Here is a 72089-nt window from a genome sequence, read left to right as displayed (position 1 = left end):
TGATACCCCAAAGCGCACTACATCAATGCATGCACCCAGGATCTGGGGACAACACCCTTAATTCTGCTCGAGTTTAGCATAGTGTTGAACACGTCACCTTCAAAAATGACTAGATCACAACACAGTAACAATAGACATCTGCTCCCTGAAGCCAGACACCCCTCCTTTGCCCGTGTATAGTGCTTGGCTGCCTTTTGGGTAGGTTTGCGATTTAAAGATACCACATATGTACATAAATATTGTACCAAAGCCATGAGGGAGGTTGAGTGCTAGGTATGTTATACACACGTGCACTGAGTGCATTTCACTTGTGCAAGCATTGTGCGCAGCCTCTCGTCGGGAGGATGCGGCGACTACGTCACTGTTGCAGAGTTTATTTCATTTACTAAACGGACTACCTGTTCCTACCGAATACCATCCCTGGTGTGGGACTCCTTCTGCGGCACAGAAGGACTGAATCGATTAATTTGACTCGATTTACAGTGAATTCAAACCAAATGCATCTAATTAGTAAATGTGTGAACTTGAGAGAGAGGGGGGCTTAGTTCAAATAAAGGACAAGAGATGGGAAGAGATAATAGAAGATTTTAAGGAACACAGAATAGCAGGTTTAAGGAACAGGGTGGAAGAAAGGTTGAAAGCAGGATAAGAAAGGTCACCCGAGCATCAGTTTCAGGAGAAAACTCAGAACTTTTGGAAGCTGCAGCGTCCCGCGAGTGGTGCGCACGCTCTCGTGTGAAATCTGACACAAATAGATGGCACTATGCGCACCGCTGCTCGTAACAGCAAGCCCTAGGCCTCTTCATAAGCATGTGAAAAGTCCAGAGTGATGTCAAGAGGTTGTTTTGCTCTAGGCTCGACCTAATGGCGCTAATTGGTCGAACTTCGAACTCATGTCGGAAATTGAAGTCTTCAAAATAGTTGCAAGCTTAAAGCCTACTTCCCACACTATGGACCCCCCTCCCATCCACACTAGCAAAAAAAACTCAACCACATGATTACCCCTTTCTGTACAAAAATCATCAACTCCTCTCCCACTTCAGGTTGTGTCCCAGACTCCCATCAGCTAGGACAAATCAACCTATACTCCAGAAACCAGCGGCTGACGCCAACGAGCTCAACAACCTCAGACATTTTTCCAACTTTCCGTTCCTAGCTAAAACATTGGAGAAGTGCGTTCTTCAACAACTTAAATATATGGATTACTTCAATCTGCTCAACACCTTTCATTCGGGTTTCAGGAAAGGTTGTAGCACCGGAACAGCGATGCACAATATTGCAGATGATATCCACAGAGCCTCAAATGAAGGTGAAGCCTGCCTCCTCATCCTTATTGACTTATCAGCAGCATTTGACACAATCAACCACTGAGCTCTACTTGAGACTCTAAAGAGGCGCTAGCATTAATGGCAGGGTATTAGAATGGTTCACTTCCTTCTTGCAGCACCGTCCGCACCAGATTAAAATCAACTCCTGCCACACCGTACCAACATGAGTCAAACTTGTAGTCCCGCAAGGATCGATCCTCTCACCATCCCTCTTCAATATCTTCATTGCACCTCTTGCAATTATTCTGAAACAATCAGGGGTTCAATACCACGCATATGCAGATGACACACAAATCTACTACAAAATCCATCACCCAGTGACGTCTGACACCTAAATGTCACCCTAACCCAGATGCAAACCCGGCTTAATGTAAACTACTTGAAACTGAACCCAGACAAAACAGAACTAATACTTTTCTCTTTCTGAAAAGTAGCCACCGACCATTTCAAGACTGGCTCAAGGAGCTGTATGCTCTAAACTGCTCCCTCGTCCTATCCGACTCGGTAAAGTCACTTGGCATTACCCTGGATAAGAACTTGTCAACGAAGGACCACAACGGGAACTCTGCAAAAAGTGCGCTTTACCTTTCATATCTCAAGACAATCTTCTAATCATTAGTCTTTTCTAAACTGGACTATGGGAACGCTGTTAGAGGGAGATTTATTACAGGGCAAAAGGGCAAGGGGCTGAACTGCAGAACTCTGAGAGCCTGCAGAGAGTGACTGAGGGAGTGAGCTAGGGACAAAAGGGGTACCCTAATTTGTACCGGGCTGTGCAGGAACGCTTGCTCTAAAAATAGAGAAAACAGATATGTGAACCATGGAAACTGAAGCTGAAAGTTTAACAGATTTATTTAGAAGATGCAACTTCAAGAAACTTCAATATAAAGGCATAAATATCACATTGGTTCTGAATCCAGGGCTCCGCATTCTCAGGTAGCCACGTGGATCAAATTGCATTTACTGAATAATTGCTTTTGAACAGTTATAGAGTCTAAACCTTAAAGACTTAGACACATTTATAAGTTGAGGTAAAATACATTCAATAAGAAAAGCACATTTCATCTGGAAATACTCACATCTGCCTATAAGTGAGAAATCCTGAAAATACAATATAAACACTTCTAAATGTAATAAAGGGAAACAGCAAGGTTACAGAGTACATAGCAAGTATAACCTTTCATATTGCAGAGTATAAAATAGAGCAGCACATTTAAAATACATGAACAAAGGCTGTCAAAATAGCCCTTGGGAAAAACTCACTGTCTGACATTTATGTACAGACGAGGAGTAGTTCAAAGATGTGTTTGTGGATCTCCTTTTTATATTCTTTAAGGCGGTGAGAAGTCTATGGTAATGTCATCTCACGCCACCCCATGCCACTTCTCCTACCTGCGTCCCTTATGGGATTGTGCTTCTTACTTTTTTTCCCATATATCTGTGCAGCCCTTCCTGTAACTGTGGCACGTAAGCTGGGCTAAAGGTTAAGCCTCTTAGAATGGAAGTCTGTCGTAAATTTGCATCAGACAGCAGAAAAATGTGTTATTAGGTAAAGTGATTTTATTTATGTGTATATGCCAAACTGTACGTCCTGTTGCCACATCCATCCCTCCAGCTTGACGTAGCTGCAGGGGGAAGTTCCCCCTTTCTCATGCACAGTCTTAGGATGTGGTCCATTGTATGTCGAAAGAACAGGGGGGATGTTGAACTTTAACGTTCGTGAACTTAGCACACGAGTAGGGTGGGGGCTCAAACAGGAGCGAGCAGCCTCACAGACAGTGGAGCTGAATAAAATCTTGATCAGACATGCCTTTAGTTTGCTAAACAGAAAGATGGCAGTACTCTGGCCAATCTAACCAAGGCCTACATTTTAAACAGAAGGGCCTACACAGGGGTTCATGCTGGCTAAGTGATAACAATGTCTCAGGATATAATGTGGCAAAATCAGTCCCTCACATTTCCCCCTTTATGTTCACTTTTTGAACCGCATTTTTAGCTGGCGCCGGGGGCAGTGGCCAAGGGGAGTCATGAAGAAACGGCTCTTCGGGGCTTTTGTTCAGAGCAGCTCCTAAGTCTTCAAGCAGTCCCCCCGATTGGTCACACATTGTCTCATAAGGATGTACCAAGTCTCTAAACAAGGGGAGTGGGGGCCACTATGCACCTGGGCTTGGTAGTGACTATCAAGAGGAACCTGCAATGTGCGAGAGTCAGGGATGGTGAGTTCTACTATATTTAACATTGCTAATTCTTCCCCATCCCGTGCATATTCCTGTGTATACTCCTGAGCCTGCATAATTCATCCCAACTACCTTAGCGCTGAATCTCTTAATACAGTACAGTATTATCTGTGTCCCGAAACATAACAGCAACACACAAAATATAGGCATAATACATTTTTGTACAGCAGACAGCCATGAAGGCATCCAGTCCAAGTTGAACCAATTAGGTAAAGCGTCTGCATCTGCTTCTGCACCTCCCTCCTCATGCATCTGTCTTTCCAGATTGTCCAAGTCTTCAATGGCCTTTGTAAGTGTTCCATTGTCCGCATCAATAGCCAAAACGAAAGTACAGCAGAACCTCCCCACTTTGGCGCATACACCACCATTCGTCGCAGTTAACTGGTCTAGAACATATCTGTGCTCCAGAACCATAAGTCGCGAAGGTCGTAGTTCTTTCATGAAGTTGAACCCATAACAGGTGTTGTTGACGAGCTGCATCAGCTCATACCTAGTGACTTTAAGCCAGTGAGCATTGGCTTTGGTCTAGAACAGGGGGATAACGCCCTGGAAGAAAAGTTCAGCATCGTTGAAAAGGCGGAATTCTTGTGGAATCTCTTGAAATGGGCCATCTGAGAAATAATTCTTGACTTCCCTTTTTCGGTGGAGTAGCAGGGTGACATCACCTGTCATTGGGTGGGTATGAATGTGGGAAAGGTTCGCTGCTGGAACAACCAGATGCAGTTCATGCATGTGACGATGGAACAGAGTCCTTGCCAGTGGGGAGGCAGCTGCAGGTAGATGTGCTCCCTGCAAGCCCAATAGATGTCCATGAGGCTGGAGGTGCCGTACTGAAGGTCCAAATTAAAAAGTGGTGCTGCAATTCGTGTTTCGACCCACAGGAACTGTTCTGTTACCTAGGAAGCAAAGGAGAGGAGACTTTAGCTTGTAAGCTCTTTTTGGTTTGTATGTTGTACCCTCATTGAAAGTGTACTTTCTAGTTTCCTGTGCCCATATCTCAGCACACTCCCTCCCAATATCCTCATTGACATAATGTTTGTGCTCTTGTCCTACAATTGGGCTCCTAAGGAGGCTGCCTTACATATCAAGTCATGTGGGCCATTCCACTTGCTGTTGAAATAAATATTAGCCTTCAGGTGCAGAGTTGGTCTCCACTGACAAGGGCATGTGTCATGGGTATGGTTGGCTCATTGATTGGCAGGTGAGTGGTATTTTGATGGGGCGTTGGGAAGGTGAAGTAACCTAGTATCGTAAAGATATTCCCAAACTTGCATTATGTTGGCAGGCACTTTCATATCAAGGTAAACCTCCATTCCCCTACCATAAATGTAATATACTTGTCATCCCACTTTGTGGCGTTTACAAATGCCTCATTTATCTCGGCTGACTGGAGCTGTATCTGACCATGTATGCGGCAAAGAAACAGGTGTAGGAGACATTGGGCGGTGGGTGGCGGAACTTCTTTGGGAAAGATCAATTTATCTGCGCCTACAGCATGAGGAATGTGTGAACACACAAAGCAGGACTCATTTGTGACCTTTCTTCCAACCTCCCTCATGTCTCTGTAAGACATGAAGAGTGAAGTAGTGTGGCTCACTGGTTAGAGGCGGCAGACCCGAGAGCAGAGGACGGCCCGGGACCAGGGTTCGATTCCCGGCGCTGCAGGTTTCTGGACCAGGGTCAGCGGACTCGATAATTCTCTCGCCTCGGTGCCCACTCTGATCAGCGATCACACTCGGCAACTCTGGGCATTAGCTTGCCTCATCTTCACTAACGGCCCCACCAGACCGCCGGGGATGCCTGGTCTCACCCTGGAGATACCCATTAAGGGACCATCTCTCAGGGAAGCCAGGAAGGGTTTCGCAGCGGTCGAAGCGCCTTGGGACCCTACGGGTAAGTAGTGCGCTATATAAATGCCTATACATTTACATTTACATCTGTACCACATGTTGTCTAATAATGCGTTGTAAACCCCATTATCGTCTGCCGGCTTACTAGGGCGCTGGGAGTGGAAATCAGGCATTAGGTGCTGGTCAAAAGTGTAAACTACTGTTTTAGAGATTACTGACCCAGTCTGAAATTTGCATTGCCTGTTCCTCCTTACGTTGGGTACGCAATGTATCTGACTGGCACTCACTTGCGACCCATTTTATTTCTGATACTTAGTTTATTTTGTCGGGAATGTTTAGGGGTACCTGGCACAGGGGGATTCAAGGTGAGATAGAGTACCAGGTTCCATTCTGTGGAGTCGGCATGGGGTATGGAAGGTGTCAAGGTGGGCAGCATATGGGTGTCATAGCTACTGCTAGTGCTTATGCCAGTTTGCTTGTTACCAGGAAGTGTCTTGGACATGGGGTGCCCTGTGGTGGTGGTAGTTCTAATATTGCTAGCAACACCTCTCTCTCTCTCTGAACTCACTGCAAACCATTGGAATACAGCTATTGAAGCAACAAACATAACAAAGAAAATAATGGTGACTGTACATATCTTTCAGTGACATCTTGGTACGAGGGGTGGGTCTGTTGCTGCGTCTCAGTCCATAGACCACCATACGATCTCCATGCTCATGTTCTTGGATAGTCCGTGGAAATAAGATGCCCTCCTCTTGGTCAATATTCAGATCTCTGATGGTGCCGGGTGGATCCTCACGTGGCTTTGATGTATCCATTCCTATTTGGCTACTCAGACAGCAGAGGGTGAAGACTCCATGATTTGAAAGTGTCTGTTGAATTTGGGGTCTTTCCACTTCCGGACTTCTTCCTTTACAAATGTGTGTCCCAAGGCAGATAGCCGGAAGTTAATCAGAAATGGGACCCTTGTTCTTTGTCTTTGATATCTGAATGGAAAGGAACTTTGAAGCATGCATTAGGGCACATAAATAATAAACAATTCAACTTTTAAAATCTCAGAAAACTTTTCAGTGTACTTTAGGTCTGGTGGAGAGAACAACCACACTCATTGATCTGTCAGTGACAAGCTGGTGAGGTGTGAGGTGAAGATCAGAGCTGGGAGTGTTTTAAGTGTAAACAGAGTGATGGTAAGGCAATAGTGTCATTTCTTTTCAATTGGGCACTTATCTTACTGATCTTGGTTTTGAGCAGACCGTTGAGGCGCTCACAAATACCATTGCTTTGGGGGTGATAGGAGTAAAACATAAGTTGCCGTCAGCCTAACATTGTGGCAATTGTGTAAAAAATGGCATTTGAAAAATGGCTGCCATGGTCACTGCGAATGGCATGCGGTAATCCCCAGCGACATATGACCTCACGAAGCAGGAAGGTAGCTGCGGCCTTTGGGTCACAATGGACACATGGTCCAGCTTCAATCCACCGTGAGAAAGGACACCACTATGAGGTATCGGTAGTTCTGGCACCTGTCAATCAGGTCTACATAGTCAATGTGGAGCTCTCTAAAAGGACCCTTGGGCCTTGGTATTGTTGATGCAACTGTTTCCATAGCTGGATTAGGGGAATACTGTTGACAAATGAGGCATTGATGAACAAAGAGTTGTATCTGCTCATATTCATTGGGGATGAACCACTCGGTCTGCAAAGTGGTGGACATGATATCACGAGGGACATGTGTAGGAAGGTGTAACTGAGTGCGTGCTATTTGCAATAGTGCCTGTGGCATGATAGGCTTTCCTGCCGTGGTCTGTAAATGAAATCTGCAGCTTCCTGCTCTACTCCCCTCTTCTTCCACAGCTCTTTCTTCAGGTGGGGCACTCATGTATCTCGGAGGTGCAGTTGTGCTATGAGATCATATTGCTGTGTATTATCGATGGTGTATGGAAGTGTTGGGTCAGGGGTATCTGAGAGTGGCGACTCACTTGTGTCAACTGTATTTTGTGTACCTTCCTGCACTGCTGAGGGTGCACCTTGGATGAGCAGAAGGGGGGCACAGTCATTTTGTGCTGAGGATAGAGATGGTACAGGTTGTGGCCCTCTTGCTGCTGCTTTTGCAGCTCAATCTGCCGTGGCATTTCTTCTGGACACGAAATTTTGGCCATTTGTGTGTGCAGCACATTTTACTATAGCTATAGTCGGCTGGCAATGTCACTGTCACTGAATCTATTAGTTCTTCAAGTAACTGTGTGCATTACAGGTGTGCCGTCTGTTTTGAGAAATCCAGTCCTTTTTCATCTCAAGATGCTGGAATGTGTTGTGTGGTGACATATTCAGAATCAGAGTACACAGTAATTCTTTCATCAGCTCCATGCTTAAGGGCTGCAATCAGGGCCACCAACTCTGCTGCCTGTGCCGAGTAATGTGATGGCAATGCTATCTGCTGTACAATGTCTAGAGAGTCTGAGGAGTTATTCTGCTGTGCTCGGACTACTGCAGCTCCTGTGCATCTTATCCCCGTCTCATGATCAATGGTAGAAGAACCATCAGCAAAGTAGACTGTACTGTCTGTAAGGGGAACGTTTGGGTGAGGACTGCTGTCATGACCTGTCCATTACAGCGAGTGAAGAAATAGAATTATTTTGTGTAGTCAGGAGAGCATAACACTGGTGCAGTTTAATCTCATCTTTCAATTTTACAAAGGGTGATGTCATTTCAGGTGTCCAGTCAATCTGGTTATGCTTGTCTTTAGCCATTTGACAGCTTTCAGGAGTGACAGTAGAATAGTCAAAGACCCACTGTCTGACGTAGTTCACTAGTTCTAGGAACTTTTGCATGTCTTTCACTGGCTGAGGTTCTGGAATGTTTCTCATTACCTCTACTCTTCCTGGGGTAACTCTTCTTCCTGATGCTGAAATCTGATCTAGGCACTGCACTTCTTCCTGACAGTATTGCAGTTTGCTTATCTACTTTGTATCCTCTTTGTGCTAGTGTTGTAAGCAGAGCAAATGTATCATGTCGGCACTCTTGCTCTGTTGTGCTACAGAGGAGTATGTCATCGACCTATTGTAGCAGAGTGCGGTCACATTGGAAATTGACAAATCATCTTGGACAACTGTTGATCACACTGTGGGACTCACAGTAGTCTTGAGGTAACCTTTGATATGTCAACTGCCTATTTCTGAATGAAAATGCGAATAAATACTGGCTGTCAGCGTGCAATGGGACACTGAAGAGGGCATTCTTCAGGCCTATGATAAAAAAATACTGTATATCTTGAGGAATTTGTTTATCAGCCATCATTCTGGTCGGTGGTGTATCAGGAATGGAGAAAGTCATTGTGCCGTTCTCACTGAAACTTATTCTCATATTTAGTTCGGCCATGAGATCACGTTCCAAGAGATTTACTGGGGACTGTGTTGTGTAAAGTAGACGCTGCCGAAAACATTTACCTGATATTTCTATTGGTACTGGCTCGGTGAAAAGGACCCTTGTTATTGCCCCAGAGAAATCCAGTGCGTTTGTGCTCTGGTTTGAGATGGGCAGTGCCCCCTCCCTGATACAGGAGAATGTAGCACCTGTGTCAATCAAGAAACTATACGTGTTGTTGTTAATCGTGACATGTACAACTGGGTCCTCCGTAATATATGTGAAACACGACAACGCGGGACACACTAGAGTCATCTGTGGGCTGTCCTAACTTGAATATCCTCCAGCCTGGTACTGCTGGATGGTGCCCTGTGAAAACGGATTGATGGAGGGCAGTACTGTAGCTCCCTGTGGTACAAGGGCTGGAGTCTGGGGCACCATTTGGTACACAGGTATTTGTTGCTGAGGTAGATGTGGCTGTATGTGTTGTACTGTTACCTGTGTGTTACCTCCTAGTTCATTTAAGGCACTTTGTGAAAAATTTGTGACAGCAGTCACTTGACTCACTGGTGTAGCTACCAGAACTGCTTCAAGAGCCTCTTTTCTTTAGTTTTTGCTGTACTAATTTAGCAGATGCGTTTTCAATTGCCAATTGCCTTGTTTGTGACATCGGAAAACTTCCGTCGCAGTTCATTCCATAGCGCTGATCTTATTTTATTGAAAGGATCACCATCTAATTCTGTATTAGTGGTGGAAAGTCTTGTGTCGATGCGTGTAAACATATCCTCTGCATCCTCTCCAATCAGGGAGGTGAGCAGACTTTTCACATCCCAAATAGCCAATGACACCTGTAGTGTGCTCTTCAAAGGCTCGTATCCACTTTCCCTCACCCTCTCCGTGGTGGGAGTTCCTCCTTCAAATGTTTTGTCCACAAGGGACCAAGAGTCATAGATGGGGGGGGGGGGGGGGGGGGGGGTTCACTTACATTTTTGAACAGCAAGGGCAGGTGGTGCGTTACCCCTGTAGGTCTTGTGTGACCGTACCTGCGTGCATATTTCTGCCACACCCTTAGGCCTTGGCGCATGTACTCATAGTTCCAATTGTTATCTCCTGCCCCCTGCAAAATACATTCTTCAGCAGTGGCCATTTCTCCTGCCTCAAAAGATCATTATCGGGGCCAGACAGTCATTTGAGGTGCATTAGCTTCTGTCCAGCCTGCCAAGTTATCTGAGAATGGATCGACATAGTAATACTTGGAGAAGGGTCTGACTACTATCTCATTTGGCTTCAAACCATTGGTCAATGGCGGTCTTGGCCTGTTAAGGGCCATGCGGTGCAGTCCTCTAGATCTGGCGGTGCGCAGGCGTGCTGTACCTGATGCATCATATTCCGGTGGGATGTCATCAGGCCGCTCATCGTTACCCAACACTAATATTTTCTATCTCTGTTCTTTCCCGCCTTCTCCACCTATTTTCTGCCCGTTCAAGCACGTTTGGCGGGTACAAATTATCTAGGTCTAGCTGTGGTGTTTCTGGCCTGCGTGGTGTAACTACTGGAAGCGATACCGAAGGTACAGGCGTAGGTGGTGGTGTCACCTGAGGGTTATAATTAATGACTGTAGGCAGAGCTTGGGGTACACTTAAGTTGGTTGTAAGAGAAGCTGCTGTGTTGCTCTGTGGTGTGGCTACACTTTGGGCCTCCTGATGTAAGTCTATCCATGGCTCTTGCTGTGGCATGATGGTTGGGACCCCACCACTGTGTGACCCTGCTAGGCTTGCAGCACCTGCTAATTCATTGTGTTGGGCGTTTCTTTTTACTAAACTGGCCCAAGCCACCCATCAGTTCAGTCATTCTATCCTCTACCCTGCCTACTTGTAATGGCAGTCGCTGGATTGTTGCTGTATTGCCATTGAGATCTCTTGTGTACTGTTCTTGTGACATGTCCCCTGCTTCTCTACCCGTTCTTTGGTATGAGTCGTGCTCTGTCCTCCTCCTCCTGCTAATATTTCCCTCAGGGGGATACTGCTCGCTGTCGACATTTTCTTCATTTAACTGTAGCAGGTGTACTTCCTCTCGCTTGGGACCAGTGTTAAGGGGTTGCCATCCTTTATAGTGTGTGTGTGTTTTGTAATGCTGCTGGCTAGGGGACCGGAATGAACCATAATGTCTAGTTCTTGTCCCTGAGGGATAATGATCCTCAGTGAGGATGTGGGGGCTGGGTGGTTAGGTCTGGGGAGTGGCATGTGGGAGCTGTGCTGTGAGCCGACACAGGCCCCATTGCTCTCTTGGTCCTGTTCCTGCAGAGTTGGATGCAGATGTCATCTCTATTGTAAATAGCGCCTCAATCTGACCTGGCATTCCTGATGTTGCACCCTGCATCACTGGGCTTTGGGAGCTTGGGGATAGCTGACCCAGTGTACTCTGGTCTACTGTCTCATGAATCATCTGAGATGTCTGGGGCAGAGATCTCGCCATGGCCTATGGCTGCCCGGGCATTTGATAAGAGACCAGCTCTGGGTACATGCCACCTGCGTCATAGGCTGGTGGAGGTGCGGTGGGTGTTGGGGCTGGTGTGTCACTGTCCTTAAAGATGCTCCACATAGCAAGGGTGTGGTTTCGTTTTTTGAGTTTGCTACCGGAGTACTTTCCTTCCAGGAATGTTGCAGTGCAATCTAGCACCTTTATCGAATGTACCTTCTTTTGGCCAGGGGTGTAGTATATTTTGTGTGAGCTCGTGCAGCTCGCCACAATGTTTCATGATACTCTTTTCCTGAGCTGTGAAGTTTTAGCACGTGTTGCAGTGGTGTTGCCATTATTCCGCAGTGTTGTGTGTAGAAAGGGGCAAGGGTGTAACTCTACTGGGTGTTACGGTCAGCCTGACCTGCTGCGGGTCTGTTGTGTCAATTCCCAGGGCTGAGATTAGTGTCAAGATGACTGTACACATTAGGGGTGAGACCTGAACAGAGGATGGCGTTGTATCCTCAGAAAGGGCAACACAGCCGTTCTCCACGTGTACCATGATCTCTAGTCTTGGGTATTGTGTGGGCTGTCTACTCATCCCCTAGAGTTATCTTTGAGGTGGCAATGGGTGGCAGTGAATTTGACAACACTATTCTCCTTTTAACTGGCGGTTTTGTAAATATGCCCATAATAATGGATAGTACATTGTGGAAGGGTGTCTTTGTAACCGCTCTAGGATACTTGGTGAGGGCTGCTGCTGCAGCTGCTCATGCAGTAGCTGGGCATGATGTTCACAGACCAGAGGCCAGTTGAGGTCGTGCAGTGCCTGCAGAAATAATGAGCGATGTCCACAGCCTAGTGGGGCGAGAGTATCTTGTGAATCTCCCTGCTTCTCCTGGCAGTTAATGCTTGAAGGAGATGATGTGAGTGCTGATGGGTGAGATCAGGGCTCTCGCTACTTACTACACTTCCCACTGAGTATTGATTCTGTAGAGGACTCTTCAGTAGTATGTGATGTGGATGGGGACACCAGTGGCAGTTGCAATGGAGTATCATGAGTGTCCCCCACAGAGGGGGGAGCTCAGAGAATACTGTGGCCCCTCAAGTGTAGGGTGTGGTTTCGGGGTAGCGGGTTTACAGGCTGACACTGGGAGGCACAGTTGCACCAGATGCAGTGTAGATGATCTTACCCCCGTGCCCCGTGTGAGTGGGACTCCCTACAAGTTCTACGCTTTAGATATCAAGGCACTTTGGCGTTTGTCAATTTGTCAGAGTTTGTGCGCTAGTATTGTGTACTGCTATTATTCTGTTGTCTAATATGTGCAGAACTACTCCAGTGGTTGCTGCCCACTGTGGCTCATCTGTGTCTCCTAGCGAAGAGGGAGTGTGTATATATATTTATATATATATTTATATATATATTCACTGAAAAAACCATAGGTTATAGACCATATATAGTTAGGAATTAGCATTTACAAAACCTTAATTTACTCGCACAAAACCATTGAAATTCGCATATATAGTTAGTTGCACTAACTATATATCGCGCACCCGCAATCCACTGCTGATGATGTCAAATATTACATCATTCATGACATGGTCAGTGACATCACTGATGACATCACTGATCACAACACCCAGTGACTGTATGTTTCTGTAAAGTTAAAATATTTCTTACATATTGAAGAATGAGTGGATGTATAAGTGTCAGGATGAAGGATTTAGTAGGTGCATGACTGACTGTATGAGTGAGTGATTAAATGTGTCTCACTGAGTGCATGGGTTAGTGACTAAACTGTCTTAATTTGTGCATCATTATGTCTGTTCTTCTGTAAACTGCTGCATGTGTTGATCAGTAGCTATATGAGTAACTATATGGGTTATTGATTGGTTGCCCAAGTATTTGTATGGGAGACTGAGTGTGTGTGTGGGTGGCTGGGAGGTGTGTGACTCTGTGCATAGATGTGTGAGTAGTTGATTCACTATATGTATGGGTTCAAAAGTGCATGTGGAAACAGCTGTATGGGCGGTTGACTGTCTGCATGAGTGTATTGGTGAGTGAATGGATTTGTAAAACACAGTACATGTGAGAGTTGACATATATAAATTACTGTGCATAAGAGCCAGTGAATGTGTGAGTGGCTGTAAGGATCATTGTGAACATGTATCAGGGATTGTATAAGAGAGTAAATATGTGTTAGTATATGTTTGAATAAGTAAGGTGTGTATAACTGTATAGTTGAGAAAATGGAGGTGTGATTGATTCTTTGCATGACTGACTAGGTGTGTGAGTAACTCCATGGACAAGTGACGGTCTGTGAGTGTCTGTTTATACTAAATGTATCTAAGGTTATATTAGAGTCTGAAGATGTTCATTGTATTATCACATAAATGATATCATCAGTGATGTGATCAGTAATGTCAAATGAGATGTCATCAGTGATGTCATCAGTGATGTCACTGACCATGTCATGAATGATTTAATATGTGACATCATCAGCAGTGGATTGCTGGTGCGCGATATATCGTTAGTGCAACTAACTATATATGCGAATTTCAATGGTTTTGTGCGAGTAAATTAAGGTTTTGTAAATGCTAATCCCTAACTATGTATGGTCTATAACCTATGGTTTTTTCAGTGAATTTTCAAGGTTTTGTAAATGCTAATTCCTAACTATATATGGTCTATAACCTATGGTTTTTCAGTGAATTTCAATGGTTTTTTAATAGCAAATATCAAAAGCTGTAAAATGTCAAGTACGTGGTAGGTAAAAACATTTTGGTATTTATGCACGCTGATGTGCTTTGAACGCTGCCCCCCCCCCCTCCTCTTTTCTTTTAGGAGTATTCTCTCTTTGCAGATAGTGAAGGGTAGGTAACACAGGCCTTTGCCCCCGTTGTAATCCGTCGTGCCTGCTTCCCTCTCCATTTGATTGATTGTTATCCTAGCATTTGTTTTGGAATTGGTTCTCTTTGGTTCATTCTCTATTTACAAACAAGCACAGAGTCGCAATACTCTGTTTAGTCTTTGCAGATAGTGAAAAATCGTTAAAAAACAAAAGGAATCAAGCAAAATCAGTAGGCCACTAATGGGATCTCTTTTTGACCTCGCTAAAATAGAAACATTATGAACAACCCCTCATGAGAAATACGAAACTAGTGAGAGGAACTGAGCTCGACACCATGATGGCTGCAAGAAAGCTCGGCTCCGCCGCCCACCCCACCCAAAATAACGACAAACACTATGCAAATATTATAAATATATACAACACACCAGCAAAGTAACAGGGTAAAACATTTTATTAAATAACTATTTACATGGCAGCCTGCTGCAACATCGATCCAAACAAGCCTTTGTATTTTGGGCTCAAAATAAACCATCAATAGTAAGATTTTCATAGGTGAGTGTAGGTTCATGGTTTTCCATCCACAGACTAAAAGCCTGGAGTGGGAGTGAAAGAACAATAACTAGGTAAGAAGGAAGGCAGAGGTTGTGGGAAGGACTCTGGATATGGTATGTTGCTTGGTCCCCGAGATGCTTCGATGTCACTGCCTTGCACAAATGGCATAAGTCCTGGATGTTGGGTGCCATAGTTGAGGGTTCGGAGCAGCGCTTGTAACACTGTCTGAAGCTTATTTGCACCTGCTGCAGCTTCACTATTCTCAAAGTAAGTGGGGGCTGTTTGTGGACCTGACTGCATTGGAAAAAAATGTGATGCGGTGCCTCCCTGAACCGCTTGACGGAGGCCCCCAAGATAATTGCGCCTGCTCCACACCTTGTCCCACAATCCGTTTGACCTGAAGACACGTCCTGCGGTGCCCTGGTCCGACCATCACATATACCTGCCCCAGGAGACGGCGTGGGGTGCAGTAGAAGGGAGAGGCGGCGCGAACGAGCCTCCCCCACCTCCCCAGGTGGAGGTTTCTCAGCTACACCCCAGCGCTTCACTCGACCAGCTGAATTGCGCCTGCTCTTGCTATTACAACGTCTCACCCGCCATCCAACGGAATTGCACCCAATCTTGCAGTACAGCGACAGGCGGCTGCTACGGAGCTCACAAAATGGTGGTCGGCTCCACAGATTTGGGCCTGGCCTGCAAAGATGGCTCTGGGCAACCGTGGAACTCGGACGCTTGACTGCTAGGGCATGGGCCCCATTCCCAAAAGAGTCCCCTCAGCCTTGAAGATACTACAACAGTCACCGGGACCCCCGACTCCCGTAGACTACCGATGGGGAGCCACTGCCATGATTGCTCGCGGAATGGCCACAACGTAGCCACAAGATGGTGGTGCTCTCATGCTAACGCCAGCTTCAGTCTGAAACATCCAGAAACACTGTAGACTACCAATTCGATCAGTTCCGGTGGAGCCCCAACGTGACCCGGTAGAGAAGAACTTGCCCTCCCCTCTTTGATTGATAGTTCTTGTTGCCTGTCCCTTCTCTTGTCATTTAACAGAACTTTTTGGACTGCTGAAAGGGGTTGTGTTCCGACCGCTGGTTGGTGGAGACATTTTGACTATATTCTGGACCTGCGTTGTCGCGTAATGCGTCATATGACGAGCCGCGTTAGCGCACCCGGAAGTGCTCTGGTGCGCGAGGCGCAGCTTCCCGGAAACGATCCAGAGCGCGGCGCGCAGCGCGTAACGTAAGCATAACAGGTCATGTGGCTTGTTAATAAAACTTTTCATTGGTTCATTTTACTTTTGTTATTCTAATGATGAAAGGCTTGGTCATATGACCTAAAAATAACACTTTTCATTGCTTTTGAAAAAAAAAAATTCCCAAATGATGAAAGCCCCACCTTTTTTTTCTCACTCTGACTTGTAAAGCAAAGGACCAGATGCATTTACAGTTTATCACTAACAATGTTCCAGGCTAATGTATTTTCCCGGGGAAATTTACAACTGTCCTGCAAGTAAAATATTCCTATTTCGAGAAAAAGGGCGTTTCTTCGTCCCATGAGGGAGCCGTTGAGCAAAAGAGGCTCGGCCTGCTGTCTTAGTCGCTGATAGGCATGAATATCGGATTCTTATCGATCACTTTATGTTGCAGGAGTGGAAAACACAACAGCCATTGACCATTTATCTTTACTGCGTTCCTGCGTATTAAACCTTTAACCGTCATGTAATCGGGCTGCTTTATTTCACTTGCCTTTTATTGATTCGAAAACAGTGGCTATTATTCAAAACTTTACCAAAAAAGGTACTACTACCATGTTTTGTTTTAAAAACCTTTATTGTGAAAATGTCAGTATACAAATACGGGCCTATAACCACGTGGGCCGGCCCCGGAGCAAACTGGAATCGTATATGATGAGGGGACATTTACACTGTAGAAGAACGTAACGGGTGGGCCATTAGGTTGCAAAAACTAAGGTGTCTAACAGTTGCAGAATCGGTGGATGTACATTTTATAATTAAAGTACGACAGGGCCAGTTACAATAAAATTAACGAGATATACATTTGCGGGCAAGTACCATGAGGGACGTTAATTCGATCTTTCAATAGTACAGTAATCAATAACACATCAGAACTTAATATCAAAAGGGATGTCCAAATGTTCAATCAGTACTCGTCCCCGCCCGCCATGTGCTTCAAAACTGCATACGTATCTCGTGATATCAAGATTGGGCAACCAGTACACAACAAGGAGTTACGAGTACCATTTATACCGGCGCCATTTTGGGCAAGGCCGGGCAGGTCCAGGATATAGTCAAAATGTCTCCACCAACAAGCGGTCGGACCAGAACCCCTTTCGGCAGTCCAAAAAGGTTCCGTTAAATGACAACAGAAGAGATAGGCAACAAGAAGAATCAGTCAAAAGAGGGGACGCTTTTGTGAATGGGGCCCATGCTCTAGCAGGCAAGCGTCCGAGTTCCAAGGTGTCCCAGGGCCATTTTAGTGGACCAGGCCCAAATCCAAGGAGCCGGCAGCCATTTTGAAAGTCTTGTTGCAGCCGCCTTTCGCTGCACCGCAAAAGTAAACGCAACTCAGCTGGATGGGGGGTGAGGCACTGTGCCGCAAGAGCGGGTGCAATGCAGCTGGAAGGCGAGTGAAACGCTAAGGGGCGCCCCACTGCAGATGAGGTGCCTCCACCTGGAGAGGCGGGAGAGGCCCGTTTGCGCAGCCTCCCCCCCCCCCGGGCACCCCACGCCGTCTTTCGGTGCAGCATTGTAGAATGGCCACACCAGTGAAACTTGCTGGACACCACCTCGGTGCCATCCGGATCTCGGCGCGTTCGAGTCACTGTACCGCAAGAGTGGGCGAAATTCAGCTGGATGGCAGGTGAGTCACTGTACCGCAAGAGTGGGCGAAATTCAGCTGGATGGCGGGTGAGTCGCTGTACCGCAAGAGCGGGCACAACTCTGCTGAACGGCGAGTGAAAAGGCAAAGGGCGCCGCACTCCACATGAGGTGCCTCCACCTGGGGAGGGGGGAGAGGCCAGTTCGCGCCGCCTCCCCCTCACCCCCCCGGGCACCCCACGCCGTCTTTCGGCGCAGCATTGTAGGATAGCCACACCAGTGCGGCAACTTGCTGGACACCACCTCGGTGCCATCCGGATCTCGACGCGTGGTGCTGCCTTCGGCCTATTCGCACATCGGTCCGCTACTGACGCCGCCTCACAGGCCAATGGATTTTGTAGGCTTTTTATAGCCCAAAGCCGCATAACAAGTCATGTGACTTGTTTATAAAACTTTTCATTGGCTCATTTTACTTTTGGTTTCCTAATGATGAAATGCTTGATCATATGACCTAAAAATCACACTTTTCATTGGATTGAAACATTTTTTTTCCCAAACGATGAAAGCCCCACCTTTTTTTTTCTCACTCGGCAATCCAAAAAGTTTCCGTTAGATGACAACAGAGGGGACAGGCAACAAGAACCATCACTCAAAAAAGGGGAGGGCAAGTTCTTCCCTAACGGGTCACGTTGGGGCTCCACCGGAACTCATCGAATTGATAATCTACAGTGTTTCTGGATGTTTCAGACTGAAGCTGGCGTCAGCATGAGAGCACCACCATCTCGTAGCTCCGTCGTGGCCATTCCGCAAGCAATCATGGCAGCCGCTCCCCACCGGAAGCCTGCGGGAGTCGGGGGCCCCGATGACTTTTGTAGAATCTTCAAGGCTGAGGGGACGCTTTCGAGAATGGGGCCCAAGCCCTAGCAGGCAAATGTCCGAGTTCAAATGTGTCCCAGGGCCATTTTAGTGGACCAGGCCCAAATCCGAAGAGCGGGCCGCCATTTTAAGAGTCCTGTGGCAGCCACCTATCGCTGCACCGCAAGAGTGGGCACAATTCTACTGGATGGTGGACGAGACGCTGTAGCCGCAAGAGCGGGCAGTAAACAGCTGATTGGTGACTGAAACGGTAAAAGGGCGCCCCACTACAGCAGACGAGCCTCCACCTGGGGAGGCCCGTTCACGCCGCCTCCCCCCCTCCCCCCGGGGTGCCCCGCGCCATTTTTCGGTGCAGCATTGTAGGATGCCAAGACCAGTGCGGCAAGTAAAGGACATCACCTGGGTGCCGTCCAGATCTCGGCGCGTTGTGCTGCCTTCGGACTATTCGCACAACAGACCGCTACTGACGAGACACAGTGCAGCAAAAGCGGGTGGAAAACCGCTGAATGGCAAGTGAAACGCTAAAGGGGCGCCCCACTACAGCAGATGAGCCTCCACCTGGGGAGGCCCGTTCACGCCGCCTGCCCCCCCTCCCCCCCCGGGGCGCCCCACGCTGTTTTTCGGTGCAGCATTGTAGGATGCCAAGACTAGTGCGCCAAGTAAAGGACATCACCTGGGTGCCGTCCAGATCTCGGCGCGTTGTGCTGCCTTCGGACTATTCGCACAACAGACCGCTACTGACCATTGTTGCTTTTGTTTAAATTTTTTTTTTTAAACGTGTTTACTGTTTTTGGTGCTTTGTATATATTTATAAGTTATTAAAGTGTTATAATCCTACTACTTTGTTGGAGTGCTATATATTTTTAATGTGACACATAATTGTGACGACTTTGATGTACAAAAAGGCATCCCTGGAATCTTTCGCTTCAGGCTCGGTCCCACGCACCATCACAGTGAGAATCCCCTCCCCAATCACAATACAGGATCGTTATCAGATAGTAGGAACGCGTGTGGTGTGACTGATCTCATGGGGTGGGGGCCTTGATCTATTGTAACTCCTTTGAAGAGGGGTGATTCTTTACAGTTGAGGCCATAAACTACATCCGCAGGGCTAGGTGATAGCCTGGGACCGGCCTGGACAATCGGACACAGAGAAAGAGGAGTGTCAGAGGGTGCGGTAGTGAATAGGGTGAAAGGAAGGTGTCGGGCGGGCACCGGGTGTGATTCTCAGGGAAGAGCAGCGCAGATGGGGGGAGGTTTATGGCCCATGCATAAGACAGAGAGCGGGGGTGACCAGTGCGTGGGGGAGATGCTTGCGAGGGTGGGAAGCCATGCTGAGGATCGGCGGCGTGCAGAGAGTGGGTCTGGTCAAGGCATCTAAAATGGCTGCTGTGCTCGACAAAAGTGTGGCATTGGAAAAAAAGCAAAATGGCGCAGACAATGTTTATCAATACGGATTAATTTATAACAATTATTTTTAACAATATATTTACTCGCAGTGTCAAAATGACGGTCAACCCTTCCTGATTTCCTTCGAATTGAACGTTAACAGACGTCACGAAGCAACAAAAAAAAAAAAAAAAAAACGTTCACGCGCAGCCGCTGGAAGACACGTATCAACATATATGAGCATCCTCAGCCACCCTCAGAAAACATAGGGGGTCAGGATACGTCTCCCGTACCCCCTTATACCCATTTCTCACATTGTTTTTCCTCCATCTTGTAATTTAATTAAAACGAAACACAAAATGGCGAATTCCCGTTTCGCGTCCCGATTCGCTACCCGGTTCGCGAACCGGAAAGCGCTTCTACCGCAAAAAAACAAATTTTATTTATTTGCCCCACAGGACCCTTTAATAACCCCAACACCATTCCTAGGGGGTCAAGAAGGGTCTACCTTGCCCCCTTTCATTAAATTCCCCCTTCGTTTTTCTCCTCTTGTCTCTCGATCCTACCGAGAGACAAGATGGCGGCCGCTCCGGACTGTTTAGAATGTTGACAGACACCGGAGAGCCAATCAGCTTTGCTTCGCAAAGCTCCGTTACGCGAAAAGTTCGCGAACCGGAGCGCTACCCGGGACGCTGTCAAAGATATATCTGTTTTTTGAAACGTTAATTTCTCAAAATCCACTGGAGCACATATATTGAGACCCAGCAAAGGCACATTGGGCTAACAGTCCCTACAATTTTGCCAAGTTTCATGCAAATCCATTCAGCCGTTCGAGCTAAAAGTGAGGCCAAACTCCCTATGGAAAAATGAATGGGATAAACGCGTTTTGGGACCACCCTTTTATCTCGGCCCCCCTTGACGAAACCCCCCCAAATTTTTAGGGCCTGCTCAGAAACAAAATGTGCCATTTTCCTGAAAATTTCAGCCGATTCCGTCCACAAACGCCAAAGTTATTAGACATAGAATTTTCAAAAGTCCCATAGAGAAAAAATCCTAACTATATATACCTACTGGCGACCGCCAGTAGGTAATATATATATATATATATATATATATATATATATATATATATATATATATATATATATATATATTCACTGAAAAAAACAAAGGTTATAGACCATATATACTTAGGGATTAGCATTTACAAAACCTTAATTTACTCGCACAAAAAAATAGAAATTCGCATATATAGTTGCAAGAACTATATATCGCGCACCCGCAATCCACTGATGATGTCACATATTACATCATTCATGACATGGTCAGTGACATCACTGATGACAACTCAAATGACATCACTGACAACATCACTGATGACGTCCTTCATGTGATAATACGATGAATCTGTTCAGACTCTAATATAACCTTAGATACACTCAGTGTAAACAGACACTCACAGATTGTCACTCATCCATAGAGTTACTCATACACCTAGTCAGTCATGCAAAAAATCAATCACACCTCCATTTCCTCAATTATACAGTTATACGCATCTTACTTATTGAAACTTATTCTAACACATATTTACTCTCTTATACAATCCCTGATACAAGTTCACAATGATCCATACAGCCACTCACACATTCACTGGCTCTTATGCACAGTTATTTATATATGTCAACTCTCACATGTACTGTGTTTTACATATGTACTTACTTTGACATGTAGCACTGAGATATCCATTTACTCACGAATACACTCATGCACACAGTCAACCGCCCATACAGCTGTTTCCACATGCAGTTTTGAACCCATACATTTAGTGAATCAACTGTTCATACATCTATGCACAGAGTCACACACCTCCCAGCCACCCACACACACACACTCACTCTCCCATACAAATACTTTGGCAACCAGTCAATTACCCATATAGTTACTCATATAGCTACTGATCAACACATGCAGCAGTTTACAGAACAACAGACATAATGATGCACAAATTAAGACAGTTTAGTCACTAACCCATGCACTCAGTGAGACACATTTAAACACTCTCTCATACAGTCAGTCATGCATCTACTAAATCCTTCATCCAGACACTTATACATCCACTCATTCTTCAATATGTAAGACATATTTTAACTTTACAGAAACATACAGTCACTGGGTGTTGTCAACAGTGATGTCATCAGTGATGTCACTGACCATGTCATGAATGATGTAATATGTGACATCATCAGCAGTGGATTGCAGGTGCGCGATATATAGTTATTGCAACTAACTATATATGCGAATTTCTATGGTTTTGTGCGAGTAAATTAAGGCTTTGTAAATGCTAATCCCTAACTATATATGGTCTATAACCTATGGTTTTTTCAGTGAATTTCAATGGTTTTTTAATAGCAAATATCAAAAGCTGTAAAATGTCAAGTACGTGGTAGGTAAAAACATTTTGGTATTTATGCACGCTGATGTGCTTTCAATGCTGCCCCCCCCTCCCCCTCCTCTTTTCTTTTAGGAGTATTCTATCTTTGCAGATAGTGAATGGTAGGTAACACAGGACTTTGCCCCCGTTGTAATCCGTCGTGCCTGCTTCTCTCTCCATTTCATTGATTATTATCCTAGCATTTATTGTTTTGGAATTGGTTCTCTTTGGTTCATTCTCTATTTACAAACGAGCACAGAGTCGCAATACTCTGTTTAGTGTTTGCAGATAGTGAAAAATCGTTAAAAAAACAAAAGGAATCAAGCAAAATCAGTAGGCCACTAATGGGATCTCTTTTTGACCTCGCTAAAATAGAAACATTATGAACAACCCCTCATGACAAATACGAAACTAGTGAGAGGAACTGAGCTCGACACAATGATGGCTGCAAGACAGCTCGGCTCCGCCGCCCACCCCACCCAAAATAACGACAAACACTATGCAAATATTATAAATATATACAACACACCATCAAAGTAACAGGCTAAAACGTTTTATTAAATAACTATTTACATGGCAGCCTGGTTTGTGTTCCGACCGCTGGTTGGTGGAGACATTTTGACTATATTCTGGACCTGCATTGTCGCGTAATGCGTCATATGACGCGCCGCGTTAGCGCACCCGGAAGTGCTCCGGTGCGCGAGGTGCAGCTTCCCGGAAACGATCCAGAGCGCGGCGCGCAGCGCGTAACGTAAGCATAACAGGTCATGTGACTTGTTAATAAAACTTTTCATTGGTTCATTTTACTTTTGTTATTCTAATGATGAAAGGCTTGGTCGTATGACCTAAAAATAACGCTTTTCATTGCTTTCGAACATTTTGTTTTCCCAAATGATGAAAGCCCCACCTTTTTTTGTCTCGCTCTGACTTGTAAAGCAAAGGACCCAGATGCATTTACAGTTTATCACTAACAATGTTCCAGGCTAATGTATTTTCCCGGAAAATTTACAACTGTCCTGCAAGTAAAATATTCCTATTTCGAGAAAAAGGGCGTTTCTTCGTCCCATGAGGGAGCCGTTGAGCAAAAGAGGCTCGGCCTGCTGTCTTAGTCGCTGATAGGCATGAATATCGGATTCTTATCGATCACTTTATGTTGCAGGAGTGGAAAACATAACAGCCCTTGTCCATTTATCTTTACTGCGTTCCTGCGTATTATACCTTTTAACCGTCATGTAATCGGGCTGCTTTATTTCACTTGCCTTTTACTGATTCGAAAACAGTGGCTATTATTCAAAACTTTACCAAAAAAGGTACTACTACCATGTTTTGTTTTAAAAACCTTTATTGTGAAAATGTCAGTATACAAATACGGGCCTATAACCACGTGGGCCGGCCACGGAGCAAACTGGAATCGTATATGATGAGGGGACATTTACACTGTAGAAGAACGTAACGGGCGGGCCATTAGGTTGCAAGAAGTAAGGTGTCTAACAGTTGCGGAATCGATGGACGTACATTTTATAATTAAAGTACGACAGGGCCAGTTACAATAAAACTATCTAGATATACATTTGCGGGCAAGTACCATGGGTGACGTTAATTCGAACTTTCAATAGTACAGTAATCAATAACACATCAGAACTTAATATCAATAGGAATGTCCAAATGTTCAATCAGCACTCGTCCCCGCCCGCCATGTGCTTCAAAACTGCATATGTATCTCGTGATATCAAGATTAGGCAACCAGTACACAACAAGGAGTTACGAGTCCCATTTATACCGGCGCCATTTTGGGCGAGGCCGGGCAGGTCCAGGATATAGTCAAAATGTCTCCACCAAACAGCGGTCGGACCATAACCCCTTTCGGCAGTCCAAAAAGGTTCCGTTAAATGACAACAGAAGAGATAGGCAACAAGAACAATCAGTCAAAAGAGGGGACGCTTTCGTGAATGGGGCCCATGCCCTAGCAGGCAAGCGTCCGAGTTCCAAGGTGTCCCAGGGCCATTTTAGTGGACAAGGCCCAAATCCAAAGAGCTGGCCGCCATTTTGAAAGTCTTGTTACAGCCACCTTTCGCTGCACCGCAAAAGTAAACGCAACTCAGCTGGATGGGGGGTGAGGCACTGTGCCGCAAGAGCGGGCGCAATGCAGCTGGAAGGCGAGTGAAACGTAAGGGCGCCCCACTGCAGATGAAGTTCCTCCATCTGGGGAGGCGGGAGAGGGCCGTTTGCGCAGCCCCCCCCCCCCCGGGTACCCCACGCCGTCTTTCGGCGCAGCATTGTAGGATAGCCACACCAGTGCACCAACTTGCTGGACACCACCTCGGTGCCATCCGGATCTCGGCGCGTTCGAGTCGCTGTACTGCAAGAGTGGGCGAAATCCAGCTGGATGGCGGGTGAGTCGCTGTACAGCAAGAGCGGGCGGAACTCAGCTGGATGGCGGGTGAGTCACTGTACTGCAAGATTGGGCGAAACTCAGCTGGATGGCGAGTGAGTCGCTGTACTGCAAGAGTGGGAGGAAAACAGCTGGATGGCGGGTGAGTCACTGTACCGGAAGTGCGGCCGCAACTCTGCTGAACGGCGAGTGAAACGGCAAAGGGCGCCGCACTGCACATGAGGTGCCGCCACCTGGGGAGGCAGAAGAGGGCCGTTTGCGCTGCCTCTCCCCCCCCGGGGACCCCACGCCGTATTTCGGCGCAGCATTGTAGGATAGCCACACCAGTGCGGCAACTTGCTGGACACCACCTCGGTGCCATCCGGATCTCGACGCGTTGTGCTGCCTTCGGCCTATTCGCACATCGGTCCGCTACTGACGCCGCCTCATAGGCCAACGGATTTTGTAGGCTTTTTATAGCCCAAAGCCACATAACAGGTCATGTGACTTGTTTATAAAACTTTTCATTCGTTCATTTTACTTTTGTTTTCCTAATGATGAAATGCTTGATCATATGACCTAAAAATAACACTTTTCATTGGATTGAAACATTTTTTTCCCAAACGATGAAAGCCCCACCTTTTTTTTTTCTCACTCGGCAATCCAAAAAGGTTCCGTTAGATGACAACAGAGGGGACAGGCAACAAGAACCATCACTCAAAAAAGAGGAGGGCAATATATTCCCTACCGGGTCACGTTGAGGCTCCACCGGAAGTCATCGAATTGATAGTCTACAGTGTTTCTGGATGTTTCAGACTGAAGCTGGCGTCAGCATGAGAGCACCACCATCCCGTAGCTCCATCGTGGCCATTCCGCAAGCAATCATGGCAGCCGCTCCCCACCGGAAGCCTGCGGGAGTCGGGGGCCGCCAAGACTTTTGTTGAATCTTCAAGGCTGAGGGGACGCTTTCGAGAATGGGGCCCAAGCCCTACCAGACAAGCGTCCGAGTTCCAAGGTGTCCCCGGGCCATTTTAGTGGACCAGGCCCAAATCCGCCATTTTAAGAGTCCTGTGGCAGCCGCCTATGCTGCATCGCAAGAGTGGGCGCAATTCAACTACATGGTGAGCGAGACGCTGTAGCCGCAAGAGCGGGCGGTAAACAGCTAAATGGCGGATGAGGCACAGTGCAGCAAAAGCGGGCGAAAAACTGCTGATTGGTGACTGAAACGGTAAAAGGGCGCCCCACTACAGCAGACAAGCCTCCACCTGGGGAGGCCCGTTCACGCCGCCCCCCCCCCTTCCCGGTGTGGTAAATATTTAATTTACCGTCTTAATTTCTATACAGGTAAGTACTTAATCAATAATAACTCAATCGGAAAGAAAGAAACAGAGTCCGTGGTGTTAGAGTTCTTAGGGGTTTTATTCCTTAAAAAGGAATCGTTCTAGAACTGGATATCATGTTCCTGCAACCACAGGGGTTCAGGAAGGGATAGAGCAATATTTTATTGACAATACATAGCTTATATACTTGACTTACATTATAGACACCAATGCAAGAGGCGTAACAGCTGAGAGAAACGAGATAACAGCATGATAACAGTGTCCACGTGTTGCAATACGTAAGTGGGGGCGTGAACTGGGCGTGGATACAGAGGTGTGTGCTAGAAAACGTCACAAGTAGGTGGCAACAAAGCAGAATCTTGTAATGTCAGCAGAAATCAGAGGCATGGATGCGCGCGCAGCTGCATGACGTATGATTGACGTGAAACAGACGGGTGAAGGGGACTTGACATTTACACTGGCAGAAAGAGACAGAAGTCTGGCATGTCAGATCAACTCGTACTTCTATCATATCTGATATCTGATGTTTGGGAACCATACTATCTAGAGGGAAAGGTCTCTGGGGCAGAAGTTACTCTACACTGACTGTGTGTGCGTGTATAAGCGCCTGAGTGTCTGCATGAGATGCGGGGGCATGGGCCTTCCATGGAAACAGAGGCTATGAATTACTTGCATAGAGACAGCGAGGCCGGGCCCTTCGCCCTGCAGCTGGGAGAATGTTTACTTAAACTAGTAGGCAGGAATGCATTTTCGAGGAGCGGAACAGATAACTTCGAAGGTTGAATACAGTCTTGGCAGGCAGCAGGCTGAGCTAAGCGCCATGGGCCGCACAGGAAGTAAGGCAGAGTTCACAGATACACAGACTGCCTGGGCTGAGGCTTTCGGAGTCAGAAAACAAGAAAAGGCTCGAAGCAGAATTCGGGGCCAACTTTGCCAGAGCTGAAAAATGTGTAAAGTACACCACAAAAAGACGTTGGCAAGGCATACTTAGGAACTGAATTATCGATCCATTCATGGTGGATCTGAAAGAGGACATGTTAACGGTGGACGCAAATGTATTTGCGTCTTCATAGCTGGCACAGGAGGGAAGTTACATGCATTTTAACTGACACATGGAGACGGTGGGGTACATGCTAGGGAACATTACTTGACCATAAAATGTATATTTCCTCATTCCCTCCTTGTTCCCTACGGACCCTTCATGATATATCGATTCTCATAAACCGATCGGTCTGTTCTTGTAACATCATTTGCTCTTCTTTCTTCTTTTCGCGTTTTAAGTGAAAACTGGAATGTTCGATACATGAAGTGACGCACAGGCCACAAATCGCTGGCCCACACTGTAGGCACAGGCAGCAACTGAATACTATGGCAAGGGCAATGCCCAGGAAGGATAGGAGCTTCCATCCCCAAGCGGTTAACGTTGTCCAGAACCAACCGGACCAAGTCCAGGTGCCTGGATTCTGATGTATCAGATTCGCAATTTTATGAAGACGTGTAATAGCTTGATATACTGTTGGCGCGTTTTCTGGAATGAAAATGCAGCAACTTGACCCGATGACCTTACAAGCTCCGCCTCTGTCTGCCAAGATGACGTCAATAACAAGACGATTCTGAAGAACAACAATCCGCATAGCGGACTGCTCCTCTGTTAAGTTACCTAGGGCGGAGGCAGTTTCATTCACTACTGCTTCAAGTGTTCTAGTTAATCTGCGAATTAGTTCACTATTTTGGACGGGGCCTATGAAGAAAAAGAAACCTTTATTGAAATCTGTGTATTGCTCCCATGCCGTTTCAGTATAGTCGACAATCGGGAGATCTCTTCGGAGTCTGCTCTTTACTAGATTTGTATTTCTGTGATAGTCAGGAGGAGCTAGGAAAACAGGTGGCAGAAGGAATGCAATATAACAGGTACCATCCCAATCTGGAGGTAAACGTATGTATGCGGTATGACCACAAACAAAGTAGGAATGACGGGTAGCTTTGAAAGAAGATTTGCCTTGATCACTGAATTCGACTACAGTAGTACATTTACTATGACCTAAGTGTACGGAACCTTTCTTACTGACACATAATTCACCAGTGACTGGTAGTACTGACATAGCAGGGGGAACTGGTGCCGTTTCGGATTCAACAGTGAGAATCATAAGGTTAATTGTATAATTACCTAATCCATATACTTCATTTTCTAGATCAGTTCCTATTCTAATGGGAAGTCCCTTCTTGTCAGGATAACAGGTATTAAGCAGAACTAAGTTCAAGTTTCCCCAAACCAAGCTCCCTTTAAAAACAGCAATATCAGAATCTACGGTATTAATTATTCTAAACCATGCTCCACAGGAACCATTGTGAGTGAACGGGTACGGAAAGAGGGGCAGAACTCCCTTGTATTTCTGATAGGGAGGGAGTCGGCCACATATCCAACAGTTTGTAGCATTGTTAGTCTGATGGGAGTGATGTAACATACTAATGAATGTGTTGTTGCGCAGCGCAAGTCTGTAAGATAATTCATGAGGAGGTAATTTACTAAAAGAATGTTCAGCAGTGACATTATAAGCAGATTGTTCACGCTTGAAAATAGGATGATATATAGAAAGCAGTATACTTGCAACAATAATCAGAAGACTTAGAAAAAACATAATCAATAAAGTCACTATACAGTGACTACATAGTGATTTACAATATGCGTGTTTCTTTAGTTGTTTCTCTCTCTCTCTCTCTCGATCTAGGGGATACATGTCAGGAACTATTTAACCGATTCACCTAGGGGAGGACTTAAACAATTAAACTGTCTGACTTGCTAGATCGGAGTTTGAATTTATACTCCTCTTGGGGAGTTGTCTCTTGTTTCGGAACTTTAAAGTCACTAGGTTCGATACAGTCTTTGGAAGGGGTGGACAAGTCTTTTCCTGGCGTTAGTTCATTGCATTTCTTCACATGACTTGTGTGGACCCACCCCTTTCTGCCTTCGATCTTTACAGCGGTCCTCGTGGTGAGAAGGACGGTCTTCGGCTCTTTCCAGCGGGGCTCCAGCGGACTCTTCCTGTCAAAGTTCCTAATCAGAACCGTATCGCCGGGACGGACATCATGCGGCTTTACATCAGTGTTGTCAGGGAAGGCTGCGGCAACCTGTGAACGACATGATTGGAGTGCAGACATCAAGGAGGCAAGGTAATCTGTCAGCATATTACAGTCAACATCGGTAATTTTCTTTGGTATGGGCGTCCCCCACATATTAGGTGGCCTGCCAAAGACCACTTCATACGGGGATAGTCCTGATCGCGAGTGGGCGACCATCCTCATGTAAAACAATGCAACTGGCAGGGCGACTATCCAGTCGACCCCTTTTTCTTTACAAACTTTAGCAAGACGTGTCTTTAATGTCTGGTTATGCCTCTCTACAAGGCCGGCGGCTTCGGGGTGTCGGACACAGTGGAATCTCCACTGATATCCTAGCAGCAAGGAAACCTGCTTCATTAATTCGGATGAGAATGGCTGTCCGTTATCTGAGTACACGACACGAGGCAAGCCGTATCGTGGGAAAAATTCTCGAACCAGCTGCCTGGCAGTGGTCGGGGCAGTATAATCTGAGACTGGATATGCTTCTGTCCAACGGGAAAGTGCACAAACAACTACGAGGACATATTTAAAACCTCGACAACGGTCCATCTGGATATAATCCATCTGGAAGACTTCAAAAGGGTGATCGGGAGGATGAAATCCACCTTGCTCTACAGGGACGCTTTTACCTGGATTGAACTGACAACAGATCATGCAAGTACGCACTTTCTGTTTTGCTGCTGCTCGTAAGTGTTTGTTATACCAGAGATTCTGTATACTGTCTAACATAGCTTTTTCTCCTAGATGTGCTGGACTATGTGCTGTATTTATTATGACTTGAACCATAGAGTCGGGGAGAAACCATGTAGATTTTCCCTTCGTCATCCATCCTTGATCTGTCTGGATCCCTCCTAGTTCGGTCCATTTCTTTATTTCATCTGCAGTAGCATGTGTCTGAATATCGATTACATCTAGTGTGGGATCCCAAACTGTCATACAATGTGTCGGTACTATTGTCTTTGTCACGTCAGTTGTCTGAGTGTGAGTCAATGCTGTATGTTTTGCTGTCTGGTCTGCCAGGTCGTTACCCTGGGAAACGGAATCTATAACTTTAGTATGTGCTTTACACTTCATGACGGATATACCTGAAGGCAGATGTATTGCTTCTAACAGTGCTTGAATGAGGGGACCATGCTGGATCTTGGCCCCATGAGAGGTCAGGAAACCTCGTTCTTGCCATAACACTCCGAAGTCGTGTACAACTCCGAAAGCATAACGTGAATCAGTATATATGTTAACATTTCTGTTCTTGGCTAGTATACAGGCTCGGGTCAGAGCAATAAGCTTTGCCGCTTGAGCGGACAGTGTATCAATACGGTATGTCTCTTTTACTTCGGTTTCAGTGGTCACGGCATAGGCGGCCACTAACTCTCCTGTACTTGTTCTCATACATGAACCATCCACATAAAGTGTCAGGTCTGGATTTGTCAATGGAACATCGGTTAAGTCTCGTCTGGGCTTTGTTACTGCATTAATGATCTCTATACAATCATGCGGGGCTGGATCTGTCATAATTGAAGGCAACAATGTTGCGGGGTTCAGAATACTGCAACGTCTGATTTCTATGTGTGGCTGGAATAGTGTTAATTCATAACCTGTCAGTCGTGCTATAGTCAAGTGTTGAGTTTGGGTTCTGTTTAAAAGAACCTCTACAGAATGTGGAACTTGTACTGTTAATTGATGTCCTAAAACAATTGAGTCGCTCTGTCTGATTGCTAATGCTGTTGCTGCTACGGACTTCAAGCACGCAGGGAGTGCCTGGGCTACTGAATCCAATGTACTTGAAAAATAAGCGCAAGGCTTATGTGAACCTGCTTGATCTTGAGTGAGGACAGACAACGCCATACCATCACGTTCTGTAACAAAAAGTGTAAAAGGTTTGCTGTAACATGGTGTCGCTAAAACTGGTGCTTGACATAAAACTTTCTTTAATTCTTCAAAGGCTTGTGTATGTTCCTGAGTCCAAGGAAGGACAGTCGAAGTCGCTGCCTCCTGTGTTGTCAACTGAATGAGTGGCTTAGCTAGAAATGCATACTGAGGAATCCATTGTCTGCAGTACGAGGTGAGGCCTATAAAGGCCCGCACTTCCTTTTGTGTCTGGGGTTGTGGCATATTTACAATTAACTGAATGCGATCAGGAGTGAGCTGTCTCCCCACTTTGGACAGCAAGTGACCCAAGTACACAACTTGCTGAACACAGAATTGTAGCTTCGAAGGAGACACCTTGTGTCCCTTGTCGGCCAGAAAATGTAAAACCGTCAGTGATGCTTGCTCACATTCGGGCTCACTTCGTGCGGTGATCAGTAGATCATCGACGTATTGCAGTAAGGCGGTGTTAACTGGCATTTGAATACAATCTAGTTCTCTTTTCAGTGCTTGACTATAGATGCTGGGGCTTTCTGTGAATCCTTGAGGTGCGCGTGAAAATTTGAAACTTCGTCCATTTAAACTGAATCCGAAGAGGTATTGGCTCTCTGGGTCAATAGGTACACTGAAGAAGGCGTTCTTGAGGTCAATTACAGTAAAGAACGTTGCTTCTGGATCAATAGCAGTCAATAGGGAAGAGATGTCGGGAACCACAGGGTACTGTGGAATGATACATTTATTCAGTTCTCGTAAATCAATCACCAGCCGATATACTGGCGGTGCATTGGGATCAGTACGTTAAAGAATCGGAATGATAGGGGAATTGCAGATATTGGAGTCGGTCTCTACGACCACTCCTTGGACTATGAGCTCTTCAATGATTTTCAGTAAAGCCACTACAGCATCGGGTGGTAACTTGTATTGTCTGATTCTCGGTAAAACAACACCTTGTTTCAGTGTAACACGGTATGGTGTAATGTGCATGCAGCCTACATCGGTTGGGCCTTGTGCCCACAGGTGATCTGGTACATTTCTCAATCTGACATCAAATTCTCGTAATACATAGTGACCCTTAAAGTCACGCAAGAAAAGTCTAACTCCTTCCGGAGAACAGCATATCACTGCTCCTAGAGCCTTCAATGTCTTTATTCCTAACAGATTTTCTGGACATGATTTCGTAAGCAATAGATCTGTAACACGTGATAATGGACCCACAGCCAGGGGAACTGGTTCTGATACTTCATTTACAATAGGCTGTCCTGAAAAACCAAGGGAAACATTCTGTGAGCCTGAGAGGGGTGCCCCTGGGACTTCGTCATGGCTGATTGTGGTGCGGCTTGCCCCTGTGTCAATTAAAAATTTTCTGTCTTTTCCCAATACTTGACTGTGTACATAAGGACCCTCTTGATCTACAGGAATCTCAATAAGAGGCAAGCCAACTTCCCTCTCTAGGCTGTTTCATGTATATCGGGGATAATCGGGGTAAGCAGATTGGGCATACTGGTACATCTGTTGTGAAACTTGCTGAGTCGCGGCAACGGGCTGTGGCTGTGGTACCGCTACGGTCTGTGCTGTATGTGGTGAAGCATGTGTAGGTTGTGCATTCTGTGAAGTCTGTTGCTGAACCTGATCTTGTCTAGGTGGATGCGGTCTTTCCTTAGTTTTACCTGTTGCTATATTATGTTGCAGGACGGGACATTCATGTACATAGTGACCTGGCTTCTTGCAATAGTTGCATGTTCCTTTAACGGAAGCTGTTGAATTTCCTGTCTGTGTCGTACCTTTTCTGTGGCTGTCGGCTGGAACCGACTGGGCCACTAACATTTTCATTTTTGTGTCTTTCATACGTTTCTGTTCATGGTCCTGTTCTTCTCTAATTCTGTTCTGGTGATACTGTAACATTTGTAACATCTGTGATGGCGTATTTGCTTGCCATGTACTCTCGACCTTGTATACACGGTTTTTAAATGCTATCAGGGAATTTTCTACTAACTTTGATACAAAAAGGTGCGGGTACGACTCGCTACTTGGTTTAAGACCACTATTAATAATGAAACATTTCTCGAATCTTGAATAGAAGTCACTAGTATCTTCATCTGGTTTCTGTTTACAGGCTGAGATTGCATCCCAGTCTTCCTTTCTAGTTGTCAGCAATCTTGGCAGAACTTGTACTATTAAACCTGGTAATGCTTTAGTTTTCTCCCCAAGGCCTAGTCCTGGGGTACGCTTTTCTTCCTCGTCTTCTATTTCTGCCCATACAATCTTTTTGTCTCCCACCTCCCATTCTTTTTCCTTGAGTTTCTCGTAGATGCCCGTGGGCAGCAGTACCTTTAACATTTTCATGATATCTTCATATGTGTAATCCCCCATCAGTAACATGTCTTTAAGTTCTCTGTGAAAACCTGCAGGGTCTTTATCGTGGCAGGGTACTAGCTTTTTCATTTCCAGTAATTCTAACTTGGTCAGAGGTGTGTGTACATACACACGTTTCAGATGATTATCGGTACCCATAACTGGATGTACTTCTCGTAAAGGGTTCTGACTTTCAACGCCATGTAGACGTTCCATATGATACATTTTTCTTTCTGGGGGCGGAGCGGAAACATATTGTGAACCTAAAAAGGTATTATATCTGTGTCGTTGTTCTAGAATTATCTGTATTAACTTGGTACTCAGACCTCTCCATCTATCCATGAGTAGTGCTTCTAATGTATCGTGTAAAGGACCTGGATCAGAATGTTGGTTTCTGTATAACGTGAGGAGGTGCTGAATCATGTATACACCTGCTAATTTCTGTTCGTCTGGAGATAGGTTCAGAAATGTCTGTGCTACTGTGTCATCATTATATATATTCGGATTGTCAGCCCATAATACTGCTGACCGGGCTAGTTCTTGTTCATCCATAGAATTGAGTACGTGGTACCCCATTCGTTCTCGAAGCATTTTATCAGTCTCTTGGAACTGGTGTTCCGGAGAATTCGGTTTTGATATGCCAGAGAGAAAAACTCTCTTGCTTTCTGGACGGATACCTTTCCTAAGATAAGTTCCCTTACCTACATACGCTATCATATCTGTAGTCTTTTCTGGTTCTTCGGGTTCTTCCTCCTCCTCCTCGGTGGCTTTCTCTTTTTCTCTTTCATGTATTTCTATTACTTTTTTCCTTATTATTTTGTACATACTGGCTATGCAACCCCCCTTGTCATGTTTTCCTTCGGATATATTTTTGCCCCACTTATTTAGGGCTTCCATTTCATCCTGGTCTGTCTCAGGCCTGTCTCGTTCTCTTATTAGACAATTTATGAAAAAACGTAATATATGTGCTTGAGTGTCAACTTTCTGATGTGCCATGGCCTCCTTAATACTGTCAGGATTTTCCCCAGTCTGGACAAAATGATATATTCTATCTAGATGCTCTTTCATTCCTGGGAATAATATTAGGTAATCTGTAGCTTGTCGCAATCGTAGTGATGCTATCAACATTCTATCGTCTTTACCCGGTACTGGATCGTATCTACAAACTGGGAGCGGTTCTTTGAGTATGTCGAGACGGGGTGATTGGAACGTAATAGAGTTCTGCATATCCCTAAGCTGTAATCTGTGTGCTGGTGGCGGGGTCTGGAAACCCCCTGTCGCACCTCCTGAAGCGGAAACTTGGACATTATCTCTCTGTGGAGTCTGTATGTGTACTTGAACTTGTCTTTTAGTAGAATCAGGTTGAAGCGGTTTCGGTATATCAATCTTAGGTGCAGGAAGTGGTGGAGGTGCCGGAATGACAGGCTGTCGGGCGGGATAACCGGACTGCAGTAACGGTGGGTTCTGGTCTGGAAGCGGGTTGCCATCTCCGTCACCGTCAGTAGACGGGACGCGGGCACGTGGATTGGTGTAGGCGGGTGCTACATCCTCTAGATAAGAATTCAGAAATATGTCTTTAGTAGTTCTATGATTTACTTTAATTGGAACGAGTGGTGGCGGCAAATTTTTCGGTATTCCTGAAGTGGCCTCAGGCGGACCCTCGGTCACTAGATACATACCATTTACGAGATTATTTCGTGCACGGTCTACTTGTTCTGTTTTTACTCAGATTCCTTCATTAACTAATTCGTTTTCTTGGGCCTTAGCTGATTCTTTAAGTCTGTCTTCTTTACGGAGTGCTTTTTCAGCACGCTTATGTGATTCCTTACGCCAAAATTCTATGGCGTCTTTCTGAGATTGTCTGGCTTTCTTTTTCCATAATACTTCTTCTACCTTCATGATGCACTCGGCATCCCATGTTCCTGTAACGGGCCATCTGTGTCTCTCGTCTAGATGCTTAGTATAATCGGCCCATAAATCTAGATACAATATGGCGTCTATGCCATGTTTATGATACATAAAATTTCCAGGAGTGTCCCTAGGGGGGATCGGAATTTCTTCTTCTAGTATCCCTTTCCTAGTTCCTATCTGCTTTAACTTGTTGAAAAACGGCATCTTGTTTACTTAATACTGAATGCTCAATCCTTGCTATTTAATTCGGAATACAGCTAGTAACACAAGAACACAATAATGCACAAGAAAAACAGTCACACTCATACCACGACATTAATCACATGAAAAACATTTAAGACATATATCTCTACCCTAGATAACTGATGTACTGCTGAACAGCACAGATACACTGCCTAAAACAGTGCAGAAACTTGAAAATAACTGATATACTGCTAAACAGTACAGATACACTGCCTAAAACAGTGCAGACCGCATTTGTGTACCCAAACACGTCTTGATACGACCCAGCAATGGTACTCACCGGGAAGCACGGAAATCGGAAGGCCTCGGAAAACTCGACTGGACTGGACCGGACTGGACTCGGACTCGACTCGGACTGGACTCGGCTCGACACGTGGATACTTCGGAAAACTGGTCGGCCTCTTGACACCTCGGACCTTGCTTCTTTCGGCTAGGCTCTGGTCGGGATCCTCCGCACTCCTCACCGCCTCGTCTGGGTGCTAATCGCAGTCTTCGTCACCTCCGTGGGCCAGAGGGAGATACAGGAAATCCTGCCAGTACGCGTAGTTTCCATCTAACTGATGGCAGGGGACAGAGCTTGCAACGCACCAACCGGCGCGTGGGGTGGGGGAGGGGTCCCTGTTCGGGCGCCAAAATAATGTGGTAAATATTTAATTTACCGTCTTAATTTCTATACAGGTAAGTACTTAATCAATAATAACTCAATCGGAAAGAAAGAAACAGAGTCCGTGGTGTTAGAGTTCTTAGGGGTTTTATTCCTTAAAAAGGAATCGTTCTAGAACTGGATATCATGTTCCTGCAACCACAGGGGTTCAGGAAGGGATAGAGCAATATTTTATTGACAATACATAGCTTATATACTTGACTTACATTATAGACACCAATGCAAGAGGCGTAACAGCTGAGAGAAACGAGATAACAGCATGATAACAGTGTCCACGTGTTGCAATACGTAAGTGGGGGCGTGAACTGGGCGTGGATACAGAGGTGTGTGCTAGAAAACATCACAAGTAGGTGGCAACAAAGCAGAATCTTGTAATGTCAGCAGAAATCAGAGGCATGGATGCGTGCGCAGCTGCATGACGTATGATTGACGTGAAACAGACGGGTGCAGGGGACTTGACATTTACACTGGCGGAAAGAGACAGAAGTCTGGCATGTCAGATCAACTCGTACTTCTATCATATCTGATATCTGATGTTTGGGAACCATACTATCTAGAGGGAAAGGTCTCTGGGGCAGAAGTTACTCTATACTGACTGTGTGTGCGTGTATAAGCGCCTGAGTGTCTGCATGAGATGCGGGGGCATGGGCCTTCCATGGAAACAGAGGCTATGAATTACTTGCATAGAGACAGCGAGGCCGGGCCCTTCGCCCTGCAGCTGGGAGAATGTTTACTTAAACTAGTAGGCAGGAATGCATTTTCGAGGAGCGGAACAGATAACTTCGAAGGTTGAATACAGTCTTGGCAGGCAGCAGGCTGAGCTAAGCGCCATGGGCCGCACAGGAAGTAAGGCAGAGTTCACAGATACACAGACTGCCTGGGCTGAGGCTTTCGGAGTCAGAAAACAAGAAAAGGCTCGATGGCAGAATTCGGGGCCTACTTTGCCAGAGCTGAAAAACGTGTAAAGTACACCACAAAAAGACGTTGGCAAGGCATACTTAGGAACTGAATTATCGATCCATTCATGGTGGATCTGAAAGAGGACATGTTAACGGTGGACACAAATGTATTTGCGTCTTCATAGCTGGCACAGGAGGGAAGTTACATGCATTTTAACTGACACATGGAGACGGTGGGGTACACGCTAGGGAACATTACTTGACCATAAAACTTATATTTCCTCACCGGGGCGCCCCACGCCGTTTTTCGGTGCAGCATTGTAGGATGCCAAAACCAGTGCGGCTAGTAAAAGACAACACCTGGGTGCGGTCCAAATCTCGGCGCGTTGTGCTGCCTTGGGACTATTCGCACAACAGACCGCTACTGACAAGACAGTGCAGGAAAAGCGGGTGGAAAACCGCTGAATGGCAAGGGTATACCGTCCAGATCTCGGCGCGTTGTGCTGCCTTCGGACTATTCGCACAACAGATTGCTACTGACCATTGTTGCTTCTGTTTATAAAAATTTTTTTTAACGTGTTTACTGTTTTTGTTGCGTTCTATATATTTATAAGTTATTAAAGTGTTATAATCCTACTACTTTGTTGGAGTGCTATATATTTTTAATGTGACACATAATTGTGAAGACTTTGATGTACAAAAAGGCATCCCTGGAATCTTCTGCTTCAGGCTCGGTCCCACACACCCTTATAGTGAGAATCCCCTCCCCAATCACAATACAGGATCGTTATCATCTAGTAGGAACGCGTGTGGTGTGACGGATCTCATCGGGTGGGGGCCTTGATCTACTGTAACTCCTTTGAAGAGGGGTGATTCTTTACAGTTGAGGCCATAAACTACATCCGCAGGGCTAGGTTATAGCCTGGGACCGGCCTGGACAATCAGACACAGAAGAAGAGGAGTGTCAGAGGGTGCGGTAGTGAATAGGGTGAAAGGGAGGTGTCGGGCGGGCACAGGGTGTGATTCTCAGGGAAGAGCAGCGCAGATGGGGGGGAGGTTTATGGCCCATGCATATGACAGAGCGCGGGGGTGACCAGTGCATGGGGGAGATGCTTGCGAGGGTGGGGAGCCATGCTGAGGATCAGCGGCGTGCAGAGAGTGGGTCTGCTCAAGGCATCTAAAATTGCTGCCGTGCACGACAAAAGTGTGGCTTTGGAAAAAAAGCAAGATGGCGCAGACAATGTTTATCAATACAAATTAATTTATAACAATTTTTTTTTTTTTTTTTAAATTTTTTGAAAACCTTTATTTAAGTCAGAACACACAGCTATTCAGCCTGACATCCCGGAGGCAAGGCAGCAGGGCTAACAGGAGAGAAATAGTGTCAAACAAATGAGACATAATCGTCAAAGGTTAATTTTATATTAAGATGAAGTTCAACAAAAGGGCGCCCGCGGGCGCGAAAGTGGCAGTGGGGACAGTGTAACGCTGGGTGTCGGGGATGGGTAGGGGAGGAAGGCAGGGATATGTTCATCAAGGATAAGTTACCAGAACGGGAAGGAGGAGGGGGGGAAGGTAACAGGAGAATATATTACAGTAGAGCTCAGTTGGCGTCACAGGCTAGGGAGACACATTGTCATGCAGGCTGACTGATTCAGGCGGTAAGCACACATCTCCCCTGTACTCATTCCATGCTCCCCAAATTTTAGTCCAAGTTCGAGGTCTCCCTCTGGCCACATAGACTGTCTTCTCCCTGAACATGCACCAGTCCATGTTGGCCTTCCACTGTACCAGCAAGGGGGCCGCGGGCGCACCCCATTTTTGGGCTATGTCCCTCTTAGCCACCATGTTCCCAAGAGTACCCCATCTAGTCTGCGCAACGTTGTGATCGGAAGGCTCCAATACGTTCAGAAGGCATCTACGGGCTTCCGCGTGAGCAGCCACGCCAGTCACCTCCTCCATAACTCGGTGCACTCTCCTCCAGTAGGAGGCAATCACCGGGCATTCCCAAAGGATGTGCAAAAAAGTGGCAAGAGCTCCGCAGCCCCTACGACAGAGACCGTCAGGCGAGAAACCCATGCGCATTAATCGGGGTCCTGTCATATACACCCGGTGCAGGATCTTAAATTGCACGAGGCGAAGACGGGAGGAAATGGCAACCTCCTTAGGGGAGGCAACTGCGCTCTGCCAATCCTCTTCGTCCAATTCAAGGCCGTCCGCCACCCACTGGTCTCTCAAGCTAAGGAGGAGGTCCGTGCGCACATTGATCAATTTTTTATAGGAGAGGGAGATTGCGCTGTCCGGCATGTGCCCATCTAGTATCCTGTCTTCCAGAGGGGAACTCTCAGGGATGACGCCGTCCGGCGGAGAGGCCGAAAGCAGCGCGTGCCTCAGTTGAGCGTAGCGAAAAAACTCCGTCGCGCCCAGCTGGTATTCGGTTTGTAACTGGGGGAAGGTCTTAATTGAGCCCCTAGAGAGCATATCATCAACCCTGCTGATGCCGATAAGGTCCCACTTATCAAATCCCTTGGTGTGCCATAGTCTACCCAGGATGTCCGAGTCAAAGAGGGGAGTGAACCTTGTGAGTCTGCCTTGCCACCCTTGTGCCTTAGTAACCGCTCGCCAAGTGCGGACCGCCGTACGGGTGGGGCCCGTCAACCGCCGGTCAAAAGACTTCGAGTATAGGGCCCGATAATAGTTAGCTTCGCCCATCAACCATCTATCCATGGCATAGCCGGGGCTCCCCACTGGGCCATAAAAGCCGTGGTTGAGGGCAGCTAGATGCGAAGACCAATAGTAGCGGCGCACATCTGGGAGGGCGATGCCACCGTCGCACCAGGGGAGTGTGAGTTTGTGGATGGCAACGCGGGGCCGGCCATCCCAGAGGAGGGTCCGGAGGAGGCCTTCAAGATCACGAAAGTAGCGCGCCGGGACCGGGTCTTGGGCGTTTTGGAGTGCGTATAGGAACCTGGGCAGGGCCATCATCTTGAACAGAGCGGCACGGCCAAGAAGGGAGAGCGGCAGTTTACGCCAGCTGTCCACATCACGCCGTAACCGCTGAAGAGGGGGGAGTAAATTGTTATCATGCCTTCACTTGGGGTTACCAGAGATGTAGATGCCCAGGTACTTGAAGCCGCGCGTGGCAATCTGAATCCTGCAGCCTCTGGGGAGACGTGGAGTATCTCCCTTGAGGACATATAGGGAGGACTTGGCCCAGTTGATAATCAGGCCAGAGTACCGCCCGAAAAGTCTGATAACATCACAGGCCACAATGAGGGACCTGCAGGGGGAAGTCAGATAGAGCAGGATATCATCAGCGTACAGGGAGACCCTGTCTTCGAAGCCAGGGGCCCATGTAATGCCTCGCAGGTCAGGATGCACACGCAGTAAAGCTGCAAGCGGTTCAAGGGCCAAGGCAAACAGAAGGGGCGAAAGGGGGCAACCCTGTCTAGTACCCCGACGTAGGGGGAATGGCGCCGACAGGCGACCGTTGACTGTAACATTAGCCATCGGGTCCGCGTACAGTAGCTTCACCCAGCTCACAAAGACCGGTCCGAACCCGAGTTTGGTCAGCACTGCCCAGAGGTATGGCCATTCGAGCGAGTCGAAGGCCATAGTGGCGTCGAGGGACGCGAGGACAGCCGGCTCTTCGAGAGTGTGGGCCCTGGCCATGACACCATGGAGGCGTCGCAAATTGAGAGCGGTGTTTCGGTGGGGGATGAATCCCGACTGGTCGGGGTGCACGAGGTCGCTAATGACGCCAATCAGTCGGTTGGTGAGCAGCTTGGCGAGGACCTTGGGCTCCACGTTAAGGAGAGAGATAGGACGGTACGATCGACAGACGTCCCGTGGCTTACCCTCCTTGTGGATGACCACGATGGTAGCCAGGCGTTGATCCAGAGGGAGACAGCCCCTCTCAAAGGACTCCAAGAACATTTTACGGAGGTGCGGGGAGACCGCGTCCGAGCGGATTTTATACAGTTCCACCGGTATGCCGTTAGGCCCGGAGGCCTTTCCGGTCCGCAGGGAGCGGATCGCAAGGTCAATCTCGTCAGCGGTGATGTCTCTATCCAAGTCCGCTCTCTCATCCTCGGAAAGGCAGGGTAGGTCAATATCCGAAAGGAAGGCCGATGAGTCCGCCTCCGAAAAGGCCGAGGCAGACTCATAGACCCCCCGAAAGTAGCCAGCGAATGAGTCGACGATGGCACTAGGGTCCGTAAGGACCACACCGTCATCACCGAGGAGTTCAGGCACCACACGGCTGGCCATCTCCCTTCTGTCTAACCAAGCCAGCAACTTCCCGGCCTTATCGCCCACATCGTAGATGCGGCCTCGCTGTTCCTTGGCTAGAGCGAGTGCGGCATTCGTGGCCAAGGCATGGTACTCCGCTTGTTTCAGCGAGAGGGTATGCAGGACAGAGGGGTCCGGTTCGGGCCCCAGCTGGGCCTCGAGACGCAAGACCTCCTGCTCAACAACCAACATGTCAGAATCCCTAGTCCGGCGGGCCTCAGCGATGAGCGCCTGGGCCTCGCCACGGAGCACCGTCTTGAAGGCCTCCCAGAGCGTAACGGCCGACCTCACCGAGCCCACGTTCTCGGAGAAATAAAGATCAATGGCTTTGGCCAGGAGGGAACGGGTCTTGACGTTACGAAAATACCACGGATTGACCGCGGCCGGCCGTTCCGACAGGACCACCCCAAAGTCGAAAGAGACCCATAACGGGGAGTGATCAGAAATGCCCCGCACCAGAAAGCGGGCTTCGGAAACGGCCAGTGCGTCCGAAGCCAATGTGAGGACATAATCAATGCGAGAAAGACTCCCGTGTGCACCCGATAGAAAGGAAAATTGACGGAGCTATAACAATTATTTTTAACAATATATTTACTCGCAGTGTAAAAATGGCGGTCAACACTTCCTGATTTCCTTCGAATCGAACGTTAACAGACGTCACGATCGGCGGCGTGCAGAGAGTGGGTCTGGTCAAGGCATCTAAAATGGCTGCAGTGCACGACAAAAGTGTGCCATTGGATAAAAAGCAAGATAGCGCAGACAATGTTTATCAATACGGATTAATTTATAACAATTATTTTTAACAATATATTTACTCGCAGTGTCAAAATGGCGTGTAGGAAGGTACATCCTGACTATGGTTGCCCCCAACTTTTTGCCCTGTGTTTTAGCTGGTTTTGGACATAGTCGACCTGGGACCCTGCCAATCAGGACCCCAGGCCTACTGCTCTCTCTTTAAAATGGATTCCATGTACCCTAGGTACATTTCCAATTGGTACTGGGCCACCCTATCAGACCCTGTAACTCAGGGCATGGGTGTACCCAGGGCTGCCAGGGGCTGCAGCATGTATTATGCCACCCCTGGCTGGCCTCCTAAATTTGACACAACTGGCTGCATGACAGCTGGGGCAAAGTCGTGTAATCACCCTTTGCTGTAGATATAGTATACCTATATCTAACCCTAAAATGGACACACAGATTCCTATCAGTCACTCCTATGGCAGGCCTTAACAATCCTGAAGGCAGAGTGCTTGGAATCGTGTGAGATGGTGCTCTGGCATGAGCTGAGCCTGTCTGCAGCTTGCGGAATCAAGTCCTAATAGCTGTTCCATGATAACGCATACCATATACTCTTAAGTGCATTATAATCCTCGCGGTTAAATGCTATCTTTGGTATTGCTTTATCAAAACATGTCGAGTAAGGTGTCATACGAATTGGAATACTAACCCCTCGCCAATTCTGGCGACGGGGTTAGCATTCCACCCTTCTAGAGGGACACGACATGTATGTAACTGTGAACCCCGGTTAAAGTTAAGCGAAGCCTCAGCTCCACAAAATGGATGCTGCCACCACAGACACGAGTCTGACCTCCTGCTGCTGGGAGTCCTCCCAGAGAGGAGAGCCTGGACAAAGGGTTTCCTGTCAGGGGCGGTGCTAGCACCGTCCCAGACATGGTTTTGTGTATCCTGGGTAGGCAGGGCTTTTCAGGAAGGTGACTGCTGAGTGGCACCCCGGTGCTCACTACGCATAGGCCAGTCAGAACCAGTTCCAGGGGCACACCAGCCCCTGGCCTGGGGAAGTCCGGCATGGGAGAGGGGTGTAACCACCCCCCTCCTAGTCCCACCCATAGGCAGGACCTAGTCACCGGGTCAGCCCCCTTTTTTAGTATAAAGTTGGGAGCAGGCCCCCTGTTCAAATTAGATCATCTTTGGAATCAAGACACGACTTTCTTCGAAAGGACTTCAAGATTTCTTCATCAAGATTCTCCCTTGTGGCTAAGGAGTAGTCACCCTGCATCCGCAGGCACCATCCTAAAGAACACTGCGGTCTGCTGCAAGTCCTTCATCACGAATCCGACGACCCAGCTCGACGAGACCCGGCTTCCCTGGCACCTCTGACCTCTTGTGGTAAATATTTAATTTACCGTCTTAATTTCTATACAGGTAAGTACTTAATCAATAATAACTCAATCGGAAAGAAAGAAACAGAGTCCGTGGTGTTAGAGTTCTTAGGGGTTTTATTCCTAAAAAGGAATCGTTCTAGAACTGGATATCATGTTCCTGCAACCACAGGGGTTCAGGAAGGGATAGAGCAATATTTTATTGACAATACATAGCTTATATACTTGACTTACATTATAGACACCAATGCAAGAGGCGTAACAGCTGAGAGAAACGAGATAACAGCATGATAACAGTGTCCACGTGTTGCAATACGTAAGTGGAGGCGTGAACTGGGCGTGGATACAGAGGTGTGTGCTAGAAAACGTCACAAGTAGGTGGCAACAAAGCAGAATCTTGTAATGTCAGCAGAAATCAGAGGCATGGATGCGCGCGCAGCTGCATGACGTATGATTGACGTGAAACAGACGGGTGCAGGGGACTTGACATTTACACTGGCGGAAAGAGATAGAAGTCTGGCATGTCAGATCAACTCGTACTTCTATCATATCTGATATCTGATGTTTGGGAACCATACTATCTAGAGGGAAAGGTCTCTGGGGCAGAAGTTACTCTATACTGACTGTGTGTGCGTGTATAAGCGCCTGAGTGTCTGCATGAGATGCGGGGGCATGGGCCTTCCATGGAAACAGAGGCTATGAATTACTTGCATAGAGACAGGGAGGCCGGGCCCTTCGCCCTGCAGCTGGGAGAATGTTTACTTAAACTAGTAGGCAGGAATGCATTTTCGAGGAGCGGAACAGATAACCTCGAAGGTTGAATACAGTCTTGGCAGGCAGCAGGCTGAACTAAGCGCCATGGGCCGCACAGGAAGTAAGGCAGAGTTCACAGATACACAGAATGCCTGGGCTGAGGCTTTCGGAGTCAGAAAACAAGAAAAGGCTCGATGGCAGAATTCGGGGCCTACTTTGCCAGAGCTGGAAAACGTGTAAAGTACACCACAAAAAGACGTTGGCAAGGCATACATAGGAACTGAATTATCAATCCATTCATGGTGGATCTGAAAGAGGACATGTTAACGGTGGACGCAAATGTATTTGCGTCTTCATAGCTGGCACAGGAGGGAAGTTACATGTACTTTAGACTGGTACACAGAGACGGTGGGGTACACGCTAGGGAACATTACTTGACCATAAAATGTATATTTCCTCATTCCCTCCTTGTTCCCTACGGACCTTCCCAGCAGTGCTCCCAGACCCCTAAACCCACTCCCAGAAATCTAGAACACCCCTAAATAGCTTCCCAATAACACGCAATACAGCTACTTTGCAGGCCGACAATGTAAGCCAATGGTCAAAATGCACCTCAGAAACAGGGACTAATTCCCTTTTCCCCTCAACCTTCAACCAAACTGCTATTTTGAGACAAGATTAGACCTTCCCAGCAGTACTCCCAGACCCCTAAACCCACTCCCAGAAATCTAGAACACCCCTAAATAGCTTCCCAATAACACGCAATACAGCTACTTTGCAGGCCGACAATGTAAGCCAATGGCAAAAATGCACCTCAGAAACAGGGCCTAATTCCCCTTTCCCCTTAACCTACGCCCAAACTGCTATTTTGACACAAAATTAGACCTTCCCAGCAGTGCTCCCAGACCCCTGAACCCACTCCCAAAAATCTAGAACACCCCCAAATAAATTCCCCAAAACACGCAATACAGCTACCTTGCAGGGAGCCAATGTAAGCCAATGGCAAAAATGCACCTCAGAAACAGGCCCTAATTCCCTTTTCCCCTCAACCTTCAACGAAACTGCTATTTTGAGACAAGATTAGACCTTCCCAGCAGTATTCCCAGACCCCTAAACCCACTCCCAAAAATCTAGAACACCCCCAAACAGTTTCCTAAAACACGCAATACAGCTGCCTTGCAGGCTGCCAATGTAAGCCAATGGCAAAAATGCACCTCAGAAACAGGGGCTAATTCCCCTCTCCCCTCAACCTACAACCAAACTGCTATTTTGACACAAAATTAGACCTTCCCAGCAGTGCTCCCAGACCCCTAAACCCACTCCCAAAAATCTAGAACACCCCCAAATAGCTTCCCAAAAATACACAATACAGCTACCTTGCAGGCAGCCAATGTAAGCCAATGGCAAAAATGCACCTCAGAAACAGGACCTATTTCCCCTTTCCCCTGAACCTACGACCAAACTGCTTTTTTGACACAAAATTAGACCTTCTCAGCAGTGCTCCCAGACCCCTAAACCCACTCCCAATAATCTAGAACACACCCAAATAGCTTCCCAAAAACACGCAATACAGCTACCTTGCAGGCCGCCAATGTATTCAATGTCAAAAATGCGCCTCAGAAACAGGGCCTAATTCCCCTTTCCTCTCAAGTTGCGACCAAACTGCTATTTTGACACAAAATTATACCTTCCCGCTGTGCTCACAGACCCCTAAACCCTCTCCCAGAAATCTAGAACACCCACAAATAGCTTCCCAAAAACATGCAATACAGCTACCTTGCATGCCACCAATGTAAGCCAATGGCAAAAAAGCACCTCATAAACAGGCCCTAATTCCCCTTTCCCCTCAACCTACGACCAAACTGCTATTTTGACACAAAATTAGACCTTCCCAGCAGTGCTCCTAGGCCCCTAAACCCACTCCCAACAATCTAGAACACCCAAAAATAGCTACTCAAAAACACGCAATACAGCTACCTTGCAGGCCGCCAATGTAAGCCAATGGCAAAAATGCACCTCAGAAACAGGGCCTAATTCCCCTTTCCCCTCAACCTACACCCAAACTGCTATTTTGAGACAAAATTAGACCTTCCCAGCAGTGCTCCCAGGCCCCTAAACCCACTCCCAACAATTTAGAACACCCCCAAATTGCCCACCAAAAATACGCAATACTGCTACCTTGCAGGCCGAAAATGTAAGCCAATGGCAAAAATGCACCTCAGAAACAAGGCCTAATTCCCCTTTCCCCTCAACCTACGCCCAAACAGCTATTTTGACACAAAATTAGACCTTCTCAGCAGTGCTACCAGACCCTTAAACCCACTCCCAAAAATCAAGAACACCCCTAAATAGCTTCCCAAAAACACGCCATACTGCTACCTTGTAGGGCGCCAATGTAAGCCAATGGCAAAAATGCACCTCAGAAACAGGGCCTAATTCCCCTTTCCCCTCAATTTACGCCCAAATTACTATTTTGACACAAAATTAGACCTTCCCAGCAGTGCTCCCAGACCTCTAAACCCACTCCCAGAAATCTAGAACACCCATAAATAGCTTCCCAATAACACGCAATACAGCTACTTTGCACGCCACCAATGTAAGCCAATGGCAAAAAAGCACCTCAGAAACAGGCCCTAATTCCCCTTTCCCCTCAACCTACGACCAAAGTGCTATTTTGACACAAAATTAGACCTTCCCAGGAGTGCTCCCAGACCCCTAAACCCACTCCCAAAAATCTAGAACACACCCAAATAGCTTCCCAAAAACACGCAATACAGCTACCTTGCAGGCCGCCAATGTAAGCCAATGGCAAAAAAGCACCTCATAAACAGGCCCTAATTCCCCTTTCCCCTCAACCTACGACCAAACTGCTATTTTGACACAAAATTAGACCTTCCCAGCAGTGCTCCTAGGCCCCTAAACCCACTCCCAACAACCTAGAACACCCCCAAATAGCCCACCAAAAATATGCAATCCTGCTACCTTGCAGGCCGCCAATGTAAGCCAATGGCAACAATGCACCTCAGAAACAAGGCCTAATTCCCCTTTCCCCTCAACCTACGCCCAAACAGCTATTTTGACACAAAATTAGACCTTCCCAGCAGTGCTACCAGACCCCTAAACCCATTCCCAAAAATCAAGAACACCCCTAACTAGCTTCCCAAAAACACGCAATACTGCTACCTTGTAGGGCGCCAATGTAAGCCAATGGCAAAAATGCACCTTCAGAAACAGGGCCTTATTCCCTTTTCCCCTCAATTTACGCCCAAATTGCTATTTTGACACAAAATTAGACCTTCCCAGCAGTGCTCCCAGACCCCTAAACCCACTCCCAGAAATCTAGAACACCCCTAAATAGCTTCCCAATAACACGCAATACAGCTACTTTGCAGGCCGACAATGTAAGCCAATGGTCAAAATGCACCTCAGAAACAGGGACTAATTCCCTTTTCCCCTCAACCTTCAACCAAACTGCTATTTTGAGACAAGATTAGACCTTCCCAGCAGTACTCCCACACCCCTAAACCCAGTCCCAAAAATCTAGAACACCCCCAAACTGCTTCCCAAAACACGCAATACAGCTGCCTTGCAGGCCGCCTATGTAAGCCAATGGCAAAAATGCACCTCAGAAACAGGGCCTAATTCCCCTTTCCCCTTACCCTACGCCCAAACTGCTATTTTGACACAAAATTAGACCTTCCCAGCAGTGCTCCCAGACCCCTGAACCCACTCCCAAAAATCTAGAACACCCCCAAATAAATTCCCCAAAACACGCAATACAGCTACCTTGCAGGGAGCCAATGTAAGCCAATGGCAAAAACTGCACGTCAGAAACAGGGACTAATTCCCCTTTCCCCTCAACCTACCGCCAAACTGCTATTTTGAGACAAAATGAGACTTTCCCTGCAGTGCTCCCAGACCCCTAAACCCACTCCCAAATATCTAGAATACCCCCAAATTTCTTCCCAAAAACACGCAATACAGCTACCTTGCAGGCCACCAATGTAAGCCAATGGCAAAAATGCACCTCAGAAACAGGGGCTAATTCCCCTCTCCCCTCAACCTACGACCAAACTGCTATTTTGACACAAAATTAGACCTTCCCAGCAGTGCTCCCAGACCCCTAAACCCACTCCCAAAAATCTAGAACACCCCCAGATAGCTTCCCAAAAATACGCAATACAGCCAGCTACCTTGCAGGCAGCCAGTGTAAGCCAATGGCAAAAATGCACCTCAGAAACAGGACCTATTTCCCCTTTCCCCTGAACCTACGACCAAACTGCTTTTTTGACACAAAATTAGACCTTCTCAGCAGTGCTCCCAGACCCCTAAACCCACTCCCAATAATCTAGAACACACCCAAATAGCTTCCCAAAAACACGCAATACAGCTACCTTGCAGGCCGCCAATGTATTCAATGTCAAAAATGTGCCTCAGAAACAGGGCCTAATTCCCCTTTCCTCTCAAGTTACGACCAAACTGCTATTTTGACACAAAATTATACCTTCCCGCTGTGCTCACAGACCCCTAAACCCTCTCCCAGAAATCTAGAACACCCACAAATAGCTTCCCAAAAACATGCAATACAGCTACCTTGCATGCCACCAATGTAAGCCAATGGCAAAAAAGCACCTCATAAACAGGCCCTAATTCCCCTTTCCCCTCAACCTACGACCAAACTGCTATTTTGACACAAAATTAGACCTTCCCAGCAGTGCTCCTAGGCCCCTAAACCCACTCCCAACAATCTAGAACACCCAAAAATAGCTACTCAAAAACACGCAATACAGCTACCTTGCAGGCCGCCAATGTAAGCCAATGGCAAAAATGCACCTCAGAAACAGGGCCTAATTCCCCTTTCCCCTCAACCTACACCCAAACTGCTATTTTGAGACAAAATTAGACCTTCCCAGCAGTGCTCCCAGGCCCCTAAACCCACTCCCAACAATCTAGAACACCCCCAAATTGCCCACCAAAAATACGCAATACTGCTACCTTGCAGGCCGCCAATGTAAGCCAATGGCAAAAATGCACCTCAGAAACAAGGCCTAATTCCCCTTTCCCCTCAACCTACGCCCAAACAGCTATTTTGACACAAAATTAGACCTTCTCAGCAGTGCTACCAGACCCCTAAACCCACTCCCAAAAATCAAGAACACCCCTAAATAGCTTCCCAAAAACACGCCATACTGCTACCTTGTAGGGCGCCAATGTAAGCCAATGGCAAAAATGCACCTCAGAAACAGGGCCTAATTCCCCTTTCCCCTCAATTTACGCCCAAATTACTATTTTGACACAAAATTAGACCGTCCCAGCAGTGCTCCCAGACCTCTAAACCCACTCCCAGAAATCTAGAACACCCATAAATAGCTTCCCAATAACACGCAATACAGCTACTTTGCACGTCACCAATGTAAGCCAATGGCAAAAAAGCACCTCAGAAACAGGCCCTAATTCCCCTTTCCCCTCAACCTACGACCAAAGTGCTATTTTGACACAAAATTAGACCTTCCCAGCAGTGCTCCCAGACCCCTAAACCTACTCCCAAAAATCGAGAACACACCCAAATATCTTCCCAAAAACACGCAATACAGCCACCTTGCAGGCCACCAATGTAAGCCAATGGCAAAAATGCACCTCAGAAACTGGGCTTAATTCCCCTTTCCGCTCAACCTACGACCAAACTGCTATTTTGACACAAAATTAGATCTACTCAGCAGTGCTCCCAGACCCCTAAACTCACTCCCAAATATCTAGAATACCCCCAAATAGCTTCCCACAAACACGCAATACAGCTGCCTTTCAGGCTGCCTATGTAAGCCAATAACAAAAATGCACCTCAGAAACAGGGCCTAATTCCCCTTTTCCCTCAACCTATGCCCAAACTGCTATTTTGACACAAAATTCGACCTTCCCAGCAGTGCTCCCAGACCCCTAAACTCACTCCCAAAAATCTATAACACCCCCAAATAGCTTCCCAAAAACACGCAATACAGCTACCTTGCACGCCACCAATGTAAGACAATGGCAAAAATCCACCTCAGAAACAAGGCCTAATTCCCCTTTCCCCTCAACCTACGCCCAAACTGCTATTTTGACACAAAACTATACCTTCCAAGGAGTGCTCCCAGACCCCTAAACCCACTCCCAAAAATCTAGAACACCCCCAAATAGCTTCCCAAAAACACGCAATACAGCTACCTTGCAGGGCGCCAATGTAAGCCAATGGCAAAAATGCACCTCAGAAACAAGGCCTAATTCCCCTTTCCCCTCAACCTTCGCCAAAACTGCTATTTTGACACAAAATTAGAGCTTCCCATCAGTGCTTCCAGACCCCTAAACCCACTCCCAAAAATCTAGAACACTCCCAAATAGCTTCCCAAAAACACGCAATACAGCTACCTTGCAGGCAGCCAATGTAAGCCAATGGCAAAAAATGCACCTCAGAAACAGGACCTATTTCCCCTTTCCCCTGAACCTACGACCAAACTGCTTTTTTGATACAAAATTAGACCTTCTCAGCAGTGCTCCCAGACCCCTAAACCCACTCCCAATATTCTAGAACACACCCAAATAGCTTCCCAAAAACACGCAATACAGCTACCTTGCAGGCCGCCAATGTATTCAATGTCAAAAATGCACCTCAGAAACAGGGCCTAATTCCCCTTTCCTCTCAAGTTACGACCAAACTGCTATTTTGACACAAAATTAGACCTTCCCGGCTGTGCTCACAGACCCCTAAACCCTCTCCCAGAAATCTAGAACACCCACAAATAGCTTCCCAAAAACATGCAATACAGCTACCTTGCACGCCACCAATGTAAGCCAATGGCAAAAAAGCACCTCAGAAACAGGCCCTAATTCCCCTTTCCCCTCAACCTACGACTAAAGTGCTATTTTGACACAAAATTAGACCTTCCCAGCAGTGCTCCCAGACCCCTAAACCCACTCCCAAAAATCTAGAACACCCAAAAATAGCTACTCAAAAACACGCAATACAGCTACCTTGCAGGCCGCCTATGTAAGCCAATGGCAAAAATGCATCTCAGAAACAGGGCCTAATTCCCCTTTCCCCTCAACCTACACCCAAACTGCTATTTTGAGACAAAATTAGACCTTCCCAGCAGTGCTCCCAGGCCCCTAAACCCACTCCCAACAATCTAGAACACCCCCAAATTGCCCACCAAAAATACGCAATACTGCTACCTTGCAGGCCGCCAATGTAAGCCAATGGCAAAAATGCACCTCAGAAACAAGGCCTAATTCCCCTTTCCCCTCAACCTACGCCACAACAGCTATTTTGACACAAAATTAGACCTTCCCAGCAGTGCTACCAGACCCCTAAACCCACTCCCAAAAATCAAGAACACCCCTAAATAGCTTCCCAAAAACACGCAATACTGCTACCTTGTAGGGCGCCAATGTAAGCCAATGGCAAAAATGCACCTCAGAAACAGGCCCTAATTCCCCTTGCCCCTCAACCTACGACCAAAGTGCTATTTTGACACAAAATTAGACCTTCCCAGCAGTGCTCCCAGACTCCTAAACCCACTCCCAAAAATCTAGAACACCCAAAAATAGCTACTCAAAAACACGCAATACAGCTACCTTGCAGGCCGCCAATGTAAGCCAATGGCAAAAATGCACTTCAGAAACAGGGCCTAATTCCCCTTTCCCCTCAACCTACACCCAAACTGCTATTTTGAGACAAAATTAGACCTTCCCAGCAGTGCTCCCAGGCCCCTAAACCCACTCCCAACAATCTAGAACACCCCCAAATTGCCCACCAAAAATACGCAATACTGCTACCTTGCAGGCCGCCAATGTAAGCCAATGGCAAAAATGCACCTCAGAAACAAGGCCTAATTCCCCTTTCCCCTCAACCTACGCCCAAACAGCTATTTTGACACAAAATTAGACCTTCCCAGCAGTGCTACCAAACCCCTAAACCCACTCCCAAAAATCAAAAACACCCCTAAATAGCTTCCCAAAAACACGCAATACTGCTACCTTGTCGGGCGCCAATGTAAGCCAATGGCAAAAATGCACCTCAGAAACAGGGCCTAATTCCCCTTTCCCCTCAATTTACGCCCAAATTACTATTTTGACACAAAATTAGACCTTCCCAGCAGTGCTCCCAGACCTCTAAACCCACTCCCAGAAATCTAGAACACCCCTAAATAGCTTCCCAATAACACGCAATACAGCTACTTTGCACGCCACCAAAGTAAACCAATAGCAAAAATGCACCTCAGAAACAGGGGCTAATTCCCCTTTCCCCTCAACCTACGACCAAACTGCTATTTAGGCACAAGAAGATTAGACCTTCCCAGCAGCTCTCCCAGAACCCTAATCCAACTCCCAAAAATCTAGAACACCCCCAAACAGCTTCCCAAAAACACGCAATACTGCTACCTTGCAGGCCGCCAATGTAAGCCAATGGCAAAAAAGCACCTCAGAAACAGGTCCTATATCCCCTTTCCCCTCAACCTACGCCCAAACTGCTATTTTGAGACAAAATTAGACCTTCCCAGCAGTGCTACCAGACCCCTAAACCCACTCCCAAAAATCTAGAACACCCCCAAACTGCTTCCCAAAACACGCAATACAGCTGCCTTGCAGGCCGCCTATGTAAGCCAATGGCAAAAATGCACCTCAGAAACAGGGCCTAATTCCCCTTTCCCCTTAACCTACGCCCAAACTGCTATTTTGACACAAAAGTAGACCTTCCCAGCAGTGCTCCCAGACCCCTGAACCCACTCCCAAAAATCTAGAACACCCCCAAATAAATTCCCCAAAACACGCAATGCAGCTACCTTGCAGGGAGCCAATGTAAGCCAATGGCAAAAATGTACCTCAGAAACAGGGGCTAATTCCCCTCTCCCCTCAACCTACGACCAAACTGCTATTTTGACACAAAATTAGACCTTCCCGGCAGTGCTCCCAGACCCCTAAACCCACTCCCAAAAATCTAGAACACCCCCAAATAGCTTCCCAAAAACACGCAATACAGCTACCTTGCAGGCAGCCAATGTAAGCCAATGGCAAAAATGCACCTCAGAAACAGGACCTATTTCCCCTTACTGTTGAAAATTGGTACGGTTTGGTGAACATTATCTGCGCCATCTTGCCTCTTCCCCCGATGCCACACTTTTGTCGTGCGCGCCCGCCATTTTAAGATGCCCTGAGCCGAACAAACCCTTTTGCATGCCGCTGGCCCCTGACATAGCCCCTCGCCCTCACCAAGCCCACACGCTGACCAACCCCCTGCTTGCACCTGCCCTGAATCATAAACCCCTCTTCAGCGCTGCTCTGCCTCAGGCCCTCATCCTGGAAAGGGGCGACCATTCGGTCCCCCCGAACGTATGGTGGAGTACCACGATCCCCCCGGGAAGCCATCTTGGGCGGGAGGCGAGTCTCGGCTGGTATGCCCAAAGCGGCGTAGCCGGGGCGCGCCTTTTCCCGCCCTCGAGTGGGCTGGCCTAGACACCGATGCGGCCGGCCACGCCCTGGGGGCAGGCAAGGGGCGGGTTCACGCCCGCTCTGAAGACGGATAAAAGAAGCAACAAGCCAAGAAGACATCCTCTTGTTCCTGTGCTCCGAAGCTGCACCCCCTCGCTGCACGTGAGCTCGAGACGGAACGAAGAGCCATATTTTGAGCGTTGTAATCTTTCTTGTTTGTGTTACAGATACGCTGTTGGACAATGCCTAAGAAGGCGGGAAAGCGAATGACTACCGAACAGATGCTCCGTGTTCTCATGAAGGAGGTGACCGATTTAAAGAAGCGAATGGCGGATAAGGACAAGGAAGGGGGACCGAAACGTCCTTTACCTGGGGACGCTCCGGGAGGGAAAGGCAAGAGGCCCAGAAAGGGAGCAGCTGGGGGAGTCGCCCCGGTTCCCAGTACCCCGCTCGAAGAACCAACTCCGGTGCCGGAGGAAGGGAATCCGATTCCTGTGGTGTTCACCCCCGTGTCCGGGGAAGATATGCCGCCCGAGCTGGCAGCTCAGTTAGCAGCGTGGTTGGGGAAAGGTAGCAAGGGCGCCACGGCTGACGACGAGCAGGTGTTGATGAAGCAACTGCGTGAAACAAGGGAAGCGGCGAAGGCACCATTACCGGCTACGACAGTAGAGAAACCACCTGGGACAGGCCCGGTCACAGATACAGCCTCTGGTTCAGGTAAGCGGCCATTGCCGATTGCGAGGGACGAGTCTGCACCCTCACGAAGGGAAAAGTTGGGTCAACATGTCCCTCTTGCTATTAAAGAAAAGATATGGGCAGAGGAGTATATAAACATCTTCTCGTTGCTTACTGATCATTATGAGATGGAGCATGTTAAAAGCCAGAAGGAGCTCATGCATCCGAGTGTTTGGCGCGCAAAGATGGCCGCCTTTAAAGTAAATGAAAATATTGGCACTTGGGGCAGAGCGTGGGGGATCTTTACATCCATCATGGGTGAACGTAGGCCCGAATTGCTGTCCGAATTGCCGATTTATCAGTCTCAGATCATGGGGTATGCTGTATCATACGAGGGCAATCAATGGTTCTGTTACGATAATATTTTCAGAAAAGCGAAAGAACATGATAAAAGTTTAACTTGGGATTGTTATGATTCTGTGTCTTGGTCCAAAATGGAAGATACTGGTATGTTGAAGTTGCCATTGGTAGGAAGTAGCGTGGGGGAGTCCTCCCGCCAATATCCAGGAACGCCCTTTCGATCAAGCTCTAGTAACGACAGCCACGTCAGGCCGATTGGCAGTGCTGGAAAAAAGGGGATTTGTTGGCACTTCAACAAGGGAAAATGTACGAGGCCCCAGGGGCTATGCAAATTTAGGCACGAATGTGGTGGGTGCGGGCAATCGTCCCATCCTGAGTCCATGTGCAGAGCCAAAACGGGTGATAACGGGGGTAGAGGAGGCGCCAAACAGGTCTGATACAGTCCGAGGGGCGCCTTTACCTACTCCGATTGATACCATGGCAATGATTCCTTGGCTCAGCGAATACCCGGATCACGTTTCCGCTGGGGTGTTGCGGAACGGGTTTTCATATGGTTTCCGCATCCCAGTGGGGGAGTTTCAGGGTAGGGCAGAATGTAAAAATCAAATATCGGTCTCCCAACATACGACCGTGGTACAGGAGAAGATCGCGAAAGAGGTTGCACGAGGGCGAGTCGCCGGTCCATTTCATGTGCCACCAGTTGCGAACTTTGTTTGTTCCCCTTTAGGGGTGGTCCCTAAGAAGGATATGGGTGAGTTTCGCCTGATACATAATTTATCAGCTCCACGTGGTCTTTCCGTGAATGATGCGATTGACCCGGAAGTGTGTTCGGTGCGGTACGCATCCTTCGATGAGGCCGTAGCCATCTTGAATCGCCTGGGGCCCGGGGCGCTGATGGCAAAATCTGATATCGAGTCAGCGTTCCGGTTGCTCCCGGTACATACAGACGATCAGCGTCTCCTGGGTTTCATGTTTCAGGGTCGCTATTATATGGATAAATGTATGCCAATGGGATGTTCTATATCTTGTGCCTATTTTGAAAAGTTCAGTTGTTTTTTGCAATGGGTCTTCACAAAGAAGACGGGTTTCCAACATGTGATGCATTATCTCGATGATTTTTTGTTCTTGGGGGCAGCCGGGGATCCAGAATGTGGACAGGCTTTAAATGAATTTTGTGTCTTAATGAACCAATTTGGTGTGCCATTGGCGCCAGGTAAGACCGTGGGTCCCTCGACTTCCCTCGAGTTTCTGGGGATCGAGCTCGACTCGGTAGAGGGTTGCTTTCGACTGCCAAGAGAAAAGGTCTTAAAATTCAGGGCATCCCTCGAAGCATGTATCAGTGAGAGTAAAGTAAAACTGCATCAGTTACAACAAGTGGTGGGCCAGTTGAATTTTGCCCTTAGAGTAATACCGATGGCCCGCCCCTTTTCCCGTTCGATCGCTCAAGCCATGGTAGGCCTGAAGGTGGGTCATCATCGCACGAGGCTCTCGGCTGAGGTTCGCCAGGACATGCGCATTTGGCTGGCGTTTCTGGCAGAGTTTAATGGCCGCATAGTCTGGAACAAACCGGCTGTGTCCTCTGAGGAGCTGGGGCTGTGGACAGATTCGGCAGGGAGCGTAGGTTTTGGCGCCATATTCGGCACTCAGTGGTCAGCGAGAAAATGGCCGTCATGGTGGCACGATAGTGGGCTGACGAATAACATTGCTTTTCTTGAACTTTTCCCCATTCTGGTGGCCCTGAGTACTTGGCCCGAAGGGTTCAGAGATCACTCTGTGGTATTTTGGTCTGATAACATGACCGTGGTTGAGTGTATCAATAGTCAGGCAGCACGGTGCAAATGGATCCTGAGACTGCTCAAAGAAATTGTATTGCTGTGTATGCAATTGAATGTGCTATTTAGGGCAAAACATGTGCCAGGGGTGAATAACCAGGCGGCTGATGCGCTTTCTCGTTTTCGTATGCAGGCCTTCTGGGGTTTTCTGCCCACAGCGGACCCGGTGGCGGCACCCTTTCCCGAAGCTCTCTGGTCTCTCGGTGCCCCGAACTACAGAACCTCGTGGGAGAGAGTTTAGCTCCCAGGACAAGGAAGGCATATGAAGGGGCGTTCCGTTCCTATTGGGCCTTTGTGGGGGCAGCTAGAGGGGAGCTTTGGGGCCAGGAGGAGTTGGTAGTGAAATTCCTGCTGTCTTTGCGCCATGCAGGCAAATCAGTGGCTACGGCCCAGAGGCATCGGGCCGCCATTTCCTTTATAGCTAGAGCTCATGGGATCCAGGACCCGACAGCGTCTTTCATTGTGCAAAAAGCGCTACGTGGGTGGCAACGCCTAGAGGGTCGCAGAATAGATGAAAGGCGCCCGATAGGTCTGGATAGGTTGGCCTTGTTATTATCCATACTCCCTGCAACGTGTTCATCCCAGTATGAGTCAGTGTTATTCCGGGCCGCTTTTACGCTGGCATTCCATGGAGCTATGCGGATAAGTGAACTAGTGGCAAGGAACAAACAGGATGTGATGGGGGGACTGTGCCGAGAGCACGTCCAGATTAAAGGGGAGGCAATGACTGTCTCGTTTATAAAGTCCAAGACCGACCAGGGCTCGATTGGTGACTGCATAATCATAAAAAGGATTCCCGGGTCCCCCATGTGCCCGGTGAGTTGTGTAGAGGAATATTTAACACACAGGGTGGCATCATGGGGGGGGACCTTGTTAAGACACGCTGATACCACCCCACTGACGAGGTTTCAGTTTCAGCGGGTGCTTGCGATGTCAATTGGTGCTGCGGGCTTGAACCCGGGCGAGTTTGGAACCCATTCCTTTCGGATAGGGGCTGCTACAGAGGCTACGGCCAGGGGTCTGAGTGCGGACCAAGTTAAACGTGTGGGGCGTTGGTCCTCCAATTGTTATAAAAGGTATGTGCGGTTGCACATGTTGTGAAGCTATAATGATGTACTCACGCTTCCTGTTTTTGTTTGTTTTTCAGTTGCGCAAGCCTACGAGGCGGGGCGAACTATACAGTCGACCCAACACCGGGCCAGCGGTCAGACATCACCGGCTGTGAAAAATGAGGTGTGGGTCGTGGGCCACTCATACGTGAGGCGTGCCGTGGACGTATTCAACGCAGGTGACATAATTCACGTGGCTGGGGAATACGGGTACAGTGTCTCCTTCTACGGAAGGGGAGGACTCTGTATTGACCAATTTCAATCATTTTTCGAGGGTTTGCTAGGGCGGACGAGGTCACCGCCATCTATAGTCATAGTGCATCTTGGGGGCAAGGATTTGGTCACTACTGGTAGACGACTTCTTCTTGAGGCGATGCTTTCCACTGTAAGTTGGTTAGCGAGGAGAGTTCCAGGGTGTACGATTGCATGGTCCCATATGATCCCACGAAAAGTATGGCGGGGGGCTATTTCTGTTGCTGCTCTGAATCATTCGGTAAGAAAAATAAATAACAAAGTGAGTAGATTGTTCCGTTCCACTACATTGCATTCGATTGCGCATGGTTGTATTACTGGTGACAGTATGTATTTGGGGGATGGTGTTCATTTATCCCGGGTGGGGAACGAGTTACTCATAGGAGACTGGATAGCTTGGTTAAAAGCTTTAAGACATGACCTTTAGGTAAGAGTTTGGTGGGGAGTCCAGATAGCCGGTCAACTATCCGGCCTGTGGCGGTAAGGTCATGATCGGTGAGCACTAATTGGAAGATCTCTATGAGTGGGCGTCACCCATTACGGATGGGAGCGCTCGAGGGAGGTGGCCAGTGGCCCCTCAACGGGGAGGCGGTCCCTTCTAAGGATGGGCCGCCGAAAGGATAAGGAAAGGCGGTCAAGGCCCCTTCCTAGGTAGGAGGGGTTACAGCCCCCTCCTTGTGGAATTTCCCGGGGCCAGGACATCTGCGACGGCAGATGTGGTAAGTGTGTGGGGTTTGGGGGGGGGGTCTACGCTACCTTCTAGATACCTCACACGAGTCCTCGAACGACCTTTAAGTGGCGTCGAGTTTATTAGGGGCCCCCGTCAAGTCAAGGGAAATTGGTAGTTGAGTACAACTATGTGGATCGCCCCTCACAAGTGAGGGGGATGATATTTCTGGTTTAGGGATCTTGACACCGGTTACGACCTTGCCGTTGGCCCTTAACGTTAGGATGTACAATTTCAAAATGTCAAGTTCAAGTTTGTAGGATGTTAGTTCGGCTAGGAGAACCTTTGTATTAGAGAATATGTTAAGGTTAGCCAAACATCGTAATGTGGTAATGAAATTGTACATAATATGAAACTGTTATTTTAATGTTTTAATTTTGTTTCATATTTTAATAAATACGGCCGGGAGGGTCACTCCCTCCCGTCTTCCAAAAGTTCAGAACTGTTTCCAGTTTCCCATCCTTGGGGATTGTGTTGAGAGGGGGTGGCGGGTATCTCAGCCATATGGAAAGGGGCGACCATTCGGTCCCCCCGAACGTATGGTGGAGTACCACGATCCCCCCGGGAAGCCATCTTGGGCGGGAGGCGAGTCTCGGCTGGTATGCCCAAAGCGGCGTAGCCGGGGCGTGCCTTTTCCCGCCCTCGAGTGGGCTGGCCTAGACACCGATGCGGCCGGCCACGCCCTGGGGGCAGGCAAGGGGCGGGTTCACGCCCGCTCTGAAGACGGATAAAAGAAGCAACAAGCCAAGAAGACATCCTCTTGTTCCTGTGCTCCGAAGCTGCACCCCCTCGCTGCACGTGAGCTCGAGACGGAACGAAGAGCCATATTTTGACCCACCCACCAGCCCCTGAGGACAGCAAGTGGTTTTAATAAAGTTGATGTGGTAACTCTAATTCTTGTTTACAGGTTGGAATTTATTATCGTGATGACTTTCAATATGCAATAAAGAATGGTCAATTTGTAGTACATATTTATAAATAAAGGAGTCCTGCTCTGGCATGATCTAAACATGCTTTTAATAAAATGGTTGTCTTGCAGGTATTTTAGTCATTTAGTTAGAATTGTCGTATTTATTTTGGTCGGGCAGTAAGGTCATGATCGGTGAGCACTAATTGGAAGATCTCTATGAGTGGGCGTCACCCATTACGGATGGGAGCGCTCGAGGGAGGTGGCCAGTGGCCCCTCAACGGGGAGGCGGTCCCTTCTAAGGATGGGCCGCCGAAAAGATAAGGAAAGGCGGTCAAGGCCCCTTCCTAGGTAGGAGGGGTTACAGCCCCCTCCTTGTGGAATTTCCCGGGGCCAGGACATCTGCGACAGCAGATGTGGTAAGTGTGTGGGGTTTGGGGGGGGGGTCTACGCTACCTTCTAGATACCTCACACGAGTCCTCGAACGACCTTTAAGTGGCGTCGAGTTTATTAGGGGCCCCCGTCAAGTCAAGGGAAATTGGTAGTTGAGTACAACTATGTGGATCGCCCCTCACAAGTGAGGGGGATGATATTTCTGGTTTAGGGATCTTGACACCGGTTACGACCTTGCCGTTGGCCCTTAACGTTAGGATGTACAATTTCAAAATGTCAAGTTCAAGTTTGTAGGATGTTAGTTCGGCTAGGAGAACCTTTGTATTAGAGAATATGTTAAGGTTAGCCAAACATCGTAATGTGGTAATGAAATTGTACATAATATGAAACTGTTATTTTAATGTTTTAATTTTGTTTCATATTTTAATAAATACGGCCGGGAGGGTCACTCCCTCCCGTCTTCCAAAAGTTCAGAACTGTTTCCAGTTTCCCATCCTTGGGGATTGTGTTGAGAGGGGGTGGCGGGTATCTCAGCCATATGTTCCTAGCGCAACACCTCCCTTCTTCCCTTTCATGACCCCCGGCCCTTTGATGCAAACCCCCTTTTCCCCGTGTGCCCGTTTGTCTTCCCCGTTCCCAGGCCGACACCCAGCCCTGCCGATACCATTCCTTGCCCCTCCCCGTACAATAGAAAGCTTCCCTCATCAAAGGATCCCCGGGTTGATCAAAGCCCCCACCCCCTGAGATCCGATCGAACCCCGATCAATTCCATGAATTGGCGGAATATCCAGCTGCGCGATACTCATCACCTGTTATGACCAGGGTGGGGACTTCTACTGTGAATGTGTGTGGGAACGGGCCCGGAGGGAGGATTCCGGGAATGTCTTTCCGTACATCAAAGCTTTGTCATGAATATGTAATCTGCAATAAAGTCATAAAACAGTGTATAAGAGGCCAGGCCTCAGAAATGTAGTTAGAGCACCTCAGAACGATACCTGCTGTCCGTTTTGCTGTGTTCTCCTCCGGAGAGAATAAAACCTTGTTTCCTGCTTTCCAGTCTCCAGCGCCTGCCTCTTCATTTATTAAATAATTCGAGGGTCACAGAGGCAATACCGCCGGGCAAATATCGATTGTCCCCGACCCGACTAAGGTTTTAACAATTGGCGCCCCACGTGGGGCCCATCAGCGACTCGTGGATCCAGTGGGAGAGGTCCCGACGACAGAGTGAACGACTGCAACGATCGGGAGAGCTCGTGCCCAATAGACCCTCGTCTGGCAGCCGATCATCCGAACTTCACTAGTTCCGAACAGACCTCTCTCGAGTGATCTACGGTCCTGACTGGGAACCATTAGGAGTACCGTGAGAAATACGAAAAAAAGAGGACGAACGGGCGCTGGATTCGGAAGACAAGAAACTGTCCACACGGTCCGGGTAAGGTCGTGTAATCACGACAAGTTGCGAAATGATTGCTTGATTGCTTGATTGTTTAAAAAATACTAGTATTGCTCTTTTTATTTATTTGGAGATTCACTGTCTGCAAACGGGGAAACAACGGGCTCTCTCTTTGCAAGCAGTGGAGGATAGGTAAGGCAGCAGCCGTGCTTATTTTTTTCTCCCCCACTCAATAATTACTTGAAACTGAACTGTTGTTCGCAAAACTATTGTTTTCTGGAGATTCTCTGTCTGCAAACAGGGAAGAGACCACCCTTTTTGCAGATAGTGAAAAGGGTAGGTAACGCAGATCTTTGCGGACCTACTCATTCTCCCCATTGATATTTATTGGTCTTTTTGTTATTTTGATCCATGAGGTATTCACTGCCTGCAAACAACGTAGAATAGGAATATTCTGTCTAGTCTTTGCACCTAGTGATAAGATAGGCACTGCTGACTTATTAGTCCCTCGTTACGAGCCGTCATGTCTGTCTTCTCCCCACTGATTGATAATTGGTTCAGCCCGGACCGTGTATTAGAGGTGGACCATATAGCTCCACTAGAAGGCACCCCTAATAAGGACATGTTCATAAACTATGGATTAGTTACCATAGCCTATAATAAATTGTGGCACAGGTATACCAAAGAAAGTCAAGACAAACAGTGGCCACTGGCAGGATCCTTTGACCTTGATAAAATAGAAACGTTGGAAATAGCCCTTCGCAATAATAAGACAACGCCTATTATGCTCGACAGTCTCGGTATGTGGTGCAGAGAGGCTATGCAACGACAGAGAAAAGACGAGGACAAATCAGGTATTGAAATATACCGACAGGACAACCCCGGGACACCACGACCCAAAAATTATCCCCCGACACTACGCAAAAGACGGCCAGACTTAGGGCCAGACCAATGCGCTTTTTGTAGATATGTCGGACACTGGAAAGCCCAATGCCCGACTCTACTGAGCGTGAGTAAGGGCAAAGGGCCGACAGGAACGACAGACCGGCAGAATGAGAAAAAGCGCGAGACAAAGAAGAATCCGACTCACATAGACAGACCAGATAGAACCACCACGTTTGATTATGCCCGATGGCACAGATTTCGCCAGGACAATTTCAGCGGCATGCTCAAGTTCTCCTAGGTCGGGCAACGTCAAGACGGGAACCCAGCCTCGCTTTAAATTCACAGACGGAAAGAGATAATTATGGCCAATAACTGTTTTATATTTGTCTTGGGTCTTTGTATGTCGTACTTGTACTGTCCCCCGTCTGAGTTTGTGTGTATGTAATGTACGAATCTGCGTCATCCCTCTACACGTGTTTCCGTGTTACTCAACCTCTGTTAACAGAAACTTAGCATAAAAGCAACCTGGAAAGAAAGAAATGGTAAAACAAAATCCGTAGACCATTGATGAACTTGAACTTTTAATTTAACACAACAACCAAGAAATAATAACGGTAAACTGTAGAAAATGAAAGTCAAACAGAACATTCGCCCCCCCCCCATTCTGGAACCTTCCAAAGTAGGGCAGGGTTACGGCTACGCCCAACCGGCGGCAACCCATATAAGGCGGGCCCTGCTGCCAACTCTTGGTCAGGAAATCTTAACATATGGGGGAGCCGGAGGAGAGGCAGGAGCCCGCGGAGTCCGGCCACAGCGGCCCTGGATAGTTGCCGGTAGTCCCGCCACATGCCTCCCCGGCCCGGCCACGGTGGCGCATGAGAGATTCAGGTAGTCCCGCCACATGCCTTCCCGGCCTGGCCTTGGTGGCGCATGGGAGTTTCAGGCAGTCCCGCCACATGCCCCCCCGGCCCGGCCGCCAAATGGCCAGGGACCGGGGCCAACTGAGTCTGGCTGCAGCCGATAACCTAAGGAAGCTCGGTCCAGAGAAAAACAAGACACCTTTTTTTCCTTTTCTCCTCCGCGACAGCCGCAGCAACTCTGGGCGGCGGGACGTCCTGTTCATACCTCTGCAGAAATTTGTCCAAAGTTGGGCTGGGAGGGAGAGGCGACGCGGACGGGCCTCTCCCACCTCCTAGAATAGGAGGTCTCCCAGCCCCCGGCCTGGCACCAAAGTCCCCAACCAGGCAGCGGTGCCAATACTTGCACAGCACCGAACACACCATGGTGACACCCCAGTACTTGCGCAGCACCGAACGTGCAACGGTGCCCGTATTTTCGGAGCACCGAACATGCAATGGCTGCACCGATACTCGTGCAGCACCGAATGTGCACCGCAGGTGGCTGTACCTCCGTAGCCCTGGGCAGGGGCCTCGTGGAACACAGGGTGTGGAGGGACCGTCGTGCAGGGCCATGAAAGAGAGCGGCTTGGAATGCACTAGGAGAGGGAGACGGCGCGAACGAGTCTCCCTCGCCCCCCCAGGAGGGGACATCACAGCTGCACCCCAGCCGAGCGTCCCGCTCTCACAAAACAGAGCTCTTTTCCTTTCACTCCGAAGGGCCTCTTCCACTCTTACAGACTCGGCGAAGGGTGACTGCTGCAGGACCTCAAAATGGCGTCTGGGCCTGCTGGAAGGTGGGTCTCGGCCACTAGAGTAACTTTGAACAGCAATGTAACTCGGTCGCTCGCCCACCGGAGCACGAGCCCCCACCTCCGACAGCATCTCCACAGCCTTGAAGATTCTACAAAAGCCCCCGGCGGAGCCTTCGGCCCCTGCAGGTTTCCGGTAAGGGACGACTGCCTTGATCACTAACGAAACAAGCATGACATTGCCACTCCTTCTGTTAGCATGAATTCTTGAACTTCCGAAAAGGACTCTGGTCCAACTGCCAGTTATGGAAAACATTTCCCCCTGATGCTACTTCCGGACTGAGCCGGCCCCGCCCAAAATGGCGCTGGTATCAATCGGAACTTACGAACACCTCGTGGTGTTCCTTCGCACTAATACAAACTTGATGTTCTGAGACTTATATGATCCTTCGTACACTTGGCTAGAAAAGACAAGGAGAGCTCACTCGACGAACATTGTAAAGGATCCCGTTAAAAATGTTGATTACAAATGTACAATGTATTATATTTTTATATATAGCTGATGTATAACCTCATTTATGACGCACGCATACGGTATGCATATAGGAAATCTGATTGCAACTATTCTGATTATGCTTCTAAATTATGAAATGAATGCCCCCGAACCCCCAGCCAATTAATAGACGTTTTTAGTTTCTTACAAATGAATGAATAAAACTTTCTAATGTTTTTATTGCTGCAAAACGACACCCCCCACTGTACGCACTTTAGCCCTTGCCGTGTCCGGCCAAATACGACTGCACCCTCATAATCCACGTACTGAAATGATTTTCCAAAATAAAAAGGTTTTCGAAACTATGAACGGGTATTTCATGCCTTATTTTTAAACATGGGATCGGCGGGAGAGTTCTTTTCTGTGCACCCTACTCTGCTCTCTCTTTAAGGTTGAAAGAAGATGGTTGCCCAGCCCCGGATGGAGGATCGAATCTGAGACACGACACTCCGCCGTCAAAAATACGACTGACTCCGGGACTCGCGCATGGAGAAAGACCTCGACTTCCGAGGATGGGTAAAACGAACGGTATAAATGAGAGAATGTAAAAGAAGGGTAAAATATGAAACGATGTAAATGTTATGAAGTACAACACTCGAAGGTACTAGGGAACAGAGTTGATCGAGGAACTAATGAACCTTAGAATGTCACAGCGTTGAAGGAGATTTAAGGACCCCGATAGCTAGATACACCTCCCAACTAGGTACCTCGCACTAGGTATCTTTGGTTTTCTTCTTAACGTTTTTCCTACTCACAGCCTATAAGGGCACACTGCCCCTTCCCCCCCCCGATCCCAGAAACCATACCCCCGGGATTCTATCCCAAGGAGATAAGACGAGTATGAGGTAAGTAAAAAGCTTTCGTATCTGCGCTTTTACTATGCCCGTATGTTGTCCCCTTCCCCCCTTTTCCCTCCCTCTGCAGGTTACAGCCAAGGCGTGGCGAAAATCTGAAGCCTTGCCACGTCTGATGCACGATGCAGACTAGCGCCGCAAGGCGACACCTAAGCACACCCACGAACTACTGATGTAACAGACAAACCAGCAAATAATGATCACCCTTAATCCATGATGCGTGAATGGACACATGTTGCGTGTGAACGAAGACTATGAGAGAACGTGTGTGTGTGACTGGAGCGCTGACTCAACTGGTCCAAGGACCAAGAATGCAAGAAGGGCAACACGATGGTGCCCCCTTATTCCTTTTTGTCAATGCATGCCCCCCGTACCCGACCTAATGCTCGCCCGTCCCGAACCGCATGTATTCAAAATACTAACACCGACCCGCAATGTCTTGAGCCGAGAAATGCGCTGAATGGCCTATCTTAAATACACGGCCGCTCCCCACGTTGCACGTGTACTGCCTAGACTATTGTTGCTCTCTCTCTCTCTCTCTCTCTCTCTCTCTCTCTCTCTCTCTCTCTCTCTCTCTCTCTCTCTCTCTCTCTCTCTCTCTCTCTCACTCTCCTAAAGGACTAGCACCGAAATTGGCAAATTGCCACCCCTAGCGCACCACCCAATTGGCTTCAAATACCGTCAGTATTTGCACAAAACTTGTCTTTAGTACCATCACCCTGAGACCGTGTCATTACCTCTCCTTTTCTGCTAAACGTCGATGAAACCAAGGTTGAACCATAAGGGAAAGGACAGGTAAGACGACTGAGGTTCCCTAATCTGGCCCGTAATAAGGGAACTACATGTCAACGGCTCCTATGTTATAATAAAGTCCTCAGAATACGCGACCTCCCCCGCCCCGAATTGTCGCAATACCCATATGGTAAAAATGATCGAAACATCCTCATGTTCCATGAACGCCCCTGTCCCCGTATCAGCCGCTCCAGATGGGAGTTATGAAACTGCCCCTCATCCCCGGTTGTAAGAGATGGGTCGATTTACGCCCTTACCACAAGTTTTCTATGCCCCCCGGTTGTTTCCCATAAAACCCCTGTCCTTTCTAATTTAGTAATCAGGCCGTAGGAGGCTACGTAGGATCCAGAATGATGTTTTACAAGGTTAACAAACTAGACCAAAGTGAAGAAATGGTCGAAATGAACCCTGTTGTAGTTAAAAAGCAGGATGCATCGATAGAAAAGAAATGTTTAGCCATGTTCGTCTCTCAGCAAAATTATGACAACTCACAGTACCCTTTGTAAATGTAAAACCCTAGAGAACGGCATATCTTACGTTTAACATTTCCCCTGAACCTACGACCAAACTGCTATTTTTACACAAAATTAGACCTTCTCAGCAGTGCTCCCAGACCCCTAAACCCACTCCCAATAATCTAGAACACACCCAAATAGCTTCCCAAAAACACGCAATACAGCTACCTTGCAGGCCGCCAATGTATCCAATGTCAAAAATGCGCCTCAGAAACAGGGCCTAATTCCCCTTTCCTCTCAACTTACGACCAAACTGCTATTTTGACACAAAATTAGACCTTCCCGGCTGTGCTCCCAGGCCCCTAAACCCACTCCCAACAATCTAGAACACCCCCAAATTGCCCACCAAAAATACGCAATACTGCTACCTTGCAGGCCGCCAATGTAAGCCATTGACAAAAATGCACCTCAGAAACAAGGCCTAATTCCCCTTTCCCCTCAACCTACGCCCAAACAGCTATTTTGACACAAAATTAGACCTTCCCAGCAGTGCTACCAGACCCCTAAACCCACTCCCAAAAATCAAGAACACCCCTAAATAGCTTCCCAAAAACACACAATACTGCTACCTTGTAGGGCGCCAATGTAAGCCAATGGCAAAAATGCACCTCAGAAACAGGCCCTAATTCCCTTTTCCCCTCAACCTTCAACGAAACTGCTATTTTGAGACAAGATTAGACCTTACCAGCAGTATTCCCAGACCCCTAAACCCACTCTCAAAAATCTAGAACACCCCCAAACAGTTTCCTAAAACACGCAATACAGCTGCCTTGCAGGCCACCAATGTAAGCCAATGGCAAAAATGCACCTCAGAAACAGGGGCTAATTCCCCTCTCCCCTCAACCTACGACCAAACTGCTATTTTGACACAAAATTAGACCTTCCCGGCAGTGCTCCCAGACCCCTAAACCCACTCCCAAAAATCTAGAACACCCCCAAATAGCTTCCCAAAAACACGCAATACAGCTACCTTGCAGGCAGCCAATGTAAGCCAATGGCAAAAATGCACCTCAGAAACAGGACCTATTTCCCCTTTCCCCTGAACCTACGACCAAACTGCTTTTTTTACACAAAATTAGACCTTCTCAGCACTGCTCCCAGACCCCTAAACCCACTCCCAATAATCTAGAACACACCCAAATAGCTTCCCAAAAACACCAAATACATTTACCTTGCAGGCTGCCAATGTAAGCCAATGGGAAAAATGCACCTCAGAAACAAGGCCTAATTCCCCTTTCCCGGCAACCTACGCCCAAACTGCTTTTTGACACAAAATTAGACCTTCTCAGCAGTGCTCCCAGACCCCTAAACCCACTTCCAAAAACACACCCAAATAGCTTCCCAAAAACATGCAATACAGCTACCTTGCAGGCTGCCTATGTATCCAATGGCAAAAAAGCGCCTCAGAAACAGGGCCTAATTCCCCTTTCCTCTCAACTTACGACCAAACTGCTATTTTGACACAAAATTAGACCTTCCCAGCAGTGCTCCCAGACCCCTAAACCCTCTCCCAGAAATCCAAAATACCCACAAATAGCTTCCCAAAAACATGCAATACAGCTACCTTGCACGCCACCAATGTAAGCCAAAGGCAAAAAAGCACTTCAGAAACAGGCCCTAATTCCCCTTTCCCCTCAACCTACGACCAAACTGCTATTTTGACACAAAATAGACCTTCCCAGCAGTGCTCCCAGACCCCTAAACCCACTCTCAAAAATCTAGAACACACCCAAATAGCTTCCCAAAAACACGCAATACAGCTACCTTGCAGGCCACCAATGTAAGCCAATGGCAAAAATGCACCTCAGAAACAGGGGCTAATTCCCCTCTCCCCTCAACCTACGACCAAACTGCTATTTTGACACAAAATTAGACCTTCCCAGCAGTGCTCCCAGACCCCTAAACCAACTCCCAAAAATCTAGAACACCGCCAAATAGCTTCCCAAAAACACGCAATACAGCTACCTTGCAGGCCGCCAATGTAAGCCAATGGCAAAAAAGCACCTCAGAAACAGGCCCTAATTCCCCTTTTCCCTCAACCTACAACCAAACTGCTATTTTGACACAAAATTAGACCTTCCCAGCAGTGCTCCCAGTCCCCTAAAGCAACTCACAAAAATCTAGAGCAACCCCAAATAGCTTCCCAAAAACACGCAATACAGCTACCTTGCAGGCCACCAATGTAACCCAATGGCAAAAATGCACCTCCGAAACAGGGGCTAATTCCCCTCTCCCTCAACCTACGACCAAACTGCTATTTTGACACAAAATTAGACCTTCCCAGCAGTGCTCCCAGACCCCTAAACCCACTCCCAAAAATCTAGAACACCCCCAAATAGCTTCCCAAAAACACGCAATACAGCTACCTTGCAGGCCGCCAATGTAAGCCAATGGCAAAAATGCACCTCAGAAACAGGGTCTAATTCCCCTTTCCCCTGAACCTACGACCAAACTGCTTTTTTTGAGACAAGATTAGACCTTCCCAGCAGTACTCCCAGACCCCTAAACCCACTCCAAAAATCTAGAACACCCCCAAACATCTTCCCAAAACACACAATACAGCTGCCTTGCAGGCCGCCAATGTAAGCCAATGGCAAAAATGCACCTCAGAAACAGGTCCTAATTCCCCTTTTCCCTCAACCTACGCCCAAACTGCTATTTTGACACAAAATTAGACCATCCCAGCAGTGCTCCCAGACCCCTAAACCCACTCGCAAAAATCTAGAACACCCCCAAATAGCTTCCCAAAAACACGCAATACGCTACCTTGCAGGGCGCCAATGTAAGCCAATGGCAAAAATGCACCTCAGAAACAAGGCCTAATTCCCCTTTCCCCTCAACCTACGACCAAACTGCTTTTTTAACACAAAATTAGACCTTCTCAGCAGTGCTCCCAGACCCCTAAACCCACTTCCAAAAATCTAGAACACACCCAAATAGCTTCCCAAAAACACGCAATACAGCTACCTTGCAGGCTGCTAATGTAAGCCAATGGCAAAAATGCACCTCAGAAACAGGGCCTAATTCCCCTTTCCTCTCAACTTACGATCAAACTGCTATTTTGACACAAAATTAGACCTTCCCAGCAGTGCTCCCAGACCCCTAAACCCACTCCCAAAAATCTAGAACACCCCCAAATAGCTTCCCAAAAACACATAATACATTTACCTTGCAGGCTGCTAATGTAAGCCAATGGCAAAAATGCACCTCAGAAACAGGGCCTAATTCCCCTTTCCCGGCAACCTATGCCCAAACTGCTATTTTGACACAAAATAGACCTTCCCAGCAGTGCTCCCAGACCCCTAAACCCACTCTCAAAAATCTAGAACACACCCAAATAGCTTCCCAAAAAAACACAATACAGCTACCTTGCAGGCCACCAATGTAAGCCAATGGCACAAACGCACCTCAGAAACAGGGGCTAATTCCCCTCTCCCCTCAACCTACGACCAAACTGCTATTTTGACACACAATTAGACCTTCCTAGCAGTGCTCCAGACCCCTAAACCCACTCCCAAAGATCTAGAACACCCCCAAAATAGCTTCCCAAAAACACGCAATACTGCTACCTTGTAGGGCGCCAATGTAAGCCAATGGCAAAAATGCACCTAAGAAACAGGGCCTAATTCCCCTTTCCCCTCAACTTACGCCCAAATTGCTATTTTGACACAAAATAGGACCTTCCCAGCAGTGCTCCCAGATCCCTAAACCCACTCCCAGAAATCTAGAACACCCCTAAATAGCTTCCCAAAAACACGCAATACTGCTACCTTGTAGGGTGCCAATGTAAGCCAATGGCAAAAATGCACCTCAGAAACAGGGCCTAATTCCCCTTTCCCCTAAACCTACGACCAAATTGCTATTTTGACATAAAATTAGACCTTCCCAGCACTGCTCCCAGACCCCTAAGCCCACTCCCAGAAATCTAGAATACCCCCAAATAGCTTCTAAAAAACAATGCAATACAGCTACCTTGCAGGCCGCCAATGTAAGCCAATGGCAAAAATGCACCTCAGAAACAGGGCCTAATTTCCCTTTCCCGGCAACCTACGCCCAAACTGCTATTTTGACACAAAATTAGACCTTCCCAGCAGTGCTCCCAGACCCCTAAACCCACTCCCAAAAATCTAGATCACCCCCAAATAGACACCCACAAACACGCAATACAGCTACCTTGCAGTGTCGTGTTTTGGCAGCTCCTGAGTTAGCATTTAGCACAGCTACACGGCCTTTTTCGTTAACTTGACCAAAACGAACGGGGGCCATTTTGGTTCCTTCTGGCTTCCATTTATATGAACACGCTGCCTCGTGGTCAGTGTGCCCTTTCGTCCTTTCTCGATACCCATGGTCACCTACTCTGCTCGGCAACAGGCTATTTTTAGTACTGGTCAAGCGCACATGCGCACTATGCATCAACTGGTCATCCTTTAGGAATGTTAGCACAAACTGACCAGTGCTACTGAACTCCTCCCACATGCTGGCTGTGTTCCAAAAATGACCTTATATGTACCTAAAATGTGTAACTTGTAAACGCCTACCTTTTTATTGCCATTAAACTGTATAAAAGAGGTCGCGCACCGATGTTCGGTGTGCTACTTCTTACATTTCCGAAGGGTGCTGTAGGAATGTACCACCACCCCATGAGGTCCTAATAAACTTGTCTTTTGCATTTTCCAGTGTCCGTGCCAACTTCTATACTCAGGTGTTCGAGAGTTTAGCAGAGTATGTAGGCCTGATTTGAACCCAACACCACAATTGGCGACCACGAAGGGACTCATCGGCGACTCGGATGCCCGAAGGAGAGGTCGCGACGAAGGTTTGGAAACTCGCCATGGAAGCGATTGCTGCCATTGAGTGACCCGAGTCTTGGCATCCATGGTGGTCCTTTCCTTCCTTCTGATCTGACCTTCCAGGTGGCGCCGGTCCTCGACTGAGATTCTGATCTTGGATTGTCGTGATGTGCGTTTTGGCTGATTCGATTACAGAACTTGGCAGTTGGACCTTGGACGTTTTGAAGATATTTGGTAAGCTTTTGACTGGTGAGGTAGTCTACTGACACTTACTATGGCTTTTGAATTTGAATTTGAATTTGAATTTGTTTAAAGTTAGCTAACGTTTGAATCTTTGAATTTGAATTTGAATATGTGGAGTGCACCTCACATAGGCAGGCATGTAGGGATATTTCTCTGATTTATTTGATTTGAACGGCACACCGTGTATGAAGCACATTAAGTGCCATTTTGTGTAGTATCGCGTTTTCGTGGTACTTTTGAACGTGCCTGTTTTCAACACGCTCCGAAGGATGTGCTGTTTTGAAAATGGTACCAATTATCGATTAAATAAATCACAGCCGGCTCCCCCAGAGGGGACTCCAAATCGTGAGATGTATGTAAAATTCGGTATTCCGCCAATAATGTACAGCACGTTATGGCATAAGTATACTAAAACCGATCGTGGATTACAGTGGCCACTACATGGGTCATTTGATCTTCGAAAGGTTCAATATGTAGAGCAGTGTTTGTTTCAGCGAAGGTCTAGACAAGATATGTTTGATTGTGTGCATATGTGGGAGAAAGAGGTGCGTGAACGAGTGAAGCGTGAGGAAGCCTTGGTGGAGAAGGTGCAG

Source organism: Lissotriton vulgaris, unplaced genomic scaffold (assembly GCF_964263255.1).
Source record: "Lissotriton vulgaris unplaced genomic scaffold, aLisVul1.2 SCAFFOLD_792, whole genome shotgun sequence".
NCBI classification, from domain to species: Eukaryota; Metazoa; Chordata; class Amphibia; order Caudata; family Salamandridae; genus Lissotriton; species Lissotriton vulgaris.
This window is presented reverse-complemented; position numbering follows the sequence as displayed.